Below are 72,089 nucleotides of genomic sequence, written 5' to 3' on the forward strand. Positions count from 1 at the left end.
ACAAGGTTTTTTTTTTTTTTTTTTTCATTTAATTTCCTGTACACCGCCTGCTTGTGTTAAGAGATCAGAGATATTTCTATTTATTGAATTTTTAATATGATCATTATTAAAAGGCAGCTTACATGTTTAGACTTCTTTTCTTTTATTCTTTTTTTCTTTTCTCCTACAGTGGTTATAGAAATCAAAGTTACCTGCAAAGCCCATGTTTGTTTAACTTTCATCCAGTTTAAGGAGAACTCCAGGCTACACGAGTTTTCCATGTATTATTAGAACCAAATTAAAAACCAAGGGAGCTCCATTCCTTGAAACCCTGGCATTCTCAAGATCAAAACAAACCAAGCAACAGCTTTGTAAGGCTCTAGATTCACTCTATCACCACGTAGATATGAAGTCCACCGCCATGGTTGATTAAGGCGTCTCCGTTTCGCAGACTCCACTTGCTCAGTAGGGGATCGCTCTGCTGATCTCCGCTGACCAGGCGGAGGACAGGTCCGTCTCCACTCACTGTGCAGAGCGGAGACAAACACAGTCCAGCTTTCCTCTATGGGAAAATCGGGTGAAAATGGACCGCTAGTTTGTTTTCATCCGATCCTATCCAATCTAATCCACCAGATGGATGAAAAATAGGACCACTATGCCTCTGGATTTTGCTGACAGGATCGGATAGTGGCAGACATGTCACAACTGACATCCACCGCTCCATAGAGGAGAGTGCAAGGTCCGATCAGGTTCGCCTGAAAAACTGACAGGCGGACCTGATCGGATAGCCTGTTTAAAAGGGGCCTTAGATATCAAACATCCCTTGAAAGGGCTGCCTCATAGTGACCACTGGGGTAGTGGTAAGACAACCATGAAAACATAACAATGAAAAGGCACTCCCAAAATGACGTGTGGGTGCCATTTGTACGATGTGATAAATCCTCAAAGGGCTGAATGGCAATAATATTAAAAGCCCAGAAGCACAAAGGACAGTGTATCAATTAAAACAGTCTTGGTTTATTCAACACATGGTTAAAAAACAAACTTAGATGAATGGTGGTTACCAGTAGATGACCAGTCCCATACCATAGGTATGCAGAATATTCTGGGAAACCAGGTTAGCGATGAGGTCTATAGGATCTGTGTAGGAACATACTCACTGGCTACAGCAAGGAGGTAGGTGGATCCACATCTTGACAAAGGGCATACGCTGAAACATGTTATCCTGGCAATTGAAGAGATTCCCTGGTGTCTCCCAGCCTGGATGTCCACCACCACATACTTCCTGGTTCTGGCTACGTCACTTCCAGTGACGTCTATTTCCGGTGACATGGATTCACCCACCTCCTTGCTGCTGTTGGCAAGTGTGTTCCATGATGGGTAACCTCATCATTAACCCGGTTCCCCACCATACCCTGCATGCCTGTGGTATGGGGCTGGTCATCTACTGGTAACCTCTGTTCATCTCAGTTTATTTTTTAACCATGTGTGGAATAAACCAAAACTGTTTTAATGGATACACTGTCCTCTGTGCTTCAGGGCTTTTGAGGATTTATCACATCGTACATATGATACCCACATGTAATTTTAGGTGCGCCTTTTTAGTGTTATATTTTCATCATTCTCTTTCATCATTTGTAACCATAATTTTTAGGGCTCTCCCAGAGGTTGCTAGGGGATTCCTTAAACTATGGCTGGTATATCTTCCATTTGATGGTGTCTGCATATTTCCTGAGCCAATGCCACTTGGCAGAGGGAGCTGCATTACACCAATAATCTTTTTAGCTGTCTGTAAGGATAGCATTCTGACCACTACTAATAAAGAGGACATTTTAACCACTGCCCCCCAGTGAAATTTAGTAATTGTTCCCTGAAACCCAAAATAATTTGATAGATTCCTCTGGAGTAAAAAGGTTGGGACAGGCTGAACCAGATCATGGGTCTACATACTTTATAAGCAAAGGGCCAGTTTACTGTCCTTCAGATATTAAAGGGCCAGACTGTGGCTATTTGTGAATAGAATATGCCTCAGAGTCAATGTACATAATGCCAGGCCATAATTTTCTTTCATTCAACCATGGGATTAGTCTGATATCATCTGCCCTCAGTAAAGCCATACTGCTTTGGGTCCAGCAAGTTGTGTATTTTTAAGTGATCAATGATCCTTCTTTTAAGGAATGATTCCATTAACTTAACTATAACTCAGGGAAAAATCAGGGACAGTGTGAACTGAATGTGAAAACTGACAAATTTATTAAAATAACATTTTCAAAGAGATTACAGGATTCATGTGGTTCCTAAGCCCTTGTACACACGGTCGGAGATTCCTACGGAATGTGTCCTATTGGACTGTTTTGTCGGATAATGCGACTGTGTGTGGTCTGCATCGGACTGTTTCTGTCGGAGTATCCGACAGACCAAGTTTTCCAACTTGTCCATAAAATTTTCAGACAAAATACTCCGATCGGACATACTTCGATCATGTGTAGCCTACTCCGACGGACAAAGTGCCATGCATGCTCAGATCAAATTCCTAGACCAAAGCTATTGGCTACTAGCCTGAGCGTAGTCCCATCATAACGAAATAACGTCATCACATTATGTACAATCGGATTTTCCGACAACTTTGTCCGACCGTGTGTATGCAACAGTTTCGGACAAAATCTGTCGGACAAAATCCAACGGATTTGGTTGTCAGAATGTCCGACCGTGTGTACAAGGGCTTAGTTAGAAACATCCGACTTGCAAACAACTCCTACTTACAAACGGAGGGAGATAACAGGAAGTGAGAGGAAATCTACCCCTAGGAAGGGAAGTTTACTCCTTTAAAAGTTATTATGGTAAAAAAGGTACCTCCACGGATGCCCCAATCCTTGTTTCCACAACAACCCAAAATTTTAAAAATCCAATTGTCATTGGGACAGAAAATGAGGTGAAATCTTCTGAACAGGGGCAAGACAGCAAAACAAACATTACAGGGGTGTAAAAAAAATATTTTTAACATTTTTGGCTAGCATAAGGAAGGGTTACTTCCTTATGCTAGCCAAAAATATTAAAAATTTTTTTTGGGCTGGAGCTACGCTTAAAGCAATTACCTGTTCCGACTTACAAACAGATTCAACTTAACAACAAACCTACAGACCCAATCTTGTTTGTAACCCAGGGATGACCTGTATCCATAAGGATATGTACAAAGTTGCTTAAGCATAAAAGATAAGGAATTTGGCATGCCTGCATCGTCTTCGCTACATTTTAGTAACTGCACAGTCACCAAGCTTGATGTCAATACATCCTTTGTATGCTGGACCTGTACTGGTGGTGAAGTCAAGAGGAAAACTTAGTTTCGTATTACTCTTACAAAGGGGCCACTTGAAATGACGAGCACCTCTTTTCATCTTATAGTAGGAACGGCCTTGCTTTTTATGTGAGCAAGTGCCAACAGCAAAGGTGTGCAACAAAAGACAATCCATTGTTCTTAATATGAAGCCATTGAACTGTTAAAAGTGGAAATGTAATACTATGTTTTTTTTTTTTTTTTTTTTTTTATTGCAGAGTCTCTCAGTAACCAGCAACAACAAATTGTCAATCAGTCTTATTTGTTTAATTACTCCAAAAATCTACAATAAATATCTGACAGATTGCTATGCAGAAAGTAATTTTCATGTATGGGCCTTAACACAAAGCTTAAATCGTAAAGCTTATTTCACCCTTTGCAGTCAAATTTGAGAAAACTTTGGTAGATGTTTTTTATGCGTTCCCATTCGCACAGCATACTTATTTTATTTTATATTTTTTACCTTTTAGCCCTTGTACACACGGTCGGACATTCCGACGGAAAATGTCCGATTGGACCGTGTTGTCGGATAATCCGACCATGTGTGGGCTTCATCTGACTTTTTCTGTCGGAATGTCCGACCAACAAAGTTTGAGAGCTGGATATAAAAATTTTCCGACAACATGATCCGATCGGATTTTGTCCGATCGTTTGTAGAGAATTCTGAATCAGACAAAGTGCCAAGCATGCTCAGATCAAATTCCTAGACCAAAGCTATTGGCTACTAGCCTGAGCGTAGTCCCGTCGTAACTAAATAACATCATCACGTTCTGAACGATTGGATTTTCCGACAACTTTGTCCGACCGTGTGTATGCAACACCAGTTTCGGCCAAAATCCGTCGGACAAAATCCCACGGATTTTGTTGTCGGAATGTCCGACCGTGTGTACAAGGGCTTATACATCATATAGTACACATGCAATGTATCTTCTTTTTTTTCCAGGTCTGCCTTATATTGCTATCGTCTTTACAATTTTGAGGAATAGAGTTTAGAAAATAACTAAAAATCCACGGATTTCGTTGTCGGAATGTCTGGCCGTGTGTAAAAGAGCTTAGATCAGGGATCTCTAAACTATGGCCTCCAGTTGTTTGTGGTACTACACATCATATGAGACATTGTATAACTCTGACATTCACAGACAATGAGTAGGCATGATGGGAATTATGAGTGCGTGATACGTCACTTCTGCCATTATACTGGAGCGCAGGTGGAACGCAACCTGACGTACCTGCCCCGTTTTTATGTGCTTTTTATTGGAATGAAAACCTACACTTTTTTATGAATAAACTGGCTACAAGTTGCACTATGAGGAGTTCTCTTTTCTTCCCTTGGTTTACGATCCCCATCTTTGTTTGGCTATACCATCAGAGAGGGCCACTTGCATCGGTGGATACATCTTTATACACATCTCTGCCTATTTGACATCTGTTATGGGTGTCTGATCGGTCTTTTGAGTAGGATGTTTCCCTAAACCGGTGGAAGACGGCACCTTTTTCTCTTCACTGAATTTGTATACATCACTGTGCACATGATTGAAGAGCCATTGGTGGTGGTTTATGGACTTTATTTTTGCAAATTTCACTATTGATTATCGATACTTGTATATGTATATGAGCGCGGTATGAAATTAATTAGCTATTAATTTCCACCAGACCATAGATTCCAGTGTGGCTGGATGTTTTTTTGAAGCACCCGATTAGAGCCAGAGGCTCTAATAGGCTTAAAAAAAAAGGGTGGGCTCAGGGCGCAGAGCATTGCACTCTGAGCCCACCCAGTTGTGAATGAATTTTAGCTATTTTCACACTAAAATTCCTCTCCGCCAATCAGGAGGCAGATCGTGAGACCTGTTTCCCAATTGGCCAAAGCGTTGCGCGTTTCTATTGGATGCCTAGTGCTTAGGTAGAAGAGAGAGGAGACACAGGTTCCAAAAAAAAAAAAAAAAACAGTGACACATAATAGTGCTTCAAGGTGCTCCAAAGTATTGATCCTCCAAGAGAGACAGACCACATGGATTTCACACCACGCTCACCAGATAGTTTTGACCCCTTGTGTAGCAAGTGAGTCAAAATGGCATGTATTATACACAGAACCAGGATAATGCAGCTCCAATTCTCCAATGCATTTTCTTCCAGCTCCTTTTTATGAGTAAACAATTACTCCTTATTAAAGATCGGGACTTGTTCTCCATGTTAAATATATAAGAGGACAAAGAGGACCCATATAGTGACGAATGGGGGGGTAATAGCATAAAAAAAAATAAAGAATAAAAAAAAAAAAATCACAGCTGGTCTCATTAAAATTGTTTTTAATTAGCAAAGTTCTATACTTATAATTAATTTTAAAAAAAGTGGTGCAGAAGAGGTTAAAGTTTCTGACTTAAAATAGTATATGCTCAGTACTGCGCACAGAGGACATCTCCAGAACTACAACGGAGTTGCGAGTGTCCAGCCAGTAAGCGTAATTTATTTTCGGTGTACAATTTGTTCTCTCTTGTACTGAGTTGTTGTGCCATAAGCTGGCTCCTTCGCAGCCCGAAGCATATCTGCTCTTAAAATGCCTTATTAAAATACCATCTGTATCATAGAATATTCAACTAGTATTGCCTTATCTTGATTTGCGATGACATTTCCAACACCCTGCCATCCTACTACACATATGGATAAGACCTGCTAACTTGTTAAAGTGATGTTTGATGGTTAATTGTGCTTGTTGGGTTGTACTGTGCATAAAAAAAAGAGGTAATTGAGCCTAATATCTTGATAGAAACTGATGTGAGTGTTCACTTTTAATTAATATGACAAAAATGGAAGTACGTGTTATACTATGGCTTCAAATATGGGTGTGACTTATATAATATACAACAGCTCGATGCTAATTTTGGCAGTTTTCTTTGTATGCCAACCGAATCCATACCACACGGGCTCTCCAGGTAGTATAAAGTAACTCAAGTATAATTAAAACGGGGTGAATACTGAATCACAGGGAACCAAGGATATGTGTGTGAGCCACTCAGGCTGTAGGGGAATTGGGAATTAAGTCCTGTGCCCACCACTGTGGGTGTTGGCCAGGAAGGGAGCTCCTCTATGCTTCAGGAAATGGTAGAGAGCAGTGGCAGCTGGTGCTCAATATTTGGGGAGGGGGGCTGTAAACCAATGAGAGACAGATGATCATACCCCCCTGCAGGCGAAGTCTGGTAAGATGGCAATCCCCCCGGAACAGCCATCAACCCCCCCCCCCCGGCAAGGCAGAGGTAGATGACAGGGATCTTGCTCCTCAAATTGGAGCTATTGCTTCTCCTTCCAACTGAACAGGAAGTGCGACCCGAGAGACCCAATTGGCTGGGAGTCCTAAGACTCCCTTGAAAATCTGATTGGCTGCAAGGAGAATCAGGAAGACAATAGCGAATATTAACTTGCTAATGTCACACAACTGAGTGGCCTAGGGCATCTGTACCCTGAGCCCACCCTTTTATTGAAGCCAATTAGAGCCTCAGGCTCATCATGGTCATGTGCTTAAAAAAAAAAAAAAACCCTTGTTGAAATTCATGTGTCCTGCATGTAGATTAGGTTCGGGCACATGGATTAGGGAGGCGATGCCCTGCACCCCATATGGATGGGCTGCCACTGGTAGAGAGTGACTAGGTATCCTGAAAGCCGTACATCGAGTCAAGACCTGTTGTATGATAGTGAATGGCAATTTCAGCATGGACCCCCACCAGGCCATACCCCCAACATGTTTCACTCTGCCCACAAGAGTGTAAGTGGGAGCCACGTTGGGGGTGTGGTCTAGCAGAAGTCCAGGCTGAGACTACCACTCACTATCGTACATCGGGTTTTGACTTGACTAGGTGTCCCAGGACACCTGGTCACTTTCTACCCTTGAATCATAGGGGTAAAGGCTGTGAATAAAAACAACAGTAAACCATGTCCCCAAGGCCTTAATATGGTCACCTTGGCCATATATCCAAGTTTCTGTGATGGGAATGAGAGACACCTATTAGCAAAAATATGTGGGTAGAGGACACACTCCCTTAAAGGAGAATTGTACAAAAAAAGATTGGTTAAACCTACAAGTGCGTTTCAACAGGTTTTTATTGAAAAAAAGTTTACAAACTAGAAGTATATAGCCCATCGGGTGAACAGTTGTGCATGTAATATATATTAAGAAACATGGCAAGGTAATTAAAGAGAGATAAAAGGGGCATAGAGGGAGGATAAGATGGGGAGGGAGAGGAGGACTGGAAGGTGGGATGCTGGTATGAATAGTAATAACAATATTATTAATAATAATAATAATAATAATAATAACAACAGGTAACAAGCCATGGTACATAATAGCAACAGAATTTGAAGATTTTTAGTAGAACATGAAAGTAATAGACTACAGGGTTATTCATAGGATAGATGTGGCTTCAGGGTCTTATGTGTAGATCTGTGTTTGATGTTCGATTTTCAATGAGCAATTAAGGTTTTGGAGCCAAGGAGACCAGTGACGATAACATTTATTTAGGAGGAGATGATGCATTTTGGCAAATATGTATTCATAATGAGCATGGTCGTTTAGGATGTGAGTAACTGTAAGAGGGCCAGGGGGTAATGGTTGCTTCCAGGCACGGCCAACTGAGAGCCTGGCTGCTATGAAAATGTGAGTACGTAAGACATGAAACTCTCAAGGCCAGGAATCCATGCCAATACCTAGTAAAGCCAGTTTTGGATCTGGAGGAATTTGCATACCAATTATACTAGAAGCAAACTTCAAGACTTTAGTCCAGAAGTCGTGGATTGCCGGATGCTGAGATGATGAGCCAGGCAGGCCACACTGTCTCCAGCAGAGGGGCGAGTGGTCTGGGAAAATAGAATCAAGTTTGTCAGGGATAGAATACCAGTGGAAGTTTTTGCAAGAATTGCACAGAGAGTACTTCAAGGGTAAAGAGGTTGCTGACTGCCATTGTGTTAGAGAGGTTGAGAACTATAGAGAGTGTTCCCAAGAAGACAGTAGTAGTGAAAAGATAGTAGTGGTTTTTCCATAAAAGATGGTATGGATAAAATAATCTACATAGGAGAGATTCCTTTTTGTGATGATTAGAAAAGATCCAGCATATCATCCATAACTGCGGAGTCATAAAACTGTATGCGTTGTAAGGCATGACAAACCTGTAGTTATTTGTGTAACGTGGTACGTGGTATAGAGTCGGTAGATGTTAGATCCTGGAAGGAGCATAGTTGGGTTGGAGGGTACAGATGAGAACTCGAATGGATATCCTCAGAGACTCAAGATTGTAGATATACAGTATGTCACGAATGAGAGGTTCCAATACTTTCAGTGGTAGCTTTTGCAGGGTTGTAGGTTAGAGTCGCTGAGAAGGTTCCACAACAAGTGCTTTTTTACCACTACTAGTCCTTTATGTTGGCTTTTGGAATTTACAAATGCAGCAATTTAGAAATTGATTGAATGGTTTAGCACAGTGAAACACTTTGTGATAGATAAGTAGTGCATTTTAAAGACAACTATATAGATCGCACCAAAATGAGGGACACATGAGGTGGAAAGAGGGACAGAGGAACTTTGTTCCAAATAAGGGGCAGTCTCTCAAAATCAGGGACAGTTGGGAGCTATGACCTTGGAGTGGCCTCACGCAGGGAGTCAGCCCCAAGGGACCATAATCCTACAAATGAGAGCTAGAGAAAGACCAGAGAGGAAAACAAGAAATAAATAAGAAGGTATAGCAAGAGAAGAAAAGGGGGAGGGGGAATGGGAAGAGAGAAGGGCGTTTTGGACTCGGGAGCTTCGACGGTAATGATTATATGTGGCTTGAACAGGCCACTTGGATCGTGGGACACTCTTAGAAATCGAAGGTTTCCATATCTTAAAGAATTTGGAATGTGAATCTTTCAAGACACTGGACATTTGCTCATTGAGCATCAAGACATGTCATGCGTGTCCTTACCCCCTGGAAGGTAATGCATGGGGTCTTCCAGACCTGGACTATGGTCCATGTGGCTGAAATAAAGATGTAGGCAGCCAGCTTCTACTGGTGTGCATATAAACTGGGCATGGGAGAGTGCAGTGGGGCCAACTCAAAAATCTTTATGGACCGTCAGCTGTAACAGGGTCTGGAGCAGGCCAAAAACGCTTGATCAGAGCCTCACCAGTCTAGGGCAAGATCACCAGATGTGCAGGATGTCCCCCCATGGGCCACAAATATGGAAGCATCTGTCACTACACCTAGGATAGGTATGAGCAAGACAAACTTTTTTAATATGCAGCCACTACATCACTATCACACCTCAAAATTGACATTTGCAGATGTACATTTAAAATATACCAACCTGTAACCTAAAGGGAAACTATGTTTGCCTTGACTCAGTATTTGTTTTTATTTTATTTTATTTTATTTTATTTTATTTTATTTTAACACATACATTTTTAAACTGCTGTTTTATATCTGTTTATGTAAAATATATATACAATCTTTGTGTCACAAATAATATTTAAAGCTGAATTCCAGGAATTTAGTACCTTTGTAAAAAAAAAAAGGCTCACTATGAGTTAATTCCAAGGAGCTGCATGACACCTCCTGGGCTTATCTCTATTTTTTTTATATCTGACAGCTTTATAGTACATCTGGGAAGATGGCCATATTCGTTGTAGTTCCGGGAGAGCGATTATGATCCTTCTGAGCTCTGCATCTTGAACAGGAGAGTCGCTGCAGCTGCTATGCCCGCCCTCCCCCTCCTCTTGCCCATTCACAGAAGCCTTTGTATTATGTGAACATATTCACAAAATACAGTCTTTTCTGAATGGGCAGCAGAGGGGAGGGGCAGGCATAGCTGCTCTCTGTGCCTTTCTCCTCTGTCACAGCCTTGAATGTTTTCAGTGTAATTCCCGGCAGAGCAATAAATTTGTCAGATATAAATAATAGAGATACGCCCAGGGGATGACATGCAGCTCCTTGGACTTAATTAATAGCTTGCCTTCACTTTTTAAAAAGTGGCTGAATTCCCTGAATTTAGCTTTAATACATGTCCAAGGATTCATTGAGCGCTATAGTTTATCTAAAGAGACAGAAGAGGAGATGCTGCTAGTTTTGAGGCTTTGGTTTGCTTCAGATTTGGAATCAAACCTTCTGGTAAGACATTAGTCACCAATTTAGCTGTTTAAGACATTTTGTGTTACCAGACTGCAAGGCCTTGCCATTGTGAACAACATTAGCACATTTTTTTTATTTTTGGTCACTCTCATGGTTTATATATATTTTTTAGTCACTGCATTTTATATATGTGTCTTATTCCTTTTTACTCACAGATTGTAGGGTGTGGGTTTTTGGGCCTAACCTGAAGTCAGGGGGTGGGGGGGTGTGGCCAGTCGGTACCTTCTTCCCCTGCTTTGGGAAGCTTTTCTTCGGTAGAGCACCTCATCCAATACTTGCTGGTTGGCTTCAGTTGACCATGATGAGTGGTGTCCACCAGACCTTTTGGCTAGGTGGACCTGAGTGTGCCTTGCCCCTGTCAGGAGCCTTGCACCCGGGGGCCAAGGATAGGTCCTTCCTCTTCAGGAGGGGACCATATTACACAATTTAGTACATGCACTTTTTTGGTTTGCTTTGGTGTTTCATTTTTGTTCAAGAAAAAAAAAAAAAAAAAAACACCTATTTACGTAACTCAATTTATTTCTGATAGATACAAGCTTCTCAATGAAACAATCATTATAGTGAACAATCTTAATGTCATATGCATGGTCAGTATGGGTTTCCCATTGCAATAAAATGTAAGACTTAGGCTGCGTACACACGGGCCGACTGTCCGCCCAACTAGGTTCGTCAAACAGTTTGACAAACAGTCCGTTCAAAATTAGCATGAACGGACTTGACCACACACGACGAACGAACAGTCCGCTGAAAACTTGCGCGATGACGTGAACGGCACGTACGACGGGACGAGAAATTCGAAGTCCAATACACTGCAATGCAACCTTCGCCGTGTAAATTCTTTCTGAGCATGCGCGAGACTTAGTTTATCGAACAAGCCTACACACGAGCGGACTGTCCGCTCAAACCAAGTTTCAGCGGACAGTCTTACGGAAATTACGAAAAACTTTGTTCGTCAGACTGTCCGCTGAAACTGTCCGCTGAAGCCCACACAAGAGCGGACTGTCCGCTGAAACACTGTTCAGCGGACAAAGTTGGGCGAACAGTCCGCCCGTGTGTACGCGGCCTGAGAGTTTTCTTTGTCACCCCTGCACCACGACCCCACCCCCACCAAGTGCAAGCAGCCTATTCTTATACTTACCCAAGAGCCATCTTACTCAGTGCCAGGACAAGGTCATCCAGCTTCCATAGCAAAGATGCCAACACACGTCCCCCCTCCCCCATTCGACATGTGCAAGCTTAGGGGATCCTACGCCCAGCAGTCACTCACTTGTCAAAATCACTACCGCTGTCCCTACTCCTGTCAGCCTTGTAACAAAAGTAGGAGACCCTCATCACTACAGTAAACCATTGTGCCCAGGACAGCTTCCCCCCTCGATCCTCCTGCTCACATGGAACTGTTCGGTTCCTTTTCATTCTACACATACACCCAGCAGCCCATTCATTCCCCTGGATAGATTTTTACTGCTGAAGGCAGCCATAAGTTCTTCTAGTCATAGAAATCAAAGGGACAGAGGCGCACATGCAAAGAACTAAGACAAGATGGCTGGGTCCATGCTGGTGATAAGATGACTAAAAGTAAGAATAAGACCCAGCTGCCTGCACCCAGGAAAGTGAGGGGAGGGGCAGAAGTGCCAATGGTAGTTCTGACTGAGATAGCTTTTTGAAGAACACCCCATCCACGTTCTTCAGCAATAAAAATCCTAAAAATACATTTCCTAGACTCAGCATCACTAAATGGTGGGCCGTGGTCTGGATCCGGACCAAGTTGCTGTCCCATCTGGACCGCCGTGGTCCCCCCATTTAGGAGCTGGCTTTTGCCCCAAGCTTCGACCACTGTAATGTTAAGGGTGCAGAGTGACATGAAAGTGGGCCGAGTACACTGCTGTGAAGGGGAAACGGTGATGTTAACCACTTCAGCCCCGGAAGATTTGGCTGCTCAATGACCAGGCCATTTTTTGCAATTCGGCTCTGTGTCAATTTAACTAACAATTGTACGGTTGTGCGACGCTGCACCCAAACAAAATGGATGTCCTTTTTTTCCCACAAGTAGATTGGTAGTATTTTATCATCTCTGCGGTTTTTATTTTTTGCGCTATAAACAAAAAAAAGCGCCAATTTTGAAAAAAACATTATGTTGTACTTTTTGCTATAATAAAATCCCCATTTTTTTTTAAAAAATCGAATTTTTTCTCACTTTAGGCCAATGTGTATTCTTATACATATTTTTGGTAATAAAAATTGGAATAAGCGCATATTAATTGGTTTGCACAAAAGTTATAGCGTCTACAAAATAGGGGATAGATTTATAGAATTTTTATTATTATTACTTTTTTTTTTACTAGTAATGGGGGTGATCTGTGATTTTAATCCTGACTGTGACATTATGGCGGACACATCGGACACTTTTGACACATTTTTTGGGACCATTGGCATTCATACAGCGATCAGTGCTATAAAAAGGCACTGATTACTGTAAAAATGTCACTGGCAGTGAAGGGGTTAACACTAGGGGGCGATCAAGGGGTTACCTGTGTTCCTTCTCTGTGTTCTAACTGAAGGGGGATGGGACTGACTAGGGGAAGAGATAGATCAAAAATAGAAAAAAGGAGCTACGCCAAATAATACAAATCAATAAACCAAACACTATAAGAAAAAGTCCATGGAAAGTTTATGTTATTCAGGAAAGGAAAAACGATCACACCACAGTGATTCCACACTTCCTTATCGCTATTGTGCCCAGCTACCGACAAAAGAGTGCGCTTACCAGACGGTAAAAGCACAAGGAGCGTTTAGAATCCCAAGCCACTGACAGCTCCTCGCCTTCACCAAACACTTTATCCCTCAGGAACCAACGATCCATATACTGAAGAATCACATGCCGCTCCGCATTCTCATCAGTACCCAAATTGCACGTTCATAATATAAAAAGAAAAGAAGCCTCCCATGGTGTAAAAAACTTCAGTGCTCTTTTAATTATATTAGAAATGCACTTACATAAAAACCAAAGATTTTCGCATGTAAAAACAAGCCGGCCGGCAAAACGAGAGCCCGTTCTCCTCTCGTAACAGGTGGTGACGTCACAGTGTGCCCTCCCATATGCGTTTCGTCATACGTGACATTTTCAATGGGGAGATAGATCGGTCTATATACTTTGTACGAACTCACGATCGGTCTCTTCTCCCCTCAGACAACCGGGATCTCACCGTGTCATAATTGATCTCGGGAGCCCGGTGGACATTGCGAATGAGGGGCACTCACGCCGGCAGCGGGCGCGCGCCCCTAGTGGCCATGGGGCGAATGGATGAAAGGTAATGTCATGCCATTTTGCCACAGTAAAACACCGGCAGCTGGTTGGCAAGTGATTAAGAGGGAATTTAGATATGCTGGGGGGGGGGGGGCAGAAGATCTGAGGAAAGAATGGGATTGTGATTTAAGAGGGAGGGTGCTGTGATGTGAAGATCTGAGTCATCACACAAACATGTGATTTGGATCTCAGTTGTAGGAACATTTTAGTGATCGGACCGCCGTGAATTTTAATTCAGTACCCCTACCCTAGACTGATTATCGAGCCAGAGTGAATGAACCGTTGCTGTGTGCCTGGCTGCCTCTGCACTAATCTTGAGAAAGAGCCAGTTAAATTACAGCGGCTGCTTCGGGGTTGGCGGTGGCGCTACATATATTTCATGGAGTACAATATAAAATAACAATTTAAACATGCTTTACTGAAGTACTGTACTGATGCCAAGCGCAGCCAAGCAACTGCTATTTTTAGAAGGTCAGCCATGACAGCCCCCCCATGGTTCTTTCACAAAAGTCAACAATCTTTCTTTGTCCTACAATAGATATCTGTATATGGCTCTAATGCCCTGTCTACACGGTCGGACATCCCGATGGAAAATGTGTGATCGGAGTTTTCGTCGGAATGTTCGACCGTGTGTACGGGGCATAATGCCCGTACACACGATCAGACATTGATGGGACATTCCGACAACAAAATGCCTGGATTTTTTCCCATGGATGTTGGCTCAAACTTGTTTTGCATACATACGGTCACACAAATTTGGTCAGTAATTGCTAATGTCAGAGAACGCGGTAACGTACAACATGTACGATGAGCCGAGAAAAATGAAGTTCAATAGCCAATAGCCAATATTGATTCTGAGAATGCGTGGAATTTTGGGGGTTAGAATTGTGTACACACGATCAAACTTTCCGATAATGGATTTTGTTGTTGGAAAATTTGAGAACCGGATCTCACATTTTGTGCAGCGGAAATTTCCGATGGAAAATTTCCGATGGAGCCTACACACGGTCGGACAAAAAGCTCCCAAACGTTTTCCCTCAGAAAATCTGACCGTGTGTACGGGAAAGTATGTAAAAACTGACCCTTGTGATGTTTATATCTGTACAGCATTGCATGATTGGCCAAGCAGTCCATTAAACAGCCATTGTTCTTCAATAAATTCCACCTTCTCTCTATTCTCTATTAGTTTAGGTGAATTTAACAAAATACATAAATTATCTGGAGTTGTGGTAATCAACTCATACCTCACACATTTCTACGTATTATCTGTGTAATTAATACATCCACATCTTTAGCAATGTGAAAAAAAGAGAAGGGCATGGGGAGAGAGAACATATGTTGCAAAGTTAAATTGGTATCTTACTCAAAAGGTGTCTGAGAACCGAATGTACAAATACTACACGACGACCATATGTCCGTGTTGCATTTACCTATATAATATTTACCTATAGATGGAGACAAACGGTAAACAATGTTGCATATTTTTCAGGTCTCTTTCTGAGACGGTTTATGATTTTTTTTACATGTTTTATCACGTTATTTATTTATTTATTTATTCGTGTTACAACGATGAATGTAATTTGAAGAGCATCGAAGAATTAGGATGCTTACCGGGCAACGAAAATAGCGAAAGGTCTGACGGGATAAAACATATCAGGAGAGAGACTTTAGGAACTTAAAGTGGTTGTAAACCCACATGTAAGACAAAGTCATAATGAGCACGATTCTCGCTAAAATGAGAATCACAATTTTTTTTGTTTAGAATAAAGAACAAAATTCTCTCACGATTCTCACGGTGTAACATTTTCTTTCACATTTTACAAAAAAAATTGGGCTAACTTTACTTTTTTTTTTAAATGAAAGTGTATTTTTTCAAATAGAATTGCGTTTGAAAAACCGTTGCGCAAATACGGTGTGACATAAAATATTGCAACAACCACCATTTTATTCTCTAGGGCGGTGGTGGCGAACCTTGGCACTCCAGATGTGTTGGAACTACATTTCCCATGATGCTCAACTACACTGCAGAGTGCACGAGCATCATGGGAAATGTAGTTCCAAAACGTCTGGGGTGCCAAGGTTCGCCATCACTGTTCTAGGGTCTCTGCTAATATATATATATATATATATATATATATATATATATATATATATATATATATATATATATCATATTTGGGTGCTCCAATTAATTTTCTAGCAGAAAATAATAATTTTTAACTGTAAGCATCAAATATCAGAAAAGGTTTGGTCTTTAAATGGTTAAACTGCCCTCATCTACACGCCTGAGTTCTTTCCTTTGATAAAAGAATGAAAAGATACTTTGTTTCTCCTTATTGTAATAAAACTTGGCAGGCTGCCTGGATTTTCTTTTTTCCAGGTGTGAGAACTCTTTGCACTTGTTAGAAAGATCGTGACATGCTGTTTTGAAGATCGGGAAGGGAAAAGGATTGCAATTTTGATTCTTAACGATTAATCATGCAGCTCTAATGCATAGCATACTAGCTCATTATGTAATATTCACTTGATATCAAAGCCCCCCGCTGCAGTGCCCGTACACAGCACTGATTGGCGACATTGCTCCCGGAGTTACTTCTGGGTATCCGTGCTGTGATTGACCCGGAGCAGCGATGACGTCGCTACCATGCATGCTCACTGAAGCAAAGGCACGTGCGTGCCGTTGCTTCAGTGCGTATGAGCCGATGACGTCAGCACATGCAGATACAGGGGATATCTCCTAAACCGTACAGGTTTAGGAGATATCTGGGGTAGCTATAGGTAAGTCTAATACCTTACCTGTAGCAAAAAGTGTATTTTAAGGGTTTACAACCCCTTTAATTTGTGCAATCTGGAGAAAAGAAGGGAAAGAATACATCAAAGGGGTGAACAAGGTTCAGGGGTGCAGTATTTTTAATATGAAAGCCAAGATCAAGAACAGAGGAACATGACCTCAAATTAAGAGGAGGAAAGTTAAAAACTAACCTTAAGCCCCTTTCACATAGGCTGGACTGTGGCTGTGATCCGATGGCTCAGTAGGGGATCTGTCCAATTATCCCTGCTAAACAAGTGAATGACAGGTCCGTGTTTGCTCCGCATATGCAGAGCGGACACAGACCTCTCTCCTCTATGGGTGGTGGATGTAAACGGACCGCCTGTTCCGTTTACAGCCGACTGGACATGTGCACTGTCAAAAAATGTGTTAGTTTTCGCTTCATTGTCTTTTAGGGGGTTTTTTTGTTTTGTTTTTCGGGTCATTCGTTATGATTTCAATTCATAAATTTGGAAATTCGTAAATTTTAAAAATTCGTAAATTTTAAAAATTCCTAAACGCTAAAATCCGAAAATTCTAAATAAGAACGAAAAAATCTGAAAACTTCTAAAGAATAACTAACTAATAATAACTATTAAATTATAGGTATTGGAATTTCCTAAGTTATGAATTAACCAAAATAACAAATGCTGCATCTAAACAAATGGAACAGAACAAAGTAATAATAATAAAAACTTTGTATTATTATTATCATTATTATTGCTATTTATTATTATTAATTCATTACATTCCATTCGTTTAGATACAGCATTCGTTATTTTCGGATTATTCGTAACTTCGGATAAATTTGTATTCATTCACTAATTTGAAAGGAAATTCCAATACCTATAATTTAATAATTATTTATTATTTTAGATTTTAGCATTTTCAGGTTTTCAGATTTTTGAATATCGGATTTACGAATTTACAAATGTATGAATTTACAAACTTACCAATATTCAAATTTATGAATATTTGAGTTTTCGCATTTTCGAATATCGAATTCACGGATTTGCAAATTTCCAAATTATGAATCTATGAATTTACGAATTTACGAATATTCAAATTTATGAATATTTGGGTTTTGGATTTTCGAAGATCGAATTTATGAATTTTCAAATTGACGAACTTACAAAATTGCCAATTTTCAAATTTACAAATTTACGAATGTTCAAATTTATGAGTATTCGGAAAAATTTGTTAAACAGCTTTTCATTAATTTGGCTGTTTCCGAATGAATGAATTGGTCAAAATTTGTTAACAAAAACTAATTTGGAATGAGACAAATTGTCTACACACGACTACCATCCAATCCTATCCGCTGAACGGAACAGAAACGTATCCCGATCCATCAATTTTTCGCAATCGGAATGGATGTAGGCAGGTGTAAACGGACATGTGTGGATTTACACTCGTTGCTCCATAGAGAAAAAATGGAGGTTACAATCAGGTGCTTACTGAGCACCCTGGATCGTTTGTGTATCATGTTTTTCTATTCTATGGATCTTCAATAAACATTATTGCTTTTATTTCCAGATGTGCCACCCTTTCTCTTTGCTCTACAATCAGGTCCACCTGTCCATTTTTCAGATCAGAATGTCCATGTAAAAAGGGCCTTACAACGCATTCTTTCACCAAAGAGTAGTTGATGCTTGGAATAAACTTCCAGCAAAGATAGTAGGTCAGTCAACAGCAAGTGGATTCATATATGCTTGGGACAAACAAATCTATATTATAAATAATAATAATAATAATAAAAACAAAACAGGGAGACTCGATGGACCACAGCAGAGTGGCTAAGGCTACATTCAGGATTCGTATTCAGAATTTGTTTTGTCTTTTTTTGAATTGTCTACGAATTTACAGTTTTTTTTTTAATGCGAAACATTCAAATCGTTACATTTCTAATTGGTTTGAAACAAAAATGTAATTTTTTTTTCCGATTCAAATGCGACAAAGTGAACAAACAAAAGAAAATTCTTCATCAAATGATTACAATGACTCCTTAAATCACCTTTGGCTTAACAAAAACAACACTATTTTGAAATGGTACTCTAATAACACACACAGTCTTTGATTTCAGAAATATGTTTAAAGTTCAAATTTGATGTAAAATTTGATTCAAATTTTAATTTAACGTAAATTCAGACGAATTTCGTTTCGTTATTCGGAGCATTCGATAAGCATCATTTATACTGTAATTCAGGTATTCGGATATATCTCAATCTTCAAATAACAAAATATTTGTCCAAATATTAGTTCAGAACAAAACAAACCGCACATGTCTACTTAAATTTGGAGATTCTCAAAAAAAAGGCCACAATACAGGACTCGGGTCATACTGGTGACATGGTTTATCAAGTGACCTCTATGATTAATCCCAATCTGGGTGAAATGAGAAGCCTGTCCAAGTGTGGAGCGGGATATGCCCCTTCTATTACCAGCACTTGTCGTGGATACCGAGCCACACACCGAAGGCATGGAGCAACACCTTCTATTACCCCACAGTGCACCATTTCTGTCTGCCACAGTCTCCAAAAATATGTACAGATGGTATTTTACACGTGCTCACTTGCGCTTGGGAATGCTTAAGCGCATTTGCACGTGTTTGCACGTGTTTGCATGCATACATGCGGTAAAACTGCAGGATCTCTACAGCCATGAACGCATCTCCATTCTATTTATGCTGCTAAACACATTGCTACATAAGGGCCCCAATGCTGCATACAGATGCATGCAGAACCAAACACTGCATGCATTTGCGTGCAGATTTTTTTTGCGCCCGTGTGAATGAGGCCTGAAAAAACAATAAAATGAATAATGTATTAGTGATTATGGATCTGCACTAAAGGCACACCTCCCAACATTTTCAGATGGGAATGAGGGACGCCTACTAACAAACGTATGTGGGCATAAGACATGCCCCCTGCCACACCCCGTTAAAGAAGAATTAACCAAAAAAAAGGTTACCGTATATACTCGAGTATAAGCCGAGATTTTCAGCCTCTTTTTTGAGGCTGAAAGTGCCCCCCTCGGCTTATACTCGAGTCATCGCTGTCTGCCTGCTCGATCAGCGTGTCGAGCAGACAGACAGCGGACATTCTACCCTTCAAACGCCGCGCCTCCGCCTCCGCCTTCGCCTGTGATAGGCGGAACACTGAATTTCCCAGCAGCCTGTGTTCCGCCTATCACGGACATCGTCTCATCCTCGTACTACGGACGAGGATGAGACGATGTCCGTGATAGGCGGAACACAGGCTGCTGGGAAATTCAGTGTTCCGCCTACCACAGACGAAGGCGGAGGCGCGGCTTTTGAATTTTAGAATGGCCGCCGAGGCGCCGACGAAGAGCGGCGATCCTGGCAAGGCACGGGACGGAGGCAAGGCAAGGCACGGCACGGGACGGGACGGAGGCAAGGCACGACACGGGACGGAGGCAAGGCACGGCACGGGACGGAGGCAAGGAGGCAAGGCACGGCACGGGACGGAGGCAAGGAGGCAAGGCACGGGACGGAGGCTCGGGACACAGGCTCGGGACACAGGTAGGCTGGACACACACACACACACACACACACACACACACACACACACACACACACACACACACACACACACATGGACACACACACACAGGGATGGATGGATGGATGGAGACACACACACACAGGGATGGATGGATGGAGACACACACACACAGGGATGGATGGATGGATGGAGACACACACACACAGGGATGGATGGATGGATGGACACACACACACACAGGGATGGATGGATGGATGGACACACACACACACAGGGATGGATGGATGGATGGACACACACACACACAGGGATGGATGGACGGACACACAGGGATGGACGGACACACAGGGATGGACGGACACACAGGGATGGACGGACACACACACAGGGATGGACAGGCATGTCTCACCCTCGGCTTATACACGAGTCAATAAGTTTGCCAGTTTTTTTGGGGGTAAATTGGGGGCCTCGGCTTATATTCGGGTCGGCCTATACTCGAGTATATACGGTAATTAAATCCACATGGACATTTTTTTACCACTACTATTACTTTATATTGGCTTTTAAAATGTGCAAATGCAGCAATTTAGAAATTGGATGAAAGGGTTAGCACTGGGAAACACTTTTTGAAAGATAAAAAGTGCATTTTATATAAAACTATATGGATCAGACCAAAATGAGGGACAAATTAGGGGGGAAGAGGGACATTGCTCCAAATTAGGGACAGTCCTTCAAAATCAGGGACAGTTGGGAGCTATGCTAAAGGTGAGCTGAAAAAAGCCAGGTGCAGGTGAAAGGACTATACACTATTATTGCTTGGGGCCTCTTTGTAGATGATCCCCCCCCCCCCATTACTGGCCTTGTTTTACACTCTGTGTGGAGACAGCAATCTTGGTAGAGGCAGGGTTTTGCTTCCTCATGGAGCCTCCAGCACGGAGAACAATGAGAAAATCTCACTCCAAATCTCACAAGACTTGTTTAATCCAAAGACTTAGATACACAGTATGGCATCCTGCAGCTTTAGCTCCCCTGTTTCAGGAAGCACCTAACAACGGCAGGGAATTCTGAGAGTTGTAACATCACCCATAGGCTCCCGCAGCCCAGCGGTTTTCAGTACTCTATCATCTCCCTTGTAGCCTGCATTGACACAGGGGAGCTTGAGCTGCAGGATTATATGACTGAACCAGAGAGGACTAAAAAAAAGGTAAGTATAAATATCTTTTTTTTTACACAGGGTAGGTGGGATAGGTAGGAGGAGGGGGAAGAAATGCTTTTAAGAATAGTTAGTGTTGGGCTTTAAAGGGGGATTCCGCTCTTTTTTTTTTTTTTCTTACCTGTGTTACAGGTGGGCGACTGCTACCTTCGCTTAGCATCCACGTCCGGCGTTTTTTTGACCCCCGGCGCGACGATTCTTTTCCTCAGGATGACTTTTAAAAAAGTGCTCTGGCATTTTCCATTTTAAGTGTGGGCGTCTGAAGCCCACATGCATTTACTTCCTGTATATCGATGACGCTCGGCTCCCAGCATGCTCCGCTCCATCTCGCACATGCTCAGTGTGCAATGGTGGTAATGGCAGATACAGCTGCCTGCCCACTTTAAAAATGGCAAATTCGGACATGCCCTCGTCACGTGACCGGCATCCTAACGAAATCTCACGAGATTTCGCAATTTCATTGTCCCCCCATGGATTCTTGGGAAATTTCCCAGGGACCATTGCGAGGACGATAACCACGCCTACTCCCACGGGAGGACAACCAGGAAGTCAGCAGAAACATCTGAAATAAAAGGTAAGTAAAGAACATTTTTTTTTTCAGGGTTCATTTAGGTAAGTATTCTATCTTGTGATTTTAATAATATGAAGTTTAATTTTTAGGTACCAAACCGCTTTAATTCCACTTTAGTCATGGTAATGTTTGCTGGCCTGTACTACAGGGACACACTCTCGGGTGGGCCCATGACAACAGCCAGAGGATCAAGAAGCAGAGGGTGTCTAGGAGTGACCAAGGAGCTGGGAGTGTTCAGGAGTGATCAAGGAACGTGGGGCATTTTAGGAGCAACCAAGGAGCTGGGTGGGGGGGTTTAGAAGGGACCAAGAAGCTGGGGGCATTTAGGTATGACCAAGGAGCAAAGGGAGTACAGGAGAAACCATGAATTTGGGGGCGTTTAGGAGCAACCAATGAGCTGGGGGCATTTAGGAGTGACCAAGGAGCTAGGGGTGTTTGAAAGTAACCAAGAAACTGGGGGGTGTTTAGGAGTGACCAAGGAGCTGGAGATGTTTTGGAGCGACTAAGGAGCTGGGGGCATTTAGGAGCAACGAAGGAGCTGGAGATCTTTAGGAGTGACCATGGAGCTGGGGGTGTATTGAAGTGACCTAAGAGCTGGAGGTGTTTAGGCTTAACCAAGGAGCTGGGGGTGTTTAGGAGTGACCAAGAAGCTAGGGGTGTTTTGGGCCTCCAAGGAGCTGGAGGTATTTAGGCGTGACCAAAGAGCTGGGGGTGTTTTGGCACGACCAAGGAGCTAGGCTTGTTTAGGAGTGACCAATGAGCTGGGGGTGTTTTATTTTTTTTATTTTTTTTTTATATTTTTTATTGAAAGGCTTGCAAGGTGTACAAATAAAGCAGACATCTGGTAACAATGGCAAACATACATGTGTCAAATTACAGTCTACATCATACTAATGGAATTGTACACTTTGACCCACTGGACTCCAGAGGGTAACAAGCCCCTTTTTTTTAATAACAATATTTGCAATTTCAAATTATACAGAAAAAAAAAAACAGGTGAGTAACGGTGATTTTAAAACACCTTAATTGAAAACAACAGAGAAAAAATATATCAAGTCAAGCGATTTTCCTTATGTTAGTCCATGGGGACCATTGAAAACAGAAATTTGAGTATTTTCCTTCCATACTAGCCAGTAGCTGCTCATGTTTATACGTTTCATCAATTTTTCTGACCAATTCCCCCCTGCTAGGGGGACAGGGGGTTTTCCAATATTTTGCTATCAGTAGTCTAGCTGTAGACAATATCTGGACCACTATTAATCTCAAGGAAGGTGGATATTGATCAATAGTTAAACTCAACAACGCCAACTCTGGGGATCCCACTCTGATGATGCCAGTCACTTTGGAAACCAAGGAGAACACCCCTCTCCAAAAACTTCTGATGTGGGGGCATTCCCAAAGCATGTGGCACAAAGTGCCCACCCTACCACATCCTCTCCAGCAAGTATTTGAACTGCCCTGGGTAAATTTTGCCGTGATAAAAGGGGTATAGTACCACCTAAGTAGGATTTTTTGGGAGACTTCCCAGTGCGTTACCGATCTGATGTATCTACTGTTACTTCTAATGGCCGTCCTCCACTGATCGTCCGTGAACTTCACAGAGAGTTCGTTTTCCCATTTATGAAGGGGGGAGGATTTCACAAAGCAGCTTATTTTGCAGTAAATTATAAAATAAAGAAATTCCCCCTTTAACCCTAGATACATCAGACCAGAACGCCCACGCTTGACGCGGAATTGAAATGACTGAACCTTGGTGCTGAGACAGGAACGAGACTAATCGTAAATAAGTAAAATATTCTGACCCAGGGAGTTCAAACTTATGCATAAGTGACTCAAAAGAAAGGGGTTTGCCATAGTCCAGCAAATCTGAGACCAATGTAATACCAGACTTCTCCCAAACCCCCAAATCCAAATCCGGGACGTAAGTACATATGGATGTGAGGGGAATAGAGATGTCAATCGAAGGGTGGAGTAACGCCCCATCCTTCACAAAGCTTTTCCATGTGTCCATAACAAGTTGCACTATGGGGAAAGCCGACTTATAAGTCTTGGTGGTAAAGGAGGAAGCCAGTAGTGTGGAGTATGGCGTACCGGGCAGAAGCCAAGAGCCCTCAATCGAGGCCCACTACTTCTCCACCGGAGGGCATATCCAAAATTTCATTTGGTCTAGTAAACTCGCCACATAATAGTCTCTTAAAATAGGCAAACCCATACCACCAATATCTTTCTTCCTATGTAGATAAGAATATGAGCATCTGGGTTTCTTGTCCCAGCTGGGGGTGTTTTTGAGAGACCAAGGAGCTGGAGGTGTTTAGGCGTGACCAAAGAGCTGGGGGTGTTTTGGCATGACCAAGGAGCTAGGGGTGTTTAGGAGTGACCAGGGAACTGGGGATGTTTAGGAGAGACCAAGAAACTGGGGGGGGGGGGGTTTAGAAGCAACCAAGGAACTAGGTGCGTTTAGAAACAACCAAGGAGCAGAGGGATTTTAGGAGTGACCAAGGAACTGGGGGGGGGGGGGGGGTTTAGGAGTGACCAAAGAACTGGAGGTGTTTTGGAGTGACTAAAGAGCTGGGGCGTTTAGGTGCAACCAAGGAGCTGGAGATGTTTAGGAGCGATCAAGGAGCTGGGAGCGTTTAGGAGCCACCAAGAAGCAGAGGGCAATTAGGAGTGACCAGGGATCTGGGGATTGTTTAGGAGTGAACAAGGAGCTGGGAATATTTAGGAGCAACCAAGGAACTGGGTGCGTTTAGGAGCGACCAAGGAGCAGAGGGTGTTTAGGAGCGACCAAGGAGTTGGGGGCATTTAGGAGCGACCAAGGAGCTATGGGCATTTACGAGCAACCAGGGAACTGGGGGGTTTATGAGCAACTGAGTAGCTGTCGGCATTTCGTTGCGACCAAGGATCAGATGGAGTTTAGGAGCAACCACAGAGCTGGGGGTGTTTATAAGCAACCAAGAACCTGGGGTGTTTAGGAGTGACCAAGGAACTGGGGGTGTTTTAGAGCAATGAAGGAACTGGGGGTGTTTTGGAGCAACAAAGGAGCTGGAGGTGTTTTGGAGCAACGAAGGAGCTGGGGGTGTTTTGGAGCAACGAAGGAGCTGGGGGTGTTTTGGAGCGACCAAGGAGTTGGAGGCTTTAGGAGCTACCAAGAAACCCGGGGCGTTTTGGAGTGACCAAGGAGCTGGGGGCGTTTAGGAGCCGCATGGATTACTGTTGGTTCAACACTGATGGCCTACCTAAACTCTCTGAATCAATATTAATCATTTGTAATCCTTATGCTGCTAGCATTAGTAAATAGATAGGAAGGTATTTTATATTTACTTGTTTTAAACTTGTTTTTTTCTTTTTAATTTTTTTCAGCAACTTCCTGGTTTCTGGCCTAGGCCAAATAAAAGTCATACATCCCAGGAGTCTTCATGGGCATTTTTGTTTTCTTTCATCTGGGAGATGGGAGGGGGGCTTTCTCAGCTAAGCACACACTTCCGCCTGCATGCTTAAGCTAAAGACAGATGGACTTCAGGAAGTAAATGCTACATGAATCATCTGCCTTTACTCAAGATGACCATGGCTAGAAATGTAAGGGGGTGTTTTCTAAAAAAAAAAAAAAAAACATGGAGACGTGAATGGATGGGTGAGTTTTCTCTAAATATCAAAAATAAATTAACCTTATTTACTGGACACCTAAACCATCCTCCTGCCGAGACCAATTTTCAGCTTTTAGCGTTGTCACTCTTTGAACGACAATTACGCAGTCAAACAACACTGTACCGAAATTAAATTTTTATATTTTTTTCCCCACAAATAGAGCTTTCTTTTGGTGGTATTTGATCACTTCTGGGTTTTTAATTTTTTGGTAAAACAATTGAAAAAGGTTAATTAAAAAAAAAGAAAATACAAAACCGTTTTAGGTTTTGTTAATACATTTTGCAAACAGGTAATTTTTCTCCTTCATTGATGTACGCTGATGAGGCTGCATTGATGGGCACTGATAGGCTGCACTGATGGACACAGATAGACTGCCTTGATGGGCACTGATAAGGCAGCACTAATGGGCACTAATAGGTGGCACTGGTGGACACTGATGAGGTGGCACTGGTGAGCACTGATAGTTGGCACTGGTGGGCACTGATAGGTGGCATTGGTGAACACAGAGAGGTGGCACTGATGGGTGGCACTGATGGGTGGCACTGAAGGGTATTGATAGGTGGCACTGAAGGGCACTAATAGGTGGCACTGATGGGCACTGATGGGTGGCAGTGATGGACACTGATTGGCACTGGTAGGCTACACTTATGAGGCACTGATTGGCACCACTGGTGGGCATTGATAGGTGGCACTCATAGGCATGATAGGTGGCACTGATTGCTGGCACTGTTATGTACTGGTGGGCACTGTGGGCATTGATTTGTGGCACTGTGGGCACTGGCAGGTGGCACTGGTGGGCGGTACTGGTGGGCACAGATGAGGTGACTGTGCCTCTTCCTCTTCAACAGAAGCCGGTGATCGGCTTTTTTTTTCTCCTCACACTGTCAGCATGAGAAGAAAAAAAAAGAAAAAAATGACCGATCTTCTGTTTACATCACGTGATCAGCTGTCATTGGCTGACAGCTGATCATGTGGTAAGGGACTGGGATCGACCACTTACTCGGATCGGTGAACACAGCGCGTGTGGCACTCGTTGACATTGATAGGTGGCACTGATTGCTGGCACTGTTATGTACTGTGGGCACTGATTCGTGGCACTGTGGCCACTGGCAGGCGGTACCAGTTGACACAGATGAGGCGGCCTCCCCTCTTCCTCTTTGGAACTGATGTCCCTTGCACAGAAGCAGGTGATTGTCTTTTTTTTTTTCATCTCATCACGTGGTAAGGGACCACTTACTCTGATCTGTGATCACCCGAGCCTCATTGACTGAGGGTGAGGGTGCGCGGCGCTGGCTGTGATCACCGAGTCAATAAGAGGGGAGGGTGCAAAGGGGAGGAAGCCTATTGACGCCCTCCCGGCAAAGTAGCCTAATGACGGGTACAGCGCGGATCTGAAGGGGTTAAATCGCATTTTCCGTTTGTGGTCCTCAGATACAATTTAGTTTCATTTCGAAGTCACTTTACTGATCGCCAGCATGGTAAATGCACCATCCAATTTGAAAAGTCATTTTGATCAGTTTCAGTAATCTGCCTGTTAATTGATATGATTTTTAAAAACTCATCCCTATTGACCACATTATTAAGGAATGAAATGACATGAAATCATGGCCATCCAGGGCCACTCGGTCTGCAATTTCGTGACCTGGGCGACAATAATGACATTACAAAATTGGCATAGCTTTGCTATTCACGCTGCCTTCAGGCATCTGTGTAATGAATGATGCACAACACCCTGTCGGGGCATATTGCACATACACGTACCAAATGCTGTGTATATGTGTTTAGAAAGAGAGAAAAAAAAAAGCATAAGTGCAATGTGAATAGTGTCCATAATGGCAGCCTGCACTTATCTGTTGAATGTATCCAGTCTACCTACTGTGAGTTGCCAAAGAACACAAAGAATCCCACAACAAAGGAAGTTTGCCAGCACATTTTGACGGATGAGAAATGTCAAGGCAGGCTGAAGTACCCTATTCATTTCAAAATACAAATAAGAGGTTGTCTGAGATTGCATTTATAGCTACGAAAAAATATGTGATTTTCCAAGTGTTCATTGTGAGTACTCAGTATATCGCTCGCAGCGCCGGGGTTTGACAGCAAATAATGGCAGGAAATAAGGATCTTTAACATCTGTCGAAGCAGAGCCGATTAAAAAGGACAGGGGCACTGGTGGGACGTTGCCGGGAACATCCAGTTTGATTCCAAAATGTCACTTGCGGTGTCATTATACAAGTCAATCTGTCTGTAGGACAGTAATCACATTTCCGCACAGGAATTAGGAGTAAAAATCCTATTGTGAGATGAGGGGGCCGTGCCGCTTCCTGATCACATACAAACGAGTCTGGATCGAGTAAATATCACTGCATGGCCGTGTTTGTCCTTTCCCCAATTTGGTGATGTAAATTGGTTAGATATTGGCGTTAATCACGGCTTTGTTTGCTTCGTAAATGTCACTGTGCTGTTTGTTATTTCTAATTGTTTTGTTCGTTTTGAGATTTGCTTGCATTGGACAAGACACGTGAATTCCTGTTTATGTTCTATTTTTTTTTTTTTTTTTTTGGCGCTGTGATATTTTATTAGGTTCTCTTACATTATCATTGGTTTTAAAGTGGAACTTTAGTCCTGTGAGCATGGCTGTCTTTAACATGGGGCAAAAGGGGCAGCTGCCCCCAGGCCCAGCCATTGTTGTAGGGGCCCGAAGCAGCTGCCCCTTGAGCCCACACTGCCTGCAAAATAGTTGATAAGCGGGTTCGGGAGGGCCCATGAAAATGTTTTCCCAGGGTCCAATCGATATTATCCATTTTAGCCCCCGGACCATGTTGCTGGCCAAAGACCAGACCACTTTTTGCGTCGATTTAACTGGCAATTGCGCGGTCGTGCCACGTGGCTCCCAAACAAAACTGACTGAACGTACCTTTTTTCCCACAAATCAAGCTTTCTTTTGGTGCTATTTGATCACCCCTGCGTTTTTTTTTTTTTGCACTATAAACAAAAAAAGAGCGACAATTTAAAAAAAAAAAGCATTATTTTTTTACATTTTGCTATAATAAATATCCCCCAAAAACATTTTTTCCCCTCAGTTTAGGCCGATACGTATTCTTCTACATATTTTTGCTAAAAAAAAACGCAGTTAGCGTTTATTGATTGGTTTGCGCAAACGTTTTACAAAAAAGGGGACAGTTTTATGGCATTTTTATTAATATTTTTTTTTTTTACTATTAATGGCGGCGATCAGCATTTTTTACCGTGACTGTGACATTATGGCGGACACATCAGACATTTTTGACACATTTTTGGGACCATTGTCATTTATACAGCAATCAGTGCTATACAAATGCACTGATTCCTGTGTAAATGACACTGGCAGTGAAGGCGTTAACTACTAGGTGGCAGTGTAGGGGTTAAGTGTGTCCTGGGGCGTGTTTCTAACTGTGGGGGGCGTGGCTGTGTATGACACACCACTGATTTCTGCTCTGATGACAGGGACCAGAGATCAGTGACACTGTCACTAGGCAGAACGGGGAGATCCTTGTTTACATTAGCATCTCCCCGTTCTTCCTCTCCGTGAGATGATCGCGGATATCCCCACGACGATCGAGTCCGCGGGACCCACGATCTGACTTACTGAGGTCCCGACCAGCGCGCGCAATGACAAGGTGGCAGTTTTAAAGGCATGTACAGGTACGCCCATTTGCCTGTCCATGCCATTCTGCCAACTTATATCGACGTGCGCTGGTAGGCAAGTGGTTAAAAATAGTTATATAGGAAGTGAGGTAGAAAAAAGACACAAGTCCATCAAGTCCAACCCATATGCGTAATTATATGTCAGTATTACATTGTATATCCCTGTATGTTGCGGTCGTTCAGGTGCTTATTTAATAGTTTCTTGAAACTGTTGATGACCCACCGCTGAGACCACCGCCTGTGGAAGGGAATTCCACATTCTTGACGCTCTTACTGAAAAGAACCCTCTACGTAGTTTAAGGTTAAACTTTTCTTCTAATTTTAATGAGTGGCCACGAGTCTTATTAAACTCCCTTGCGAGAAAAAGTTTTATCCCTATTGTGGGGTCACCAGTATGGTATTTGTCTGTTAGATCACTTCGATGGCCCCTATTGCAGGTATAGCTACACTATATTACCAAAAGTATTGGGACGTCTGCCTTTACACACACATGAACTTTAATGGCATCCCAGTCTTAGTCCGTAGGGATCAATATTGAGTTGGCCCACCCTTTGCAGCTATAACAGCTTCAACTCTTCTGGGAAGGCTGTCCACAAGGTCTAGAGTGTGTCTATGGGAATGTTTGACCATTCTTCCAAAAGCTCATTTGTGAGGTCAGATGCTAGGCTTAGCTGAACCGCCCTGGGAGCCATTGGGACCTGTCCAGCAAGAGGCCTGTTCAGAAATCACCAAGTGTGCTACAGGATCTTTACAGGGGACTGAGGGGATAACCTCAAATGTTCCACACCCCAAAGCCTATAGAGGGAAGCAGACAGGTGCAATACCCAGTTGGCTATCTGGAAGGGGCAGCTTTAAGCTACTTAATCTACTACAGCTATCCCACACCTCTGCTTGGGGATCCTATGTTGGAGCCAGGTGCTTTGGTATTTTTTAGATACCTGCAATCAGTTGTGGAGTTGATCTTTGGCATTCAGGCTGTATGACTTTTCCCATGGGAATACAGCCTTGCGATCCTTGCTAGAAGTCAGAGAAACAGTTATTGTATGTCATATAGTTCTACTTTACCACAGTTCTAGGCATCCCATACCACCCTAACCCCACCCAAGCTGATTCCTCTAATACAATAAAACAAAACAAAGCCCTTGGACTGGTTTTCTGACTGCTAAAAATAGCTGTTGCCTGGTTGTGCTTGCAAAGGGGACCCAAAATCCAGCGGTCCCTAAGAGGGTAGGGGTACATTTTATATAAATATCAGCTTTAAAGTCCATCCCATGGAAATTATACAATTATCCCTTGCAGTGGGGCTGAACCACACTGCAAAAATTAGAGCGGAGCGCCACCTAGAAGGGAAAGTTCCACTTATCCGGCTTCTCCCCCCTCCAGTGCCACATTTGGCACCTTTCTGTAAATCTTCTTTTAAATGTCCACTAAACCTAAACAAGAAATTGACCAGTGCAGTGTGGGTGCAACCCCTTTGCAAAGGTTAACTTTTAGGTTTCCTGGAGTTGGCCTTTAAGTTAAGTAATATTTATTAAGAATGAGAAAATTAAATCTGACTTCTATAGTAGACAGTGGCTTATCATCCATGGGTGCAGAGTGTTCATTGAACACTGTGACCAACACTACACCCATGGATGATCCCCTGGTTGATGGTGGGGGATGATCATTGGGGGGACAGTTACAAACACTGGTCTCCCTGTATAGCTTTCAATGAAGCAGCTGACAATCGCTTCTGCTCCGTTCCCTCCCATGACTGTCAGCTGGTTCATTGAAAGCTATACAGGGAGATTATTCCCCACTGTCCTCCTGTGTCCTCCCCTGGCCCCCCTGTGTCCTCCTTCTCTCGCCCTCCTGTGTCCTCCTCCAGTCCCCCTGTGTTCTCCCTCAGCCATCTTGTATCCTCCTCCGGGCCCCTTTTTGTCCTTCTTCGTCCCCCCGTGTCCTCTTCTGTCCCCCGCTGTGTCCTCCTCCAACCCCTGTGTCCTCCTTCGGCCCTCCTGTGTCCTCCTCCAGCCCCTCTTTGTCCTCCTTCGACCCCCCCATGTCCTCTTCCGGATTCTCTTTGTCCTTCTTTGTCCCCCCGTGTCCTCTTCCAGCCGCCCTGTGTCCTTCTCCAACCCCCCTGTGCCCTCCTTCGGCCCCCCTGTGTCCTCCTCCAACCCCCCTGTGTCCTTCTTCGGCCCTCCTGTGTCTTCTTCCAGCCCCTCTTTGTCCTCCTTCGCCCCCCGTGTCCTCTTCCAGACCCACTTTGTCCTCTTTCGTCCCCCCTGTGTCCTCCTCCAGCCCCCCTGTGTCCTCCTACAGCCCTCCTGTGTGCTCCTCCGGCCCTCCTGTGTCCTCCTCTGGCCCTTCTTTGTCTCTGGCCTCTGTCTCCTGTTCATTCATCTTCAGTGCAGCTGAGGCTGCAGAGAAAGGAACTGGGGAATCTCTGTCCTCAGTCCCTTTCTCTGTCTCAAAGGGGAGACCTCGCTTTCAGAATGGTCTACTGCAGGGTAGTCTTCCCGGTCACGATTGCAGACAGACATCAGTGAGAGCCGGCGGTGCGGAGGATGGTGTATGTGAACAGCTTTACCCCGGATGCCTGCATACTTAGATGAGCCTCTTTTACTAATCAACCATGTGAGTTGCTAAAAGTTGTACCTTCATTAAATGTAAACATATTGCTACACTTAGAGGAGCCTCTCTTCTCTTTTATATTCAGTTGTGACATGACGCTACTTGTATATCAAGACATTACTTCTATATCAAGTCAAAATTTGTTTTCAAATTTTGCTTGTCTTACAAAATGCTCTCAAACCAAGTTACTCTTAAACCAAGGTTTTACTGTAAAAAAAAAAAATTCATCATTTTATTTTGAACCAAGTTTGAAGTCAGTTTTTGAGTTTTATTTTTTATTTTTTTCATCTGCTCTACAAACACAGCGCGGCTGATCTCCTCATAATAAATAATTTAAAAAGCTGCAGTGCTTGTTCTAACAATATGAGGGAGAAATAACGAAAGGGAAAAGAGCGCAGCATTGCATCTTAAACTCTATTTACAAATTTACATTGGCAGGCCCCCAGACTGCCAATAGGAAATGATCTTGCATACCTAATTTGCTCTTTTGTTATGACGGGGCTTAGGTTAGTTAATTTCAATTTTCGATTTCAAAAGCTATCAAACATGGCTCAGATGAGAAATCAATTTTTCTCAGCTGCTTCTGTTATTGTGATGGAGAGGCATGTTATTGGCTGGAGGTCAGTCATGTGACACCGGCAAAGATTAGTTCAGGAGACCTCGTGTTGCTACCACCTCAATTACTGGATGCCTCATGTAATTTAGCTTTATAACACCTAATTTCAAGACAGAACTCATATTTAATTCATGAAAGCTTCCACAAGAATAATTGTGAAATAAATTGCCATAGAAAATATCCATTTGTGACTCATTGTAATTTGGTATGCTGGTGGCATGTTATTTGTTCTACTTGTTTAACACTTCACAATGAACATTTTCATAAGGAAGATTTCGGACTCCTAATGAATTAACATGTTTTTCAATATTCATTGTAACGGGAAAGTATTTTAACCTTTTCTTATTTAAGGACTTTCGTCCTATCTTGTCACAACTCCGCGCTCTTTAATTTACCAGCTCGTCTTCTACTATAAGTAATTAAGGGAAATGCATTATCTAGAAAGAAATATATGAACATACATTGAGAATGTTCAGCTCTATGGAAGAGCCAAAATATTATTTCTATTACAGATTTGCGGTCCTGATGCAGAAGAGAAAGCGGGGCGTACATCATCGCATGGCGCATAATACGCGCATTGTAGGCTTTGACTAAGTATGGATCATCTATAACAGGGGTCTCCAAACGGTGGCCCGAGGGTCATGTGTGGTCCTTTGCTAACCTTCATCCGGCCCTTGGGGCACTATTACTCCCAATGATATGAAGTACTATTCCTCACACTTACACCAACAATGGGTCCCTATTTCTTCCATTGATACCAATGATGGGATACTATTCCTCCCCTTTTGGTAGTACTACTCCTCCTGCTACTGACCACCAACCCTGAGGCCATATTTATTCTCACTGATGCTGGGCCTAGGACATTTTCTACCCCCACCGGCCACAATCCAGCCCTACTAAAGTCTGAAGTATAGTAAACTGGCCCTTTGTTTCAAAAGTTTGGAGACCCCTGGTCTATAACATTACAATATCATATGTTAAAAGTGTGTCTGTGTGCTTCTACAGAAATATAGGTCCTTAAACTGTGAACTTTGCTTTCAAACTCTTTTTGAAAAAACTCTTTTTGAATAAAAATTATATTCAAGTAAGTACAGTGGAACCTTGGATTACGAGCATAATCCGTTCCAGGGAAATGCTTGTAATGCAAAGCACTCGCATATCAAAGCTCGTTTCCCCATAGAAGTCAATGGGAATGCAGATAATTTGTTCCGCATTGACTTCTATTACATGCAATACCACATGTGACCAGGGATGGGGGGGGCGTCATAACGGTTCAATTTTTCCCATTCTGCCAAGGCTCCAGACGGTGAAAGCGCAGCAGAATCCTGTCAGGTGTCAGGCCAAGTTCTTTGGTCGGAAACTCAAAAAAATTTGAACTGTGCTCTTTATTCTGTTCTGTGGTTCCCACTACACCAATGGAAGAGATTATCAGTTGGATACATGGTGATGGAGAGTCACCAATTAGCAAAGAGGCTCCACCCCTGACGGTGACATTCACCCTTTCCTTAGGTTTGCTGAGGATGGATGCTGCAGCAGCGTAGCGTCATCTTCAGTAGCGTCATCTGTAATCTCTTGCTGGGGAATATTGGTGTCTGGCTCCAGGAAAGACATGACTCATCTTTGCTGTACACAGAAAGATATACTTGGGGACAGCTCAGCTGAACTCAGAAAGCCTCAGAAATACTCGGGAACTGAGTATTTCCGAGTATTTCTGAGTCATTCTGAGTATTTCCGAACGTATCCAAATGTCTTCAAACCATTCCAAGTGTCCCCAGAGCCCCCGCACCTCACACCTCTGGCCAAATACGGTAATGCACTGCCCATGAGCTTGAATTCTGCTCATTTTGCGAGACAACACTCTCAAACTGAGTCAGAATTTAAGAAAAAAGTTGCTCGTCTTTCAAAACGCTCATTAACCGCATTACTAGTAAACCAAAGTTCCACTGTATACTTAACCACTTAAGGACCGGGCCTATTTTTCAGACTCGGTGTCTACAAGTTAAAATCATTTTTTTTTTTTGCTAGAAAATTGCTTAGAACCCCCAGACATTATATATATTTTTTCTAACGCCCTAGAGAATAAAATGGCAGTCATTGCAATACTTTATGTCACGCCATATTTGAGTAGCGGTCTTACAAGCCCATTTTTTTTGAAAAATACACTTTTTTTTTACTTAAAAAATAAGACAACAGTAAAGCTAGCCCATTTTTTTTATATTGTGAAAGATAATGTTATGCCAAGTAAATTGATACCCAACATGTCACGCTCCAAAATTGCGCTCGCTCATAGAATGATGACAAGAAAATCTCCATAGGCAATGTTTAAAATGTTCTACAGGTTACAAGTTTTGAGTTACAGAGGACTAGAATTATTGCTCCTGCTCTAACGATCATGGTGATACCTCACATGTGTGGTATTAACACAGTTTCCATATGCAGTAACTTCTGTGCGTGAGCTCGGCAGGACAGGGTTTTTTTTTCCTTATTTATTTTACTTTTTATTTTTTATTTTTACACTGTCTTTTTAAAAAAAAAAATGTTTGGGTCCCTTTTATTCCTATTACAAGGAATGTAAACATCCCTTGTAATAGAAAAATATATGATATATATATATATTATATATGAGATCTGGGGTCAAAAAGATGTGGCTGACTAGAGGAGGAGAGAGATCATTGTTCCTACTTAGTAGGAACACACAATCTGTCTCCTCTCCCCTGATCCACAGATCCCAGTTCTCGCTCTGTCCCGAGGGATCTTGGGTGCCTAGCGGTCCTCGCGCCCACCAGGCACACGCATCGGCTCCGGCTGGCGCCTGCTACAGTGTGTTAAAGAGCCGACGTATAACTGCGGCGGCTGGTAGGGAAGGAGTTTATGAGCTGTTGTCTGAAGACAATATAATCATGTTCAAGAACAGTTCCTCTGACCACAAAAAATGCTGGACACTGAAAAACGCTCATAGATGCGCTTTTATCAGCGGTCAGTGTTTTTTACATTGCAGAGCTGAATGTAAACTGGGTGTAATTTAGATGCTGAAAAACGTGCGTAAACGCATTAAAAAAATACTGTTAAAAGCGCATTTTTAAAGCAGTGTTTTCCTGCCAGCCATTCAACGTCCAGAAAGACTTTTTAAACATCCTGTGTACATGGAGCCTAAACGTTCACCTCAAAATATGCCTGTAATTGTCCGAATGTACATGGACACATAGGAAAACATTGAGTTGCTTCTATAGGCAGAACACAAAACTTTTTTATACCAGTGTGCATGGAGCCTTAGGATTCATGCACACTGCAGCTCAAAGCAGCGGCTCCTAGAGCCTTTTGAGCTCTATTTTTTTTCTGGAAACTCCCCTCCATGCACACTATGGATTTTTCAGGAGTTTACAGGCATATGCTCTTACAGGCAGAAAAAAAAAAAAACAGCCAAACTTTTTTTGAGAGAATCTCCAAAAATATTCCAATCATGTTCTTAAGAAAAAAAAAAATTGATACGTCTGACACAGATTAGGGGCTGGGTGTATGGATTGGGGGGGGGGGTGGTGCCCCTGTGCCCCCTATTGGAGCAGCCGCCACTGCTTGGATGCTTCCTCTAATGCAGTGTTTCTCAACCTTTTTTTACTGGACAGTCTCGAGGCACCCCATTCTAATATGTAAACACTATTCTAATAGTTTTACATAATGCAGTAACATCCACACAAGTAGGACACCCAACGTTAGAGGGGATTTATTCCCGACAACCAACGGCCAGGGTTGTCGGGAAGAGGCCCTTGTCCTCGTCAACATGGGGACAAGGTGCTTTGGGGTGGGGGGGCCGCAGGGGCACGCGGCCTGGTACGGCTCAGGAGGGGGGGGGCATTCGCTCGTCCCCACCCCCTTTCTTGACTGGCCGGGCTGCGTGCTCGGATAAGGGTTAGTCTCATCAAAGTGGCACTCAATAATGCCTGCCAGTAGCTCCTCACCAGTGCCGCCTATCAGTGCCGCTACCGTCCATCAGTTTTTTTAAATGGTCGGCATTTTTTCGTTTATAGTGAAAATATTAAAAGCTGCAGAGGTGATCAAATACCACCCAAAGAAAGCTCTATTTGTGGGAAGAAAATGATAAAAATGTAGTTTGGGTACAGTGTTGCATGACTGCACAATTGTCATTCAAAATGCAACAGCGCTGAAAGCTAAAAATTGTCCTGGACAGGAAGGGGGGAAAGTGCCTGGTATTGAAGTGGTTAAAGTAGAACTAGAGGCAGCACTTTTTTTTTCATTTTCAATAGAGTAAGGGAGGGTTATAGCCCCTGTGAGTTTATTTTTTACCATCCCTGTCTCATTGCAGAGATTTCCCTTCACTTCCTGCCCCATAGCCATACAGGAAGTGAGAGCAAATCTATGCAAATTAAGGGAATCCATTGCCCCCCCCAGGCCTCCAGAACTAGTGTCCGCACTTGAAAATTTTAGGGTGGGTCTTAAACAGCAAGGGGTGTGGCCTTGGCAGGAAGGGGTGGGTCATATTTAAATTAGGGGGTGCATGAGTTTAGTCAGGCCTAGGGCAGCACAAAACCTAAATACATTACTGCTTCTATCACCCAAGCTGACACTAGTATGCAGTCTGCCAGAGCAGGCTTTTCTGCCTCCTTGTCCACAGCTACTGCCATAGCCCCACCGTCATGCACAGAGGAGTCAGCTGAATTTTTTAAATGTAGCGTCAGCCACTTACTTCTTGAGACTGCACAGGCATTACTTGATTCTGATGTTGGTTCTGAGCAGAAGAGGAAAGTGAGGGGAAGTCACAATCCCAACGAGGCAGGATGTCCTCCAGAGGCAGCCATCATGGAACAGTAAGGAGCATCCACCTTATTCCATCAGATTGTAGAACTCTTATCTCCTGGCTCACTTCCCAGAGCTCAGTTGTGTGGGCCTTTTTTAGCACATGTGTAGCCGATCGCATTGTTGCAACTTGCAAATCTCAATCTTTAAGAGATGGTTTTCAGTCCCCAGAAACCTCTGGGAAAAGGGCTCTGCTTCTCATGCCTCTGTGAACTTGCAGTGCATGGATTCCCTTATTCTTTAAAGCCTGTGAAAGGACTTAAGAATTAGTGGCATCAAGGGGAAGGATCGTTATTGCTTGGCAACCCTCCTTGACCACCATTACAAGGGGAAATTCTCAGAACTCATCCAGCCCCCGCAGAGGGAGCCCAGAATGAAATATCTTAAGGGCACCTTAAAAGAAGAGTTTATGTAACACCTTTCCTGACGGAGGAGTTGTGGGGAAGGGAGCTGCCTAAATGATGCATTTAAAAAAAATGTTTAGTCCTTGGCGCCCATGGCTCTTAGCTTCAACGTCCCATCAGCAGCATCTGCATTATATGGTGGAAGATTATCTAGGGGCTAAAAAAGACATGGAGACAATCCACTGGGTTACTGAGTCATGAGAATAAGACCCCGGCCAGAACTTGCCACCATATGCAATTGACCTGCTGGGCTACCCTCTGCCCTTCATCCAGCTGCTGGCTTGTATACAATTTTTGGGACATTTTTAGGATATTTGCCAAGGCACCCCTGAAGAAACCTCAAGGCACCCTGGTTGAAAAAGGCTGCTCTAGTGAATTGCTATATGTTACAGATTACTAGTATATTATAAATTCATTCCTCTAATACATAACTGTACATGACCAAGTATATGCTGTAATAACTGACCATGCTAATAAAGAACTGGGTGCTAAAATGAAAAGGAAATAGAAGTTTGGGAATCGGGTCCCCAACCAAGATTCACCAAGGAAAAAAAGGAAGCAAGTGGACTATCTCTGTATAATATAAGAGAGATACAATGAAATATATAAACAGTCATAAAAATGTAAGAAAAGATTATTAATTCATAATACATGACAGTAGTGAATTAAAACAGTGTTTCGACTAGTTTTGCGGGATAAACCGCTTCATCAGGAAATACATCTGTAATTTAATAGACACCAGATCAATAACAATGTAGTCAAACATATATGGAAAAATATATATTGTACAATTCAACAGTGCATATATGTAGAGGGGGAAAGAGCGGGGGAAATGTAAGGCTGCTTACCCAAGTCCTGCTCTATATGCACCAGGACTTGGGTAAGCAGCCTTAAATTTCCCCTGCTTTAATTCACTACTGTCATTTATTATGTATTAATACATTTTTCTTAAATTTTTTATGAATGTTTATATATTTCATTGTATTCCTCTTGTATTGTACCGAGATAGTCCACTTGCTTCCTTTTCTTTCCTTGGTGAGCTTTGGTTGGGGACCAGGTTCCAAAACTTCTATTTCACTAAATCATGGATGATGGTAAAACCGCTGCTTTAAATTATATACCCAGTGATATTGTCCCTAGAGGCCACTCAATTTTTGCTTTTTTTTTTATGAAAAGGAGTTAAACTCAGGCTTCATTTAACAACATAACAGTATGTAATATATGCAGATTATGCACTTCTAGTGAATACACACACACAAGCAAAAAGATGAGGGCACATTTACTTGTCTTGAGGATGGTGATGGCAGTTGGTTACAACAGAAGATTAGTTATATAAGTAGCAATTAGAGCATCAATCCAGTCCACTCAGCAAGGCTCATGATGATCACAGGAATGCTAACATCTCTGACTGCTAAATCTGTTTGCATCATCTATGGATTATAGACACTTAATACAACCTTAAAATGGACCTACACTTACATCCTAATTTGCTTTAATCCTTTTATCTTTGATTTTCCTTAACATTCCTGAAATCAGCCCTACAACACTTACCTGCCTATGGCCCTGGTTACGTTCCAATTTTAATCTTGGTGTGGGCAGTCCTTCTGATTGGCTGCCTCTGCCTTGCATTTCCTGCACTACAGTGCAGCACTGGGACCAGAGCCTGAGTGAGTCCAGAGCCATTGTCAAAAATGTAAAAAAAAAAAATATTACAGGAGTCATTTATTCACTTTAAAGTGGAACTTTAGTTTTCAAATTGGGCGGAAAGGCAGGAATTTTAATGCAGAAGAGGTATGCTTTGTCTCTGTTTTGAAAGCAAAGGGTGGTCACACCAGACAATGGTTTGATTCAGATTTGTCCTCTGTTCATTTACTTTCCATTTTGATAATTGATAAAAATAAAAGTTACTTACCTGCCTGTCCACCGCTGTACAGTGAGCCGTTCACACGCGGCTCACTGTACAAATTAGGCAATGCCGAGTCTGACTGAGCTCCTGCACATGGGTGGAAGTGATGTCATCCCCTCCTGGCCAATGACAGCGGCCCGCAATTTGAAACCTGAAAGCTGGCTGCCCGAAGATGTCAGCAGCTGAAGGAGGAGCTCAAACATGCACTTACACTTGCCCAGGGGCCTATAGTAAAATGGTGTCATTACTTTGATGCTAAATACCAGGGTTATGGCAGTAGCTAACTGAACTGCCATAACCCTAGTAATTTTTTTTACTATGGCCGATTCTCTTTCCGCCATGGGGAGATTTGCCCCGTGGGACCGCTTCCCGGACGTTCCCGGGCTTACCTGACCTATCGGTGAAGCCTGGGAGCGTTCCAATGCTAACGGTAGCTGGGTATGGAGAAGTTTGAGGCCAACATGGCCACCTCTCGTCTTTTCGACCTTAGAGAACCTTAGAGTAAATAATTAAGCACATTTTATTTATTTATTTTTAAAGTAAAAAGCTGTTTTTTTTCCTGATCTTTTGCTTTTAAAGGTAAATGAGAGATTTGAGTTCTTTTTTGAATGAATGAATGAATGAATGAGTGACTTGTATAACACTACAAATGCGAACTCAATCCCCTTTTGACTGCAGATCTCTCAATAAAAAGGACCTGTCATCCTTATTTGTTTGTAAAAGGGATACAAGTGTTTAAAAAAAAAAAAAAAGGGACAGTGTAAAAATAAAAAATAAAATAAGATAAAAAAAATTCAAGCTCCCCTTCCCTCCATGCTCGCACACAGGAGTAAACGCATATGTAAGTCACACAAGCATATGTAAACATTGTTCAAACCACACATGTTAGATGTGTCGTATCATTGCAAACTAATTCTAGTGCTAGACCTTCTCTGTAACTCTAAACCTGTACACATTTTTAAAGTGTCGGCTATGGAGATTTTTAAGTAGCGTAATTTTAAAGCATCACATGTTAGGTATCTATTTACACTATGTAACATCATTCACATTGTACAAAAACATGTGAGTAAATAGTGTGTTTTGTTTTTCTTTAATTATTATTAATTAATTATCAATTATTCATTTTTTTTTATAATTTTTTTTCTTTTTTTCCAAACAAAATTGCATTTGAAAGACCGTTTGAAATACTGTGTGACATAAAATATTGCAACAATCACCATTTTATTCTCTAGGGTCCATGCTAAAAAAAATATACATAATGTTTGGGAGTTTTAAGTAATTTTCAAGCAGAAAATACTGATTTTAACTTTTAAACAAAAACTTCCAAAAAGTCCTTGTCTTCAAGTGGTTAATTTACATAGTCCCTTCTATTTATGTATGTGGATGATGGCACTGTAATTATTTTATTTAAAAAAAAACATCTAAGTACCTTTTTTCTAACTGATATACAGATGTCACATGACCCAGCTCTTTATCAGCCTGTCTGTAGGAAACAGAAGCCTCTAGTCCTCTGCTGCTGGTCACATGCTCAAAATAAAACAAAAAACTGCTTTTGGAATATGGATTTAAAATAAATAATTAATATCAGTAATCTGTTTTAAAATGTCATACAAATATATATTTGAAATGAAATCTTTGTTATTTTTTTCAAATAACATGGTGGGAGTGAATTTCTGCCAGTCACAGGCTATGTCACGGCCCGCGTGCCTGTGTCTTAAAATAGGTGAAGCCTTCATCAATCAAGATGTAATGTTTTGCCCCCATTGTGTTTAGCTGGTTAGTGGAGATTGATGAGGAGGGAGGGAGTGGGCTGTCATTTACCACTGTGTATAAGCCCACGTGTGAATCTATTGTCAGGGGGAGATAGAGAACAGCAGGATCAACCAGGTTTTTTGCTGAATACAGAAAAGGAATCTCATAGTGACTGAGTGAGTATGAACTGCATGCAATTCTCTTAATGGACTTTACTTTGTGCACTGTTGCGCAGTCATGTTGGAACAGGAAGGGGCCATCCCCAAACTGTTTCCACAAAGTTGGGATCATGAAATTGTCCAATATGTCTTGGTATGTTGATGCCTTAAGGGTTTCCTTCACTGAAACTAAGGGGCCAAGCCCAACCCCTGAAAAACAACCCCACACCATAATCCCAAAGGATTTAGACCAGTGCAAAAAGCAAGGTCCATAATGACATAGATGAGCGCGTTTGAGGTGGAGGAACTTGACTGGCCTGCACAGAGTGTTGACCTCATCATGATAGAACACCTTTGGAAAGAATTAAGACGCAGACTGTGATCCAGTCCTTCTCTTCAACATCAGTGCCTGACCTCACAAATGCGCTTCTGGTAGAATGGTTAAACTTTCCCATAGACACACTTCTAAACCTTGTGGACGGCCTTCCCAGAAGAGTTGAAGCTGTTATAGCTGCAAAGGGTGGGCCAACTCAATATTGAACCCTACAGACTAAGACTGGGATGCCATTAAAGTTCATATCCGTGTAAAGGCCGGTGTCGCTATACTTTTGGTAACATAGTGTATATTCCTTAATTATAGCGCTGGGAAACACCTTTTTTCCACCTATGTTTGAATCAACACTCAACGGGTCTGACAAGCTGAAACACCCATCTCATATGCAGTGATTTCTGTTTCCTTACCTATTAGGTAAGCCCTATGGGTTTGAGATGTTTATTTAAATAATAACTCACTGGCCATCAAAGAGTTTATATCTATTTCTAATTTTATGTTCAATCAAGCAATCAGATGGCTATTATTATTATTATTATTATTATTATTATTATTATATCTCTCTATGCCCCTTTGGTTGGAATAATATGTTATCTGAATGAGATTCTTTGAAAGGTATTCATTTTGTAAGCAGAGAAATTTACAATATGCCCTTTTGTTGGTGTTTTTTTAAGCCCTGCCCCTCCCCTTTGAGGATAATTATTTATTGCTAAGATATAGATTGTTGTTAATAAATGTAATCATACACTATGATGATTTGTGACTAATATGGATATATTTGCTTTTAGAAGTCAGGCTAATGTCCATCTATACCTTTATATGAGATAGACGGTCCTGAAGATGTTTCAGAAAAACACGTTGACCCAATTTACTTATCCTGTTTTTATGTAATATTTTACTGGCTGAAATATAGTAAAGATTTGTATATATTTTTAATATTATTCAATGCATTTGTGCTCACTGCAGGGGTATATAAAATCCTACTATGTATTTGTGTATTGTTGATAGAACTAAGACTAGGAGAGGCCAATCTGGTGTGCTGAAGGCTCAAGGGCTAACAAGGAATATACTGATAGAAGGAGTGAGCAAAGGAAGAGACCATCAGTCTCTTTTAAAGTGAAAAAATCCTATGAATGTATTTTAGCGCCATATCCTGTATAGCTGTTTGTCTAGGATTTAGCTTTCAAGGTTAAAATCAGCAAAAGTGTATATTTTAACTATGAGAATGTGAAGGCAGGTTGAATTATGTCTATCGGTCCTTTTAATGTAATCTCAATAGTGACATTGGAAAAACACCAAGACCCTAATTTATAAGACTGGAAGACGTCTTTAAGCTGTATTTGGTGTTACAGAACAGTATGATTTTTACTAACAACATCAGTGACACTATATCCTGGCATAAGATATGTTGGATGTCAAAATCATTTTTTTAACTTTTACATTTTAGCTAGGCTTAAATACAACAGCTGCATTCTGATCTGATTCATTTTGTGTGTGTAAGCCCTTGTACACACGGTCGGAGATTTCGACGGAATGTGTCCTATCGGACCGTTTTGTCGGATATTCTGACTGTGTGTGGTCTGCATTTTTGTTTTTGTCGGAATATGCAACTTGCCGGTAAAATTTTCCAACAAAATGCTCCGATCGGACATACTCCGATCATGTGTAGCCTACTCCATCGGACAAGGTGCCACGCATGCTCAGATCAAATTCCTAGACCAAAGCTATTGGCTACTAGCCTGAATGTAGTCCCGTCGTAACAAAATAACGTCATCACGTTATGTACAATCAGATTTTCCTACAACTTAGTCCGACCGTGTGTATGCAACATCACTTCCGGACCTCTTTCGGAATTAATTACTCCGACGGATTTGGTTGTCGGAATCTTGTGTGTACAAGGGTACAATAGCCTTAAATTGAACAGTGGAAGTAGCAGCAACATATCAAAAATTCATAATAATGTTTACTATTATAAAAAAATAAAGATGAAGCTCTCAACTTCATACACACAGGTCAGTGGTAAAACAATTTAATAGAATACCTTTTAAGCTTCTTTTTTTCATAACAGAGTGCACAAAAAATGTCAAAACCAGTGCTATACTTTGTATCACATCATAATTTGTGGTTAGTAATAATAGAATCAATCCAATGCCACTTCTGTATATACAGGTATATATAGAGAAAGACGAGCTAGACCGGACTTTGAAGGCAACTTTGGACACATAACATAAAAGAAAAAACATATACCTTTATTCATAACAACATTTGTTAAAAGCATATAAAATCCTGTATAAATAAAAAACTGTGTATATACATATACAATATAACATTAAAGATCCAGTTTAGTGTTAGAACAAGTGAAACAGTCCTTGTGTGACAAAGCATTTCGCTTGTCCACTTCCTCAGGACTCACAGCTGGACAAAAACAGGATTCACTATATAGACAAAGAAAGTATATAAGGTTATTTTGTACATCATAGGCAACAATACAATTATGTCATTATTAAAATGGTACATTCATAAAAGTATATATTCATCTTGCTTGGAAGAGCTAGCACACGTGGAGGAAAAGCTCCCTGGGTGGGCACTGGGGCACAAGGAGAGTCAATCATGTAGGGCCCATGAGTATGTGTAACTAAAAAGCAAAATGATCCAAATGATCCAAAGATTTCAATAAGCAGCTATACAGGAGGGCAGTATATTTAGGATATCATCTCAAACATATATATATATATATATATATATATATATATATATATATATATATATATATATATATATATGTTTGAGATGATATCCTAATCACCTACTGTATATAAAGATATTCGTTATTACTCCACATGTAATGCCTTAACAAGTATTCATATGAGCACTCACTTAAACAAGGTATTGTATTAACTTGTTAGCCTCTCTTAGCCGTTGGGTACACAATCAAATCCCTTTGGACAAGTATACGGCTCCAAGGTGGACGAGGAGGACAGATCCTAGCATGTTCCACTTTCATATATAGAGGCAACGTTTGGCTGAATAATGGGTGCTGAGGATATTCCAAATACAGTCCTAATGTGGAGTGAGGAACTCTTTCCAGAGAGAAGAATTCAATCCCTGGTAAACCTATAGGAGACAACAGTAAAAGTGCTCCTCACTCCACATTAGGACTGTATTTGGAATATCCAAATATCTGATCCGATCGGTCAGATGGATAGGCAGGAAGTTGCATGAGTGCAAGATGGCCCCCACTTGGCTCTATGCCCTTGGAGGACCGGAGCGAGCACCGATGTCAATTTCGGTCCTCGGTAAAGGTAAACAAAAGGTAAATGGTCTTTTTGACCTCCAGATCTCTCAATAAATAGGAATAAAAGCATTAAAAAAAAAAAAAAAAAAATAAAGGAACAGTGTAAAAATAAAAAATAAAATAAATAAGATATTTTTTTTCTTTAAAGCGCCCAATCCCTCTGTGCGCCCGTGCAGATGCGAATGCATGGGTAAGTTGCGCCCACATATGTTAAAGGTCTTCAAACCACACATGTGAGGTATCGCCACGATCATTAGAGTGAAAGCAACAATTATAGTGCTAGACCTCCTCTGTAACTATAAACAGGTAACCTGTAAAAACATTTAAAGTGTCACCTATGGAGATTTTTAAGTACTGTAGTTTGTCGCCATTCCTTGAGCGAGCACAGTTTTAAAGCATGACAGGTTAGGTATCTTTTATTTACTCAGCATAACATCATCTTTCACATTATACAAAAAAATTGGGCTAACTTTGGTTATTTTCTTCCAAAGATTGCGCAAATACAGTGTGACATAAAATAAAATAATGATCACCATTTTATTCTCTTTATTCTCTATGGTCTCTGCTAAATATATATATATATATATATATATATATATATATATATGTTATGTTTGGGGGTTCTAAGTGTCTTTCTAGCAAAAAATACTAATTTAAACAAATTTAAACAGTAAGCTTTTTTTTACTAAAATACTTTTACTAAAATATAGACAAAAATATTTTGCAATATCTCACATGACCTATTACCTACGGGGAGAGCAAAACTATTCTAATAGCCTCTCTTAAATTCAGTCTCTACTAAAACTCCAAAATTGTTCACTGGTCTAGGTTCACTCTTCTAATGACTAATAAATCACCCAAAAAAAGAAAAGAAAATGTCTGACTTTACTGGTACAGATGAGACCAGGCATTATTACATATTAAAAATCTTTATCATCTTTTTGTAAAAAAATATCAGTTAAAAGGCATACTGGATCAATGTAATCCTAAAATCAATGCTGTAAGCTGCTTTTTATAAAGCTCTCCTCTTACTAACAATATTAACTGCTAGCTAGTAGATATCACACCACAAATAAAGGCCTATATTATATTACAGTATATGTAAATAATGATATTCGGCCTTGTGGTGACGGATGCTCTTACGTCAACGCATTTCACAAAATAGCTTCTTCAGGACACTGAGGACCAAGTAGTAGCAATTTTACTAAACACTAACAAAAAGATCAATCAAAACATTATTTACAATCAATTATAGTCTATTTATCACATAATAATTTAACTACTAACTTACCCCAAATTATTTGATGTATAACGAAAATATAAACATACTCATACCTTCGGTCTGTGGTTGTAACAACTACTACCCACTACAACAACTACTCCCATTCTAATGACTAAATATAGAGTGACTCATTAATGTTCCCCTGAAAAAGAAGCAAATAAAAGTACAAGAAATTCCCCAAAATAACCTAAAACCTTTTCCATAAATCAAAAATGCCACATCGCTAATGACTTAGCCATGTTTTAAACCCAAGTGGGTATGGTGTGCGGTGATATGAACCCATCACCTACATATAGATGTATACTGTGAGTTCCCAAACTGTGGCTATTTGAGATTAGTTGATAATTAGGCTATTGTATTACTAAAAACACCATGTTTAAGAAGATGAAAACTAACATGAAGCAGGTAAGTTCAGCTTTTATCTAAATGTATTGTATAGGGCCATTACTGATCTTGTCCAAAAAAATGATAGTTGCCTGCTTCAATGTTTTTTTGACTGCTTTTTGGATTGTCCCCCTGACTTTTATTGGAATAAAGTTGTATCTGGACCTCTTAGGAGTGGTGTGGAGCTTCATATTCAATGTATATTCAATTACTTTACAAGCCAAGAAGACCGTGGAGACCATTTAGGGTGTAGAAGCTGCCTGCCTGGGAACCAGATCATTTTCAACAACATCAATACTATAAGCACTAACAGGTTTACACCTCAGGATCGCCCCACCAGGATGTGAGCCAAGCCAGGGTCCGGTAGCAGATCATTTCATTTTGTTTATTAATTCAAAATTCGAATTTGGAATTTTAGGAACAATTCAAATTTGGATTGGTCGAAAAATGATCAACCAATTTGAATTCTGTGTGAATAGCTGATTGTTAAGGAGTGGGCCAGAAGGCCAGCCGCCGAATCCTTGACAACCGATGACTTATCAGCTGCCAGCAGGCTCCCCCACTAAGAGCTGAAATGTAAACAAAAGTATGGCGGCAATAGAAAAGTCCAAAAAAACAGTGTGGGGTCCCCCCCAATCCATTCCAGGCCCTGTCGAAGGGTTGCCGTCGACTGCCTGCTCCATTGTCTGACAATCTCTTAAATAGCTAAGGGGCGGAGTCACCCGATGACATCAGCAGATGAACCCACCCCCTTGTGACATCATAGATCAGGGCATGGTGGGTCAACAGCCAAAAATGTGTCCGAATTTACATTTGGACCAAAACTAATTGCACATGTCTAGTAAGGATCAAGCAAAAGCGTAGTCAATAAATAAGCCAAAGATCCTAACAAGTGGTCGCAAGTTGGGATCAGTGGTAGAAACCCCCCCCGGAGGACAGTCGGGACATCAAAGCCCCACACTTACCCATCTAGGAAGCGGGCAGGCAGGCCTGTCTGGCAACTTTCTTTTTCCTCCTGTGGTGTGGATCAAGATGGCTTCTGCCGTGCATCCCCCTCCTCCTCCTCCTAGGTGTCCAATAGGATTTCCTGACCTTTCAGCCAATCAGGAAATGGGTATCAGACCCGCACTTCCTGATTGTCAGAGAGACGATTCAGTGTTAGAAAGCAAATATTCATTTGCTTTTCTAACACACATGGGTGGGCTCCGCGTGCAATGCTCTGCACCACAAGTTCACCCTATTTTGAAGACTATTAGAGCATATGGCTCTAATCAGGTGCTTTAAAAAAACACCCCCGCTGCTGTAATTCATGAGCCCGGCATTCTGAAAGGGGCCGTATGCATGAATAAGGGGTGGCTGCTATGCATAAATCTATCTATTAATCATAGAGGCAGTGGCGTGGATAGAGGGGGCGAGCACAATTAATGGACGGGCCACCCCTGGTTGAGATCAAGCAGAAGCATAGTCGAGGAACAAGCCAAAGGTCAGTAACATGTGGTATTGGAGATACAGACAGCAGCAAGAGTGACAAGAGTGAGATATTGGCTGGAGAGAGCAAAAATAATCTGGCCAAACGGGAAATGCAAAGGCATGGCTAAAATAGGAGGTTCATAGGAGAAGCAAAGGGTTCAAGAAAAACAAGGTTCAAGGCAAGATCGTTCAACGAATTGTCCTAGAAGCTGTCCAGCATCCTAGTTGGCTCAGCAAGTAAAGCATTACCAGACACAGCAGGGGCTCGCAGGTTCCGACCCAGGTCCTGACAATAGCTTTTGGATCACTAGCCTGGAAACAGCATGTAACCTATGTTGTTAAAATTCAGTCAGCTCTCCTAATTTGCAATGGAGCCGCTGGATTAGCATGGCAAATGGCTAGCCTTTCCAGGAGGGGATGTCAGCAATGGAAACCCCCGATATTCCCCTCTAGTAAAGGTTTTAATTAAATTTACCTTTGGCCATTTTTGTAAAATACCTTCTTAAGATTTTAACGGTACTCACTCTACATCTGTGCGTGGAATTATATCCCAATAAACAAGTGCTCTCTTTAACGATGAGCACACAATTCAGCATGATTTTAGAGGACGAAAATGTGATCTTCACATTATTTTGCATAACGCAGAGATCATTGTGCCATTACCGTGCACTGTGAGCCAGGAGCCTACAAATACCTTTTCAAAAAATAACTCTTGAAGGGAATGAAATAAATAGCCACCACAAAGCGAGACGGTGCATTTATCTCCCCCCCTCGTGTTTGAAGCTTTTAGCCGCATTCACGGCCTGCCCGCTATTTTTGGAGTCGAGGCTAAAATCACAAGTGTGAGTATATAAATGATAGTTTCATGACAAAGAACAGAAGGATAGTCCCAGAGGGCCAGGAATTAAATGCTTTCTAATTCCTGTAATATTTTAAACAAAGCCGTTCATTATGAACATTGACATTTCATTAGATGAGAGAACTACAGTTTAGAATGTTTTTTTTTTTTTTGGCCAAATATATTTTCTAGCCTCACCAATAGGTTTTCTGTCCTTTTTCCAGGCTGTTGCTATGACAACAAGATGGGTGAGGCCCTCTCAAACTGCCATAATCAGCTGTCATATTTTCATCCTAAAAGCCTTATAATTGCTTTTATTTGCATATGACAATTAGGCAGGAAAGCTCATGGAGAGAGAGAACGAACCTTTCTCTCCTCAAGTACGCACAACGGCAGCCTGTAATTTTTTAAAGATACTCTCTGTTGGCAGGGGCAGAAAAAAAAAAATGGAGCATTGAGGCCTTTCATCTGATTGTAAGCTATTGACAAAAGAAAACATCCTTTTTAGAAAATACAAGAGAGAGACCCATATCATGTGAACCTGTAAATGTGGGGGCCATTTGCTCTCATTATGGTGATAAACTCCTCATGAGCTACATTTCTATATTACATGTGATAAAATTCAAATTGAGAGCTTGAGTTAATCGCTCAAATTCTATTTTTTTTTTTTTTGTTAGACCTCTATACCATTCTATTTAATGACCAATGGCATCAATTTGATACAGTTTTAATGATATCTTTGATTTGAAAGAAACACCTCCGACCCAAACACTCGGTGGCCCATCCATAAGGGGCGCAGGGGCGCCACCCCTTAATCCGATGCACTGGGCTCCTAATCTGCAGGGTGCCGGATGCATGGATTCCAATGGGGTTTTTGTTTTTTTAAGCACATGTTTAGAGCCTTATGCCCTGTACACTCAATCAAATTTTTGGACAACAAATATTATTTTATTTTTTTTGCAAGAAAAGTTTATTAAATCCAAAAAGTTGAACGTACAGATATGCATACAGTGAGTTACAAAGATGTTCCAAACAGAATGATGTACATCGACAAAAATCGGTAAAGTGCAAGAAGTTTAAACAATGACTAGAGTAGGCTTTGTATTGACATTTAACACCTCCACATCATCGAGAAAGAGGGGAACAATTGAATGCAGGCAGATAAGAATGCAAAAAGATCATATAAGGAATCAATACTTGTAAAATGGGTAAAAGAAGCCGTGAATCAGATAATACATATCATTCTAAGTTGTAAAAAAAAAACATAGACCCAAACACACTGATATAGGTGACCAAGTGCGCACTGGGGAGTTCCGGTCCTCCCATGGCACAGCCATGGAACCACCAGACACCCGTCTAACAATAGAAGTGTGCTTCATGTACAGAAATACAGTAACATGTAAAGTGGGACCTGTAAGGAAAATGGGCATGACCCTTCATGTAGTTCATCACCCTAAGGTCAGGAAGGAGGTGTTGAGCTACTGAATGTGTCTCTATCTGAGTAACTGGGAGTACTCAGTTGTTGTTTGAAATGCTGCCAGCAAGCCCATACTTTCCTGTAAACATCTGAGGAGTCATGAGCTTGGTGGTCAAGATCTTCCATCAAGGATATTTTATTCACTCTCTTAAACCAGTCCATTATTGTGGGAGGTGTGGAAGATCTCCAAAGAACTGGGATACACAATTTAGCTGCGTTCAAAAGATGTAAAGCTAGAGATTTGTGATACGTTTTCATAGGTAAGGAAGTGTGATGCAGTAATGCTTGGGCTGGAGTGAAGTCTAGGTGGAGAGTGATTATTTGGGATATGAGTTGAAAGACTTTAGTCCAGAAGAGATTTTCCGACAACAAATGTTGGATGTGAGCTTGTTGGCGGAAAGACCGACCGTGTGTATGCTCCATCGAACATTTGTTGGCTAGCAGGTTCTCAAATTTTCCACCAACAAATTTTGTTGTCGGACTCTCTAATCGTGCGTACTTAAGTCCGTCACATAAAAGTCCAGGCATGCTCGGAAATCAATGCTCACCAAACACAACATTAGCAGAAGGAGCCCAAAGGGTGGCGCATGACTATTGAACTTCCTTTTTTATCGGCTCGCCACACGTCTTGTACGTCAATACATTTGTAATTGTTGGCCAACATTTGTGTGACCGTGTGTATGCAAGACAAGTTGGAGCGAACTTCCTTCAAACAAAAATCCACGGTTTTGTTGTTGGAAAGTCTGATCGTATGTACGAAGCATAAGGCTCTAATTGGCTTCAAAAAAAGGTGGGCTCGGAGCCCACCCAGTTGTGTGACAATAGCAAATTAATATTCACTATGGTCTTTCTGATTCTCCTCCCAGCCAATCAAGGAGTGGTTCCTGAGACCCGATTGGCCAGGGAGTCTTAGGGCCCACTTGCTCTTCGGCCTGGAGAAGAAGCAACGGCCCCCCAAGCTTGGAAGAGTCAATGAGCAGCTCAGCCAGCAGTCCTCTCCAGCCAGGACCTGGCTCCCTCTTCCAGGGACGGCTCACCTGCAGCCACATCCAGCACTCCCCGGTTCGGACAGTGAAGGGAGGAGAAGGGGAGATCAGAGTGTCAGCCTGGGACTTGTCATCTGCCTCCTAAAGTAAGGAGGCCTCTGATCACCGCATCCCCATCAATACTTTGGTGTTGGTTTGCCACCCCCCCAAAGTATTGAGCACCAACCACCACTGGTCCCAAATGAGTGTTTTACAAAGCTCTAAGATTTTTAAGGTGAATAATCTCTCAGAAAATTGACAACCAACACTGAATTTTAGATAAAAAAGCAAAATGTATTCTAATTCACTCAACCTATACACAGGTGCGGAATAACATGAGAACAGAACCCCATATATTACTAACTCCGCCACAGCTTCCTCATACATAAGATACATTTATCTACTTGGGAGAAGGCTATAGATATGACTACCCAAAATGAAATGAACATATGCATCAGAAATAACAACAAGATTTCAATCTATAAAGCTGAGGGGGAGTTCAAATATCTCAACGCGTTTCGCAGGGATGCTTCTTAAGAAGAAATCTGTTCTGGAGATGATGGGATGTACCAAGATGAGGTCAAAAGAATCACACAGAAGGTGCCACATCCGCAGTATAGTAGAAGAGGAGGGGGGCAGCAACACTGAACACCATAAAATTAAAATTCAGAGTTGGTGGTCAATTTTCAGAGAAAATTTAAATCCGTCTCCGAAAAACCCCAGAGCTTTGTAAGCCACCCTTTGGGATGGAGGTGTTTCTTTCATATTCATGGGATATGGTAAACAACAGTCCCAAGTTAACCCTTTGGCAATAAACTTCATTTGATATCTTTCAATTGACCTAAGTGCAAGTTTTTGAGGGTTGCCCAGTTTGGCACCAACATCCCTAGAAATGCAGATATTGAAAAACTACAGAAAGGTGGGACTTTTAGGATGGCCCCATATACACTTTATTACCAAAAGTATTGGGACACCTTCCTTTACTCGCACATGCACTTTAATGGCATCCCAGTCTTAGTCTGTAGGGTTCAATATTGAGTTGGCCCACCCTTTGCAGCTATAACAGCTTCAACTCTTTTGGGAAGGCTGTCCAGAAGGTTTAGGAGTGTGTCTAAGTGCATTTGTGGGGCCAGGCACTGATGTAGATGAGAAGGCCCTGCTCGCAGTCTCCGCTCTAATTCATCCCAAAGGTTTTTTATCAGGTTGAGGTCAGGACTCCAGTTCCTCCACCCCAAACTCACTCATCCATCTCTTTATGGAGATTGCTTTGTGCACTGATCCAAATCATTTGGTGGAGGAGGAATTATGGTGTGAGGTTGTTTTTCAGGGGTTGGCCTTGGCCCCTTAGTTCCAGTGAAGGGAACTCTTAAGGTGTCAGCATACCAAGGCATTTTCATCCTCCCAACTTTGTGGGAACAGTTTGTGAATGGTCCCTTCCTATTTCAACATGATTGCGCACCAGTGCATAAAGCAAGGTCCATAAAGACATGGATGAGTGAGTTTGTGGTGGAGGAACTTGACTGGCCTGCACAGTCCTGACCTCAGCCTGATAGAACACCTTTGGGATGAATTATGCCCCGTACACACGAGAGGGATTAAGTCTGACAGACCTCCAAAGGAGTTCCGCCGGAGTTCCGACGGAGTTCCGACGGAGTTCTGGCGGACTTTTCGACCGAACGGACTTGACCACACACCATCACACCAAACTCCGACGGAGTCGAACGTGATGACGTACGACTGGATTCGACGTAGGAAGTTCATAGACAGTAGCCAATAGCTGCCCTAGCGTCGGTTTTAGTCCGTCGGAGTAGCACACACACGAGCGAATTTTTCGAAGGGGACCGGGTCCGGCGGAGTTCCGTCGGGAAAATTTGAAGCATGCTTCATTTCTAAAGTCCGTCAGACTTTAGCGAAGCTAAAGTCCGTTGCAGCCCACACACGATCGGATAGTCTGACGGACTCAGTCCGTCGGAGTTTGGATGTCGAAAAGTCCGCTCGTGTGTACGGGGCATTAGACTTGCGAGCCAGGCCTTCTCGTCCACATGAGTGCTTGACCTTGCAAATGTGCTTCTGGAAGAATGGTCAAACATTCCCATAGACACACTCTTAAACCTTGGGGACAGCCTTCCCAGAATAGTTGAAGCCTTTATAGCTGCAAAAGGTGGCCAACTCAATATTGAACCCTAAGGACTAAAACTGGGATGCCATATCACAAAGCAATAGATAAAATTATTATTAGTTTACAATTTTCCATCTTCGCCCACATATAAGTCATTGGGATTGATTTACTAAAACTGGAGAGTGCAAAATCTGGTCCAGCTGTGCATGGTAGCCAATTAGCTTCTAACTGCATTTTGTTCAATTAAGCTTAAAAAAAAAAACTGGAAGCTCATTGGTTTCTATACAAACTACTCCAGATTTTGGAATCTCCAGTTTTAGTAAACCAACCCCATTGCGTCCACTTTACAGAGGGTACTTGCAGTTTTGCATGCTGATAGAGTCAGGGGGCCCAGTGGCAAATATACAACATGTTTTGTAGGTCTAAAAGCCCCATTTATTTAGGTTCTGTGAAACTATATAAATACATAGAACAAAAATCTACATTCAGACATCGTATTATTTTCCAACATCTTCTAAAAAAAAATCATGTGAATTTTTTTTTTTTATTGCTTTAGGCCGGGTTCACACCGCTGCGATGCGGGAACGCCGCGAATCCGCTGCGTTTTCCCGCATCACATTACTCCCGCCGGCAGTTCACACTGCCCTATGCGGACGGCTGGGAGTGTCAATGATATGTTAATGACACCCCCAGATCTGTCCGCATATCGCAGTGCGATCTGCCGACTCGCACAGGAATCGGATCGCATGGTGTGAACCACCATGCGATCCGATTCTGTTGCGGACCAAAAAAAGGGTCCCATGCGAGTTTGCTGCGGGAGCGATGCGAATTCAGCCATACTATCTGTATGGCTGAACTCGCATCGCTACGGAGATCGGATGTGATTTGCACTGCAGTGCGGGTGCGAATCACATCCGGATCTCCCCCCGCAGCAGTGTGAACCGAGCCTTAAAGAGAATTTAACAAAGAACAGAACTCTGGAATTACAAAGACAAAACAAATAGTTATTCAGTAACCTAGAAAGAAAAAATGCGAGACAAATATAAAATGATCCCATAGAGAATGCATCAAAAAGGTCAACCTAATCCTGACCAACTATTTAGACAAAGTCGGTTGAAGAAGCAAAGTAGTATTATAGTAAGTTGGTCTATGTTGAATATATGAATTATTTAGGAAGCAATGGCTGCCTAGGTCTAGGGTATGTCAGAATCCAAATAATGAGGATCTTATAAAAAATGTAGCATATAATCAATAATACAGCACTTTTTCCAGATAGTAAGACTATCTTATTTGTAAGACCTCCATAACATTCTGATTTATGACCAAAGGCTAATGGCATCAGTTTCATACCGTTTTGGATATACCTTTTATTTGGGTGACTGTAAAAAAAAATAAAAAAAAGATATTAGCTGTTGCTAACTTCTTAAAACTGTAGTAAAGGAGAAGCAGTTGCTTATGAAAATCAGACTGCTTATTTTATTTTTTTCCAAAGAATTAAAGATTAAACCTGATTGGTTGCTCAGGCCCTTGGCTCCAGATTTGTAATTTTATTCCCCTGGTATGGTGACCCCAGTCACTGTGGAGCTCATTAATTGAATAGCCTTTGCTTCAATTTGAAACTCACATTGGAAAAAAAAACATTAAAGTTTGTTTTTGGAACCCGACTTTATTTCAGGACTAATGTACTAAGGCAGTGTTCATCGCTGTTTTTAAGTATGAAAACATTTTTATTCTACACCACAAAGGCAGGAGCATATCAAAAGTAGTTTCACTGAAGTTATGTAGCTTCTGGGTTGTAGAAATCAACATTTTTAACACATGGAAACATGACTGCTGAAACCAAAGAAAGTAGTAATAGTTTTACAAAAAATTGGCCAATACCATAGAGCAAACTACATGCTTCACTGGTGTGCACTATGCATTTTATGGCTGATGGGTTCTTTCAAACTTTTGGCCTATTTAGATAAAAAAAAAAAAATCTTCCCCTTAAATGCTAATTCCTAAGTGCAGTAACCTCAATCAAGCAATCAATATTTACCCTGCTGAAGTAAAGTCAGAGCAAGACAAATTGTGATTGGTTAAATTCGAACAACTCCAAGTTGTATTTATTTATTTATTTTTGGACAAGGGGTGGTGAAAAGTTATTTCTGTCTGTTTCCCTGTTGAGGATATATACAGTATTATACATATATATATATATATATATATATATATATATATATATATATATATAGTAAGATGTCTGATATGAGTGGCTGTTCTTAGTGCCGTTAGGAGATTCTAGGACTCTAGGAGGTCCTTTAGTGCATTCCATTAGGATTCAGCTACCATCCATGGCTCAAGCCCTAAACAAGGGGGGAACTTTTTCCTCTGAAAAAAGGTTGGCTGTATTTGTATTTAAGACATTTATACTAAGTGTTCCTCAGTACACATCCAACAAGCAGTAAGAGGAAATCTCATTGGAGAACGGGAAAGACTCTCTCAGCTAGTTGTCATTTGAACATGGTTCCTCAGTAGATTGCCCTCTACCGCTCTGGGGACAACTCAGAATTCTTTTAGTCTTCAATAGCGGAATATTATCTATACTGAATGAAAATGAAATACCATGTTGAAACATGAGCACTCCACACATGCCACTTCTTGGCCCCATAAAATTTCCTGCCCCGGTTCCAATGTCTTAAACTAGCTTATATCATCATGATATGTTCCCCATTCAAAGTTTCCATTCCTACATTTTTATGTAAGTAAAATGATAGAGGGCTGTAATTCACATTTTGCATCAGAGCCTAGATCAGTTTGGTTACGTCTCAGGGCTAGGAACAGTCAAGCATGCATCAAGGGCACAGGCATTAATGTTATGTCTTTGAGCACAACACTGCTACAACCATACCAGGAACTCTACAGCTATTCTGGGATGAGGCCCTACGACTGGATTTGACTGAGATTTGCTGTTGTGTTTTCTGAAACTTCCGCTGGGATGGGACCCCACTACTTGGTTTGATTAAGCTTTGCTGTTGTTATAAATGCTGTGCACCAAGGTCTAGAGAAGTTGAGTTACATTCCAGGGCTGGGAATAATCAAGCTTGAATAATAGGCAGGGGATACTAATGTTATATTTTTGGGTACAGCACTGCTGCAGCCATACTAGGGACTCTACAGCTATACTGGGATGAGAACCTACTGTTGGGTTTGACTGAGATTTGGTGTTGTGTTTCAGGAAACTATTATGGACCCTACTAATAGGTTTGATTGAACTTTGCAATTGTGTTGTGGGTAATTTCTGCAGAGATGGGACCCTACTATTGGGTTTGACTGAGCTTTGGTGTTGTGTTTTGTAGGATTCTTCTGCTGGGATGAAACCCTACTATTGGGTTTGACTGAGCGTTGGTGTTGTGTTTTTTAGGATTCTTCTGCTGGGATGAAACCCTACTATTGGGTTTGACTGAACTTTGGTGTTGGGTTTCAGGAATCTTCTGCTGGGATGGGACCCTACTATTGGTTTTGACTTAGCTTTGGTGTTGTGTTTTGGGAAACCTCTGCTGGAATGGGAGCCTACTACTGAGTTTGACTGAGCTTTGCTGTTGTTATAAATACTATGCATCAGGACCTAGGTATGTTTAGCTACAGGGCTAGTAACAGTCAAGCTCAAATAATAGACAATGGCTGGTAATGTTATGTCTTTGGGTACAGCAATGCTACAGCCATACCAAGGACTCTACATCTATATTGGGATGAAAACCTACTGTTGGGTTTGACTGAGCTTTGACGTTGTGTTTCGGGAAACATCTGCAGCGATGGGACCCTACCAATAGGTTTGACTGAGCTTTGCAATTGTGTTGTGGGTAACTTCTGCTGTGATGGGACCCTACTACTGGGTTTGACTGAGGTTTGGTGTTGTGTTTTGAGACTCTTCTGCTGGGATGGATCCTACTACTGGGCTTGACTGAGCTTTGGTGTTGTGTTTCGGGAAACATCTGCAGCGATGGGACCCTACCAATAGGTTTGACTGAGCTTTGCAATTGTGTTTTGGGAAGCTTCTGCTGGGATTGGACCCTGCTTTTGGGTTTGACTGAGTTTTGCTGTTGGCTTTTGGCCTGGCGTTCCTTCCATACATGCATGTTTTTTTTTTTTTTCTGGTAATCAACTGGGGTACCCACCGGAGGATAGTCTTGTCTGTCATGAACAGCCTACCCTGAGCCAGTGGGCTCTTTAAATGTTTTCGTCCTCTCGCTACTTTTTATAAACTCAATTCTTTTTTTTTTTATTTGAGTTTATTGGGAAACGTCTGCCGATCAGGATATGAACAAGAGTGCAGATAATTCAGATTGCTTCCTCTCTATGCATAATGGAAACATGACCCTGTAACCAGTTCTCTGCAGCACAATAGTTGAATGTCCAGTAATTACATTTCCCAGATCAATGAATTTCACCAAAGGTGCTCGCTAGACACCAGTCATTGAAATAAACTGAAATTCTGCCTACTGCTGCAGCTTTAAAGCTAACTTTCATCTGGACTAAATTGTTGAAAATCCTTGCCAAGTCATTTTAAACCCAATGCCATGCAATTATTACTAAACTGGTTGACGATCCTTCATACGATATGAGGGCAATTGACTTTTTTTTTTTTTCCCCCTGTTATACTCCATGCATCTATTCTTTAATGAATAAGTGCTGCTGGCTATCTTTAGCAGACTGTTACACTTACAGCACTAAATGCGCCTGTTATGTCTTTAGAAGCTACCAGAGTAAATGGAACGACTGAAGGAAGAGTACTTGTCTATGACATAATCGCTTCCAAACTGAGAAGCAATAAGCAATTAGTTAGTACAACATGTGCAGCTCATCAGCAAAGGAAAACAATGCTTTTTTCAATGTTTCACTTTCCTTCGAAAAAACGGATAATGACAACTAAAATATCTGTACTGTATGTGCTTGAAAAATAGCCCCAAACCAGATTCTACAATGAGCTTACTCTGAAGAAATGCAAATTACACAGAAATCACCAGCTATTATCATTGTGAGAGGATCTCCTCGCCCAGTCTGCCTTACCATATCGTTCAAGTGTGCTTTTTTTTTTTTGGGTTGGCATAGCAGATTGCTGAAATCTGTGTATCTAGCAAACTCATCAGAGATTCAGTGATGAGTCTAAGAAACTTTTGTGTCTGGTGTGTTAAGCTGGGAAGTTTTTTATTTTTTTTTATTTCCTTGAAACGATTACACAAGCTGCTCTTGCTTTAGTATTGTTTTTTTTTATTTTTTTGCGTTCCAAATTTAAACTTTACATAGAAACCAATAATGTTTCCTATCTATATGGTTATTTGATCTCTCAATATTGAAGTTAAAGACTACCTACAGCTATGCAAATGCAGGTCTTTTAGCCCTTGTACACACGGTCGGAGAATCTGTCGGAATGAGTCTTATCGGACCGTGTTGTCAGATAATCCGACTGTGTGTGGTATGCATCGGACTGATTCCGTCCGAATCTCAGTACGACCCAATTTTCCAACATGTTGGAAATATTTCCCGACCAACTGGGCCGGACGGACATAATCCGATCATGTGTAGAGCATTTTCATCAGACCAAGTGCCACGCATGCTCAGATCAAATTCCTACATCAAAGCTATTGGCTACTAGTCTGAATGTAGTCCCATCGTAACGAAATTACGTCATCACGTTCTGAAAGATCGGATTTTTCGCCAACTTGGCCCGGCCGTGTGTATGCAACAGTTTCGGATACAATCCGTCGGACTAAATCCGACGGGCAAAATCCGACGGATTTGGTTGGCAAAATCTCCAACCGTGTGTACGTGGGCTTAGACTATGTAGGACTGATTCATGGCTGTCTTTAATATTGATTGGACCCTGGGCAAATCTTTTCTTGGGCCCCCCCCCCATGCAGCTTCGCTCTCCATCTTCTCTGAGACATACAATAAATAGCAGCTAGTCTCAAAATCAGTTTACTGAATCAGATCAGGCAGCTATTGCGATTGGTTACCAGAGGTTACAGTTTATCATTACCGCTCACTAATTGGTTGTTAGAGGTTACAGCACACATTACAGCACATGATTTCTGCTTGTTGACTGGTTGCTAGAGATTACTGTGGATATGACCTCAGGGAGCATGATATACATATCAATGCCGCTGGCCGCCGCTATTTATGTATAAATGCCACCTTTATTTACATATGAATGCCACCGCTATTTACATATGAATGCCGGTAATTTACATGTAAAAACGGGGTCTGCAGGTGAGTCATCCGTACACAACAATAGGGCAGAGCTGGGCAGCATTAGTAGCAGCACTTCACACTGAGATATTGGGACACAGCATGGGACTAAAACCTCAAGGGACGAGGGAATTTAAACCAGTATAGTTGACAAGTATGAGGCAGCTGCTTTGGGCCCCACAACAATGACAGGGCACAGGGCAGCTGCCCCTTTTGCCCTGCCTTAAAAACGGCCCTGGACTGATTAGGTAATAATGCTATCGATGGCACCTTGCAAGCAGCTCTGCCTGGGAGGCAGACAACCGTGTGACCAGACATACTTGTTAGTTGGTCATGAACATAAAAGCAGAAATGGTTTCCTTTCAGTTGATGGTATTGGTTGCATCTGAAGCCATTCTGCAATCTTTGCCCATCATGAGATCCAGTACTCATCCTTTCTCAAAATGATTGCTGAGCTACCAAACAATATTGTGCGTGCTTTCCTTTTGACTGAAATCATTTTGTATTGTGTGATTTCTAGGCTTCATTTGCTTTACTTTAAGACATGTCCAAAATAAAGGCAGTTTTCCTGTTTCCTTTACAACTGAAAGCTAATTTTGATAACAATTCTGCTTTTAAAAGTCAAAAGCCGGAACATTTCTGAAAATGATATTACAGAATTTTGCCACTCTGCAAAACTTGGCTGGCTGAATGTGAAATTCCTCATGAATGATACTAAAACTTGCCATATTCGAATCATTTGCCTTAATTAGAAAGTACGAGGACTTTACCGAAAGTACTGCAAAAGCGGGCATAACTTTTTTTATTAATTTATATAGGTCATTCAAACTACATGTTGGTGTCCTTCTCTGGTGAGGGTCTGTTTCCTGACCTCCCTATTACCTTTATTTCAATATTCAGCTGTTAAAGATATACTGAATGAATCTATGTTATTTTTACCATACCGCCTGCTTATGAGCTGCTTCACACTTGTGTTGTGGGCTGCCTGTCAGGTGTCCTAGGATGCAACTATGTCTGTTTGTTGAACTGACAATCTGGCTTTACATTTGTATGCTGACCACTAATAGTATCAGGCTTTGTTGCTGATTGGTTATACTCTCTCAATTTAATATTGTGTCTAATGCCGCGTACACACGACCGGACTTTTTGACAGCAAAGGTCCGACGGAACGAGTCCGTCGGACAATTCGATCGTGTGTGTGTTCCATCGGACCTTTGCTTGCCAAAAATCCATCGAACTTTAGAAATAGAACATGTTTTACATTTTTACACCGGAACTCCGCCAGCCCAAGAAATCCGTTTGTGTGTATGCTAGTCCGACGTACAAAAACCCACACTAGGGCAGCTATTGGCTACTGGCTATGAACTTCCTTATTCTAGTCCGGTCGTACGTCACCACGTTCAAATCCGTCGGACTTTGGTGTGATTGTGTGTGGCCAAGTCCGTTCATTCAGAAAGTCTGTCGGAACTCCGCCGAAAGTCCATCGGAAAGACCGTCGGACCTAGTCCCTCGAAAAGTCCGGTCGTGTGTACGCGGCATTATATTATATCAGGACCTGGGTCCTATTGAGACATACTCTATTATTATTTCTAAGAACAATTAATAAGCTCCCGAAGAAGCATTCAATTGCGAAACATGCAGAGAGCTTTTTTCTTGCATACTACATCATGTTTGCAGGATTACAATGATGTATAATGTCATGCATTTTGTGCCCTTGTACACATGGTCGGACCTTCCGATGGAAAATGTCCGATCGGACCGTGTTGTCGGATAATCCGACTATGTGTGGGCTCCATCGGACTGTTTCCGTCGGAATATCCGACCGACAAAGTTTTAGAGCTGGGCTATAGAATTCTCCGACGACATGATCCGATTGGACTTTGTCCGATCGTTTGTAGAGAATTCCGATCGGAGAAAGTGCCACGCATGCTCAGATCAAATTCCTAGACCAAAGCTATTGGCTACTAGCCTGAACGTAGTCCCGTCATAACAAAATAACATCATCACGTTACGAACGATCGGATTTTCCGACAACTTTGTCCGACTGTGTGTATGCAACACCAGTTTCGACAGATTTGTTGTCGGAATGTCCGACCATGTGTACAAGGGCTTAGTCTTAGAGAGATGTCAGTTTTGCATTTTTTATTGCAAAAAAAGTTTTTAAATGTGATTGCTTGTACCATTATGTGTTTAATAAAATATTTTTTATAATTGGTACCTACAAAGTCAATTTTTTCTGCACTTTATCTTGATATAAAATTGACTTATAGGACGTGGCACTGCTCTATCACTAAGCCCCTGTACACACGGTCGGAAATTCCGACGGAAAATATCCGATCGGACCATGTTGTCGGATAATCCGACCGTGTGTGGGCTACATTGGACTTTTTCCGTCGGAATGTCCGACCAACAAAGTTTGAGATCTGGATATAAAATTTTCCGACAACATGAGCCGATCGGACTTTGTCCGATCGCTTGTAGAGAATTCCGATCGGGCAAAGTGCCACGCATGCTCAGATTAAATTACGAGACCAAAGCTATTGGCTACTAGCTGCAATGTAGTCCCGTCGTAACGAACGAACATCATCATGTTCTGAATGATCGGATTTTGCGACAACTTTGTCCGACCGTGTGTTTGCAACACCAGTTTCGGACAAAATTCGTCAGAAAAAATACGACGGATTTTGTTGTTGGAATGTCCGACCGTGTGTACAAGGGCTAAGACTCCCACAGTGCCATCCTGTGATGGAGCCTTGATAAACTTTTTGATACAAGACAATGCGGTTGTCGATGGTGTCATCTCCGCAAACACCTATGTCTTGTTGGTGACTCTTGTCAATGGTGTCATCTCCATAAACATTCTGTAGCCTTCTGTGGCTGTTGGATAGCCTGTACCCCTCCTTCATCAAGAATTCAATGTCGACATGTTGCCATGAACAGCTTAAAGTGGCACTTTACCAATAACAACTTGATAAAAAAGAATGTTCTTTAGCAAGGAACATACATTCCACATTACTAATTATGCTACCAAAATTAGTTTTTGCTGGAAATTGCCCTCAGCATTGTTCATGCTTATTCTTGCTGGAGGCTGCCATTTTTCTGAAGTACAGGCACTCCCAGAACCCCTTCTCCCGCACGGCCCCTGAGGTGTGCATTCGGTGGGTTGGGTAACCGCTGTGTCCTTTGGACACAGCTGATCACGGATCGTGGTAAAGGGCCAATCACAGCGGCCCTTTATCATGTGATTAGCTATTTTCAATCACAGCTGATCACATGTAAATAAACTTGCCGGTTATCGGCATTCCTTTACTCCCATGCTGTATCTGTGTGAGGAAAGAGAGCCGTTAACTATCAATCCTGTCAGCACATTGTTTACACTGATTATCAATGCAGCCCCAGAAGTACCAATCAGTTCCCAATCAGTGCCGCCTATCAGTACCCATCATTTTCATCTATCAGTGCCTCCTCATTAGTGCCCATCAGTGCCGCCTATCAGTGCCCATCAGTTTCACCTATCAGTGCCTCCTCATTAGTGCCCATCAGTGCCACCTATCAGTGCCCATCAGTGCCGTCTATCAGTGCCACATATGTGTCCATCAGTGCCACCTATCTGTGCAACCTCATCATTGCCTCATCAGTGCTGCCTCATCAGTGCCCATCAATGCCACCTCATCAATGCCCATCAGTGCCACCCATCAGTGCCTCCTCATCAGTGCCCGTCAATGCCACCTATCAGTGCCCATCAATGCCCCTTATCAGTGCCTCTCAGTGCCATCAGTACCCCTCAGTGCCATCAGTGCAGCCTCATCAGTGCCCATCAGTGCAGCCAATCAGTGCCGATCAGAGCAGCCTCGTCAGCGCACATCAGTGAAGAAGAAAAAATACTTATTTGGAAAATTTTCAGAAACGAACAGAAACGAAAAAACATATTTGGCCTTTTTTCATTTGTTTAGTAAAAAATAAAAAACCGAGTGCGCATGCGCGGGACTTCCGGATCGCCACGCTAACCGGGAGCTCCGCTCCGCTCCGGCCGTCTAAGGCATACAGACCGCGCATCTGACAGCGAAAACTCCCAGCGAGACTATCCACGCACTCCGGACACGGCAGAGACACCTCCCGTATGTCGCAGGGGCTTCCCAAGAGGGACGTTAACCGGCATCTTAACTTTGGCCTGGTTCCCCCTGAGCCTTCCAAGATGGCGGCCGCGTTGAATCCAGGCAGCGGCACCGCTACAGGCCCCATCGAGGCAGAACCTCCGCTGACTCCTCTTCCTCTTGTGAGTAATGGCCAACATCCCTTCTCATCCCCGGCATCTACTGAATCCCTCCTAAGCAGACTCCAGAACGGGACGCCTTTCTCCCCCCTCAGTAACACACCGGGCAGTATACTAGCTTCCCCACAGGCCCCTATCATGCAGGCTATTCACTCTCCTGACATGGCACAGCTTCTCAATAGCTTTTCTGACATGCTGGCAGCAGGCCTTGCTCAAAACGCTGCACAGATTACTACATCCATTAAAGCAGATATACAGAGCCTTGGGGCCAGGATAGATGCTATTGAACAGGCGGTTGATGACTCTAATGCACGCACTAACCAGAACACTCTGTGTATACAATCGCTTCAGGATCAACTTGAAACTGCCCAGTCCAAATTAGAAGATTTGGAAAACAGAAGCAGACGATACAATTTTCGTATCAGAGGCATCCCCGAATCCACTTTAGATGTGCAGGACACAGTCAAAGCCGTGATTAAAGACCTTATCCCTGATATCCCAGACCACAGGCTAGAATTGGATAGGGCGCACAGAGCCCTTCAAGCCCCTCGTCAAGATGGCCTCCCCAGGGATATTGTTGTCAAGCCCCACTTTTATGGGGTCAAGGAGGAAATCATGAAGCGTTCGCGTAATAGAGAAGACATACTTTTGAACGGCAATAAAATCCAGATTTTTGCTGATATTTCCCCGGCTACTATCCAGAAGAGGAGATCCCTCAAACCGCTCCTGGAAGTCCTCTCCCAGAAATTCATCAAATACAGATGGGCCTTCCCCTTTCGCCTGCAATTCCAGTACAAGGAGAAATCCTACAGCTTCACAAACTTCCAAAATGGCGAACGCCTACTTCTCCAGCTTAGTCTCATCTCCCAGGATGTCGATCATGACCAGATGGAAACCCGTTCCAGCTCCTCTAAGAGGCCCCCTCCGACCAGCCCGCTCCCCCCGATGTGGATGAAACAAAAGTCGAAGAGATACCGTGACTCCATCCCCCCAAGATGAATCCCTCGGCCAGTGTTCCCTGCTGGGAACGGTCCTATTCCTCTGCCTAGGCCGGATTTTTCTCTTTTTTGTCAACAATGATCCACTTATACACCCAGACAGGTCCCCCTTTCCCCCCCCCCTTTTTTTGGGACCCTTTTTTTCTTTTTTTGAACTATTTTCGAACATTTTTTTTCACCCTTTTTTTTTTTTTTTTTTTTTAACTATGTCATTATCTCTCTTATCATTATAGATTGTCTGTTTGAGCCTGTCTAATTAACCCTATTGGTTTGATGGTTCACCTAAGTGGATCGGACCCCTGGTGGTCCCACTGCTATTTTAAAATGTATAATGCCTAACGGCCGGAGCGGTACTCTTTGCCGCTCCCCCTGTTGTTATCTCGAGGGCTCCTTATTTCCCCTCGGGATGCCACCAGGCTTTCATCCCACCGTAGGGATGCCTTTATACCGTTCCCTATTTTGTCTAGGGAACCGGAGCAGGTGCTGGCCGCCCAGCCCTGCTGACATGCAGCCCAGGATAGTTTCTTTCCTGGACCTGCTCTTTTCTCACTTTTCTCTCTCTCGTCTCCCTTTCTGGCTTTTCCTCCTTTTTCTCGCCCCCTTTTCCCTCTTCCTTCAGGTACCTCCAAGGGGAGCTCCACACCCGTCTTCCAAGCGACACCGGGATCGATCCCTCCTGCTGTCTCCAATGAAATCCTCTCTACTGGATCAGGTGAGACCCTTCTGGTTTTTTTTGCTCCTCTACCCTCATGTCCATGGCTGATGACCTCCCCACGCTCCAATCCCTCCGGATAGGGACGCACAATACGCAGGGTCTGAATTCCCCAATGAAGAGACGCAAAGCCTTTCACAGCTATCACTCGAGAAAACTTGACATTTTGCTACTACAGGAGACCCACTTCCCCAAAAGTTTTAATCCCACTTTTTTACATCGCAATTACCCCACCTTTTATCTTGCTAGCGCTGAGGAAAAGAAGCGAGGAGTGGCCATTCTCATTTCTAAACATATCCCTTTCACCCTTTCCCATATAATCAGAGACAGTGAGGGGAGATACCTTCTTGTCAAAGGCCATGTGAATGGGACCTTGTTCACCTTCATCTCATACTATGCTCCTAACAAGGGCCAAACTCGTTTTTTCTCCTCAATGTTAACTTCCCTCGCTCCTCACATAGAAGGTAAAGTGGTCCTAGGAGGCGACTCAAATGTCGCCTTCGACCTCCTTTTGGATAAATCATCCCTCCACAAAACCATCCTCAAAAGACCGCCCAAGCAGAGCCTCACTATCGCACGACTCCTCCACTCGATGGGCATGATTGATGCCTGGAGGGAGCTGCACCCCACGACTAGGGATTACACTCACTTCTCTGCTCCACACAACACTTATGCTCGCATCGACCATATCTTCCTACATTCCTCGGACATATCTTTGGCCTCTCAGGCCACCATATGCGAGGTCCCCTGGTCTGATCATTCCCTAGTTTCAGTAACGCTTTCAGGTCTGTTGAACAAAGCAAGCACCCCTCAATGGCGCCTTGGGGACTCTCTCCTATCCAATACAGCTCACCGCACTATGCTTGAACATGAATTGAAGGATTATTTCCGTCACAATGACACCGATGATACCTCTCCTGGTACTCTTTGGGAAGCCCACAAGGCGGTCATGAGGGGTAAAATCATACAACTCTCTTCACGCCTAAAGCGAGAGAAACGAATAGACATCGTAAAACTTGAGAAAGAATTCCGCTCCATTAGCCAGGCCCACAAAGCTAACCCCTCCCTTCCATCTCTCGCGCGCCTCGACGCAGCTAGGCTTGCACTTAACACAGCTCTTACCTCCAACGCGGAACAGCATCTGCGGTGGGTAAGCGGTAGATTCTACCTTAACTCTGACAAATTTGGCCCCCATCTTGCGGCCAAACTTTCCCCGAAGTATAGAGTAAGAGCCTTACCCAAAATCAAATCCCTTTCTGGCTCTCTGACCCAAAACCCCAAACAAATACTTGAGGCCTTCCACAAATTTTATTCTGACCTCTACTCTGGCCCTAACCCAGATAACGACCAAACAATCGACTCCTTTTTTAACAGCATCCCCTTCCCCAAAATCTCTGCTAGCCACCGATCCATCATGGATGCCCCTTTTTCTGAGGAGGAGGTAAGCGAGGTGATCAAGTCCCTGAAAAAAAATTCTGCCCCCGGCCCTGACGGATTTTCCAATTGTTATTATAAAACCTTTTCGGAAACCCTCTCCCCCTTCCTGACCCGATTCTTTAACTCCCTAGGCCAAAACTCACCCGTAGACCCAGCTTCCAACCTCGCATACATATCTGTCATACCTAAACCTGGCAAGGACCAGAGCCTAGTGAGCAACTACAGACCCATCTCCTTGATCAACAACGACCTCAAAATAATGACAAAAATTCTCTCGAACAGGTTAGGCTCTTTTATAAGTTCCTATGTCCACAAAGACCAGGTAGGCTTTATCCCGGGGAGACAGGGCCCAGACCAAATAAGGAGAGCTGTAGACATTATCTCTGTCCTCCAGGCTCGATGGGACGGGAGCCCCCCACAGGAGGGCTTCCTCCTTTCGCTTGACTTACAGAAAGCATTTGACACTATCACTTGGCCCTTCTTATTCCGTACCCTTGAGCACTGGGGCTTCGGTTCTCCTTTCAGGACTCTCCTGAGTTCCTTATACTCACAGCCCAGGGCTCAAGTCAGACTCCAGGGACACCTCTCTGACCCGTTCCCGATCTCCAAAGGCACCAGACAGGGTTGTCCCCTATCCCCCCTCCTCTTTGCCATAGGCGTGGAATCGCTTGCGATCGCTATCAGGAATCACCCAGACATTCATGGAGTTCGATGCGGCCAATCCGTACATAAGTGTGCGTTATTCGCCGATGATGTCCTCCTTTTCGTTACCAACCCCCTTGTTTCTACTCCCAATATCCTCCAACTTCTTCTCCACTTTGGACACGCCTCAGGGTTACAGGTTAATATGTCTAAGTCCTTAGCCCTTAATATCTCCTCCCCCCAAGCCACAGTAGATCTACTAACAGAACGCTTCCCCTTCTCCTGGAGCACCTCCTCCATTCCCTACCTTGGAGTTCACCTCACCCCAAAATTTGACCAACTCTACAAACATAATTACCCCCCTATGTTTAAGAAGCTTAAGACGGATTTAGATCAATGGTCCCTCCACAAATTATCATGGTTCGGAAGGGTGAACGCAGTCAAGATGACCCTTCTCCCTAGGATTCTTTACCTATTCCGTTCGCTCCCTATTCTGGTCCCCCAATCTCATATCCGATCCCTCCAATTGTCCGTTAACCGATTTATTTGGGGGTCCTCCACCCATAGGCTCCCCAAGAACACTCTATTCCGCCCCAGACGGAAAGGGGGCTTGGGCTTACCCAATCTTCGCTGGTACTATCAAGCTGCTCACCTGAACCAAATTTCGACTGTATACTCGAGAGGATCCAAACCGGATTGGATCGAGATGGAGAGACAGGCAATTCCCAACTTCACCATTGACTTTCTCCTTTGGCGCCCCTCAAAAAGCAGACCCCCGATCATGTCCCCTACTCTCTCCCATTCCTTCGCACTTTGTGACACCCTACATAAGATGAACAAGGTTACTTCCAGCTGGCACCCCCTGGCCCATATCTTTAATAATCCTGCCTTCCCCCCCGGTTTAAACGTTAAAGCTTTTCGATGGTGGCTGGACAAAGGCCTATATAGGATTGGGCACTTCTTTAATATGAATGGTCCCGTCACCTTAAAGCAATGCATCTCCCAACTTGCCATGCCCCCCACGGAGCAGTTCCATTTTTATCAGATAAATCACTTTTTACGCTCTCTCCTACACACCAACTCAGATCGCCTTGAGGTCACTCCTTATGAACAGTGGTGTGTCTCGGCCATGGACATGAAGGGGGGAATCTCCCTGATCTACACAGCTCTGTCTACCCCCTCGGAGAAATCCAGTTATATGCTAAGCTGGGAGCGAGACCTTGACTTAGAGTGGGACATGGACACTTGGCACTCCTATTTCTCAAGAGCCTTCACAGGGATCCTTAATGTCTCCCTCATTGAGGCAGACGTTAAGGTCCTCACTAGATGGTATCTGGTCCCAACCCGCCTGGCTAAATTCTACCCACAGACCTCGCCTTTTTGTTTTCGAGGCTGTGGCCACATGGGCTCCCTTCTCCATATCCTATGGGAGTGTCCCCGGGTAAGAAGCTACTGGAACAAAATCTTCTCTCTGATCCGCAAGGTCACTGACGTTGCAGCCCCCCAAACCCCTGCTATAGCGCTCCTGAACCAGCCAATCCCTAATACTTCTAAATACCAACAATGTTTGATCCACTACATTTTGATTAGTGCCAAGATGACCATAGCCCGGGCTTGGAAGTCCCCAAAGGTCTCGTACCCAGCAGCTAAACAGAAAATCTCCTGGATTATGTTCCAGGAAAAGACCTCCAGTCTCATCATTGATAAATATAAAAAATTCAAGAAAATCTGGAATCCCTGGGCTCGCTACGTGGGGGTTCTCCTCTAGCCCTAGAACAGGGCGTATTTTTGACAACCTGTATCACAACGAGATCCCTGCCTTCCCCTAGGAGCTCCCCCTGGCACGGGTACCTCCCCTACCCATTCCTTTCCCTTCTCCCTTTCCCTATTCTGTCCCCTCTGTTTCTGTCCTGTCTTTCTTCTTCTCTCTACTCCGTCCCTCCCCTCGAAATCTTTCGTCGGGAGGTGTTGGATATGCGGCACAAGTTTGGAGCCTGGACTGAGCAAGATTGACCTACCTTTTGGCCTGCATAGACACTGTTATCTTGTGGCCCATAGGGTCTTCCCTACTCTGGCCCCTCCCATTGTTTCTTGTTTGGAGGGTCCAGAGTCGGATCGCATTTTTTACTACGTTTTCAGTCCCTGAGTTCGTTTGGTTGACATTATTCTTGTTAAGTTGTTCTATGTCAGGTTTGATGCACGCGGTAGTCCTAGGGGGTTAGGGGTTTGGGGGGCTCAGAGCTCCGGGCACAGTCTGAGCCCATGTGGGGTGTCTGGAAGCCGGGCTCCCCAAAAGAAATTGAATTCTCCCTTTACCACTGAAACCGTTCCCCTCTCCCCCTTCCCTGGACTTCTTTTTAGCTGGGGACTCCCGTGTGCATCACTCGCTCCCCCCCAATTCACATGTGCCCCGCATTTTTGACCAGTATTCTTGTAGTTTTGGTTCGCGGGCGCCATCATCCCCCTTTTCATTGTCCTTTGGCATATTGTCTTTTGTTGTTTACTACGTGCCTTACTGCTGTCTCTCCTACGTGAGAGCAATTTGATATATGTATTGTCTTGGTTTCAATAAACATCTTTTAAATTTAAAAAAAAAATAAATAAAAAAAAATAAAAATAAAAAACCTAGCGGTGATTAAATACCACATCCCCATTGACAACGTCATTTATGATGAAACGCGTCTGGGAAGGCACGCAGTGACGCCATCACGTTCTAGAAGGGGAGGACGGGCTCCCGAATGCTGGCTGGCTTTCTATGTTTTAATTTGCATGCTGTATCTGAATGGATGCCCATGTAAGTGCAATATTTATATTTTAAAATAAATTTACCAAACTGTGTTATACTATGTGGGTTTCCTCTTCTTTTTGGAGCCATTGATAGCATTTTTTGGGATCGCTGAACGAGATATATATTTATGTGAACGCTGCCTTTCACTGTGGTTAGCTGATCTATGAACACAAGTTGTAAGGAGGAGGATACTGATGATTTTCATACAAGGCTTTGATTAAGCTTCCATCTGGTAAGCGCACTCACTTCTTGGTGACGGCACTTGTGTGCATTTTTTTGAGTGGAATCACCGTGGTGTTCTGATAAGGATCGCAACTGAGGATTTCTTATGGACTTTTTATGAACTTTGTTCGTTCCTTCCTCTCCAGTTGGGAAATCACAATATTCGTTATTCTTTTTCATTTAATGTATAGTGAATGTGATATTTATTTATAATTTTCATAATTTTTTACATTTCATTAGGGTAGCTAATATAAACAGTTCTTTTGTTGGCGCAGCTTTCAAAAAAAAAAATTATATTGCTTTTGGGTGTGTGTATCTCACTTATAGCTGCGGCCTTCGTTTTAGATTATTGTGCATCTTTTATTGTTTTACTCAAGTGCGGTTTATTTCCTTTAGATTAAATACCACCAAAAGAAAGCTCTGTCTGTCTCAAAAAATTATAAAAATGTAATTTAAGGTACATATAGTGTTGCATGACTGTGCAATTGTCATTCAAAGTGCATCAGCACTGAAAGCTGAAAATTGGCCTGGGCAGGAAGGGGGTGAAAGTTCTCAGTATTGAAGTGGTTAATACCTGTATTTGTTTTGTAAATGAGGAGGGGCACCATTGTATGTCATACCCTTCACACTCCTCTGCTATACATACTGTCCACTGTCATACCCTCCACATTCCTCTCTTGTACATAATGCCCACTTTCATATCCTCCACACTCCTCTCCTATACATAGTGCCCACTGGAATACCCCCCCCCCCCACTTCTTTTCTATACATAGTGCCCCCTGTCATATCCACCACACTTTTCTCATGTACATGCTGATTACTGTCTTACCCTCCACACTCCTCTCCTGTACATACTACTCAGTATCATACCATCCACACTCTTCTTCTGTACATACTGCCCACTGTTATACCCTCCACATTGCTCTCCTTTACATAGTGCCCACTGTCATACCCTCCACATTCCTCTCCTGTACATAATGCCCACTGTCATACCCTCCACACTCCTCCCCTATACATAGTGCCCACTGTCATACCCTCCACACTCCTCCCCTGTACATACTGCCCACTGTCATACCCTCCACACTCCTCC

The sequence above is a fragment of the Lithobates pipiens genome, unplaced genomic scaffold (genome assembly GCF_037356315.1).
Source record: "Lithobates pipiens isolate NorthernLeopardFrog02 unplaced genomic scaffold, aLitPip1_a1.2 Scaffold_8, whole genome shotgun sequence".
Lineage (NCBI taxonomy): Eukaryota > Metazoa > Chordata > Amphibia > Anura > Ranidae > Lithobates > Lithobates pipiens.